General features: G+C 35.9%; 2 protein-coding genes and 1 long non-coding RNA gene across 3 annotated transcripts; all 3 read left to right on the top strand.

Moving 5' to 3' along the window:
* The first annotated feature begins 14,321 nt into the window (after window positions 1-14,321).
* Window positions 14,322-27,314, top strand: LOC114309873 (uncharacterized). The gene is made up of 4 exons (XR_014338025.1): window positions 14,322-14,476; window positions 14,569-14,616; window positions 15,485-15,620; window positions 24,451-27,314. It is a non-coding gene; the product is annotated as an uncharacterized LOC114309873 (long non-coding RNA).
* Window positions 27,315-45,825: 18,511 nt separating this feature from the next.
* On the top strand, window positions 45,826-50,914 carry LOC145789313 (putative histone-arginine methyltransferase 1.3). Its single transcript, XM_082885431.1, has 11 exons — window positions 45,826-45,925; window positions 46,113-46,186; window positions 46,286-46,355; window positions 46,782-46,878; window positions 47,492-47,546; window positions 48,162-48,245; window positions 49,194-49,265; window positions 49,744-49,866; window positions 50,087-50,173; window positions 50,523-50,675; window positions 50,828-50,914. Exons 1-11 carry the CDS (start codon window positions 45,826-45,828, stop codon window positions 50,912-50,914), a joined length of 1,002 nt encoding a protein of 333 aa, XP_082741557.1.
* Window positions 50,915-68,325: 17,411 nt separating this feature from the next.
* On the top strand, window positions 68,326-70,222 carry LOC145797984 (uncharacterized). The gene is made up of 2 exons (XM_082885430.1): window positions 68,326-69,992; window positions 70,219-70,222. The coding sequence occupies exons 1-2, from the start codon at window positions 68,326-68,328 to the stop codon at window positions 70,220-70,222; spliced, it is 1,671 nt and encodes a 556-aa protein (XP_082741556.1).
* Window positions 70,223-72,089: the final 1,867 nt, after the last annotated feature.

Below are 72,089 nucleotides of genomic sequence, written 5' to 3'. Positions count from 1 at the left end.
AGATACAGCCCATATTCAAATGTTGCTTGATGTGGGTACACTTAAAAAAAATGAACTTGAGAAGAAAAAAAAATTTGAGTTACCATTTCATTTTTTGTTCACTTTCCCCCCCCCCCCCCCCCAAGTTTTGGGGTATTGGTGTAGAATGTTTGTTGAATGTTTGCTGGATTCTGTGACTAAATCTTCACTTTGTTGGAACTACAATAATTGTGGGAATCCAACCAATACCCATTTGTTAAAAACTCAGTCTGTAACAAATACTCAGTTTTTAACAATGCAAATGAACACACATATATACACAAACATATATATGAAAATGAACACATATAGTGTCTCTTTGGAGGGGGTCAATACTCAATGTTCTAATTGTGTTTGAAACGCCGGAGGAATTTCATACCCCACATGATACTGAATTTCATGATGATGCTGATTTGGAGGTGGTTCATCCTTCCGAGTTAAACAAAAAATGATCATCAAACACTAATGGTTTATCAACCAAGAGCAAGACAAAGAAGAAATTTACTGTTGCAGCTCTACTGAACAAGACACTTGATCGTATAGTCAATGTGGTTGAGTCATCTTCAGCAACTTCAACACAGACCTCATCAAGATAGCCTTCAATTGCAGAATGTTTGGTGAAGTTGGAAAGTATCCCTAGTGTGTCCCCGGACGATGAGCTGTATGTATGGGCTGCTAGATTGTTCTTATGAGACAAGCGTCGTGAGTGCTTTATGAGTCTTCCAATAGATGAAGTTCGGTTGAGGTTTCTAAAGTTGGAGATTGAGATGGAGAAGACCACCACAGGTCATCGTGGCTAGTTGTTCTTTAGATGGACTGTTGTGTTGAACTCATTATTTTTTGTCTTTTATTAACATTTTTGTTGGACTTTGATGGATATTATTGACTATGCTGGACTTTTATTATTAATATTTGATTATGTTGGACTTTGATTAATATTGAAAAATGTTGAACATTTATTATTAATACTTGGGTAGGTGACATTTTCATAGTTGAATGGTAGGTGAATGGTTGACTAGTTGAATGTTAGTTCAATGGTTGAAATGTTAGTTGAATAGTTGAATGGTTGGTTTTAATTTTGAATATGAATGGTAGGTGAATGGTAGAGATTTTTATATATATGTAGATGTTTTCCAGGTGGCGTTGTTATGGTATTTTCTAGCTGAGCTGAATTTGGAGGTCATTCTAGTTTGAATTTCAATCTTTTGTTGCTGTGTTGATGTGTTCATTGAAGGTAACATTTTACAAAGTTCAATTTGCTTGCTGTTTGTAATGATCATTTGTATAAATATGCTACTTAATCCATATAGGTTGTTTCTATTGATTCTTCAATGGCAATAGGAGATTGACTGTTAAAGTTACACAAATATTGAATTTGTTTGGGCAATCATGATACTAATGCAAATTTAGATGACCTTGAAGTTGATGGGTCGCTCATCCCTAGTTCCTATTTTTTTGTTTGACAATTCGCAGGAAGTAGTCAAAACTCATTTTGATTTCTATGCTGTTGCTTTTCCAAAATTACTTCTGGGTCTATTGTTCATCAATTCAACCTGAGGGTGGTCCAAATTGAGCATTTGGTTTCATTCTTTAGTATGATTTTTGTCCTCATGATGATTTTGCTGGGCATTCTTGTGCTTGTATAGCTCTGTCAGTACTCACCTTCTTGTACTTCTGATAAATGATAATTCTAAAACTCATTAACCATAACATTGCAAAATAATTTTTAAAAATCACTCCTCTTCACCAAGTTATTGAACAATAGGCATATTGTTGAGCTAATGAGGTAAGGACTCCCAATATTTAGGGAGATATGTAGAACCTTAAGTAGGAATCTTTCCATCCTCAAAATTTTAGCAAGTTTTAAGGTAAATACTCAAGATCACCGTGTTTACCTTCTTTGGATTTACAATAATGTTGTCATTAGCCCAGGATCCACACTTGTATTTATCCATGCAATAATAAATGTTGCTAGAAATGGGGATTTTTTTTTGTAGAAAAAACTGAGAATTTCTTGGTTTCCTATAAAAGATAGTTCATATCTTGTGGAGGTAGGATCATGCTTATTAAATTGGCCTTTATGAAATTTCTTCTGTACTTTTTCACTTTTTCAAATTGGCCTTTATTAATATCTTTGATAGCTTTATTTTGTATTAATAGCTCTATTCTTTATTAATAACTTTGAAATCTGTGAGTGAAAATGAATATAATAGTAACTAAGCCTTTTAATGGATAGGTATTTTGGAGATGAGTAATAGTGATAACGAATGGAATGATGATCACCATGATGAAGCTACTGAAGATGAAAGCGGCACATTGGAAACCCAACAACATAATAACATGCTCTTAGCTACGGCGGCAACAGTTGCAATGACATATGCGACAAATTATTTGATAAAAGAACTATGTAGGACATCTAGTTTAACAGGGGGGAAGTGGATGGTAGAATTACAAGAAGGGAATCAAACAAGAATATTTGAAAATTTTTGAATGGAAAGAGAAGTATTTTATCAATTGTGTGATTTGTTACATACAAAGTATGGCCTTGAAACTGGACGAAAAGTCTCGGTTCAGGAGCAAGTTGCAATATTTTTGTATATTGTTTGCAGTGACATTCGAAACAGAAATGCCCAAGAAAGATTTCAACATTCCGGCGAGACTATTTCAAAATACTTCAAGAATGTGTTAAAAGCTGTTACAATGATGTCTATTGATTAGGTAAGGCCTCAACCGGGAAATGGTGTGCATCCATATATTCGAAGGAAGCGCAAATATTATCCTCATTTCAACGTAAAAAAATAATTACAAGTGGAACTTCGGTATTACATATAATAATGTTGGTCGAATATTTCTAATAATCTGTGACTAAAAATAATTTTATGAACTATTTTGTAATAGGATTATATTGGAGCAATTGACGGAACACACATCAAAGCATATATATATCCAGATAAGCAACCTCGTTTAATAGGTAGAAAGGGGTATGCAACTCAAAACATAATGGCCGCATGTGACTTTGATATGTGTTTCACCTTTTGCTTATCAGGATGGGAAGGAAGTGCACACGATACTCGGATCTTCTTGGATACAATTAGGAATCCTAGTTATAATTTTCCAAAACCACAAGGAGGTAACTGTTTTATATTTCATTGGTATAGTAGATGCACCACACTCACATCTTCATATTTATTTTTACATTTATAATTGCTTACTTTAATTTCATTTTGCAATTTTAAAATAGATGAGTTTTACTTGGTGGATGCTGGGTATTCAAACATGAAAGGATATCTTGCACCTTACAAAGGAGAGAGATATCATCTAGCTCAATTTGAACATGGTTAACCCTCAAAATGCACAAGAAAAATTCAACCAAGCATATTCATCACTTAGAAGTGTAATAGAAAGAACGTTTGGGGTTTGGAAAGCAAGATGGCCGATGACAAAGGATATCCCACCAAACTCCAGCTGGGCGACCCAAGTCAAACTTGTTTGTGCAACAATGGCAATTCATAATTTCATCCGACGAAGTGAGTTCCGCGATATTGCATTTGACTCTTATGATAGATTCGCGGATTATGTGCCTAATGAAGAGGAAGGATCTTCGTCTCAACAAGTGTGACAACCCTCACCTCTGATTAGTGCTAAACTGTGATTGAGCATGACAAGTAACTGATTAGAATGAAATCCCGATCTGTTTGTATGAGTGTGTTGCCTTGGTTTCATTTCTATCTGTTTTTCATTAAATGATCTACTCATGTTTTTAATTTCGAATTGCAAATTGAAGGCCTTATCGGCCACCGAATCAGAAATTGATTAGTATTTTATGCTAATTAGGATTTATGTGATTTTATGGTAGATTTAATTAAAATTTGATTTGGAATGATTAAATAGATTAAATAATGCTAGATTAATTGAACCTTGGTAATTACCATTTTGCCATTGAGTGGCTTGACTCTTTGACCAACCCTTATTACACCTCATACATATCATTTTGTTGCATCATTTTGATCAACTTCTAGACCCAAACCGTGTGAGAGAGAGGGAGATAGGAGAAACTTGATTCAACAAGAAATTGACTTGAATTTAGAAGGAATTGGAGGGAATTTGCAAAATTGAGCTAGCACACTTGAGATTCAAGACTTAAGGTAGGAAATTCACCCTCTTAATTATGAGTTTAAGTTGTTTCTTGCATGGTTCATGGAAAGATTAGTGATTTGAGTCAAGGATTAGCTTAATGTGTTAAATTAAGAGTGATTTTCATGCATGCATGTTCAGATCATAGCATTTTGAAGTTGTTTTTCATGAAATCCTTACATGCAAGTTCATATTTTAGTTGTAGCCCATGAATTCACCATGTCTCTCTATCAAATTGCCAATTTAATCTTGGTTTGAAGTATTGGAATTCAAGGGAGATCATGCATGTTGCATTTAAGTTTTATGCTTGGAGTTTCTTTGAAATTGGTGTTCAATTGGCTTACCTTTGGGCTTGATTTACAAATTGATCTTCAAAAACATGTTGTAGTATGAGTTTCCAAGTGTTTTCCAGAAAATTGGCCCAAAAGGTTGAGTTTTGATGTGTTGAATGCTTGGTTTGAGCTTTGGGAGCAAATCTGGAAATTCCAGATTTTGGCTTCCACGCTCGAGTGACCATCTTTTTGTTCAGTGCTCCGCTCAAGCGACGGAATACTGGCTCGAGCGTAGATTGTAAGCTCTTAGGTTTTTGTGGATGCATACGCATGCTCGAGCGACGAGACCTGCGCTCGAGCGAAGCTCTGTGTCTCACGCTCGAGCGAGCATTGAGCGGAGATTTTCAACAACCAGTACTTTTTTCATTTTTACAGACCGCTCGAGCAAGGAAGTCTACGCTCGAGCGACCTCTCTGTTTTGGCAAGCTCACTCGAGCGAAGAAAGCCACACTCGAGCGAGACCCCTGTTTTCAGCAAATTTGGAAAAGTGTTTTAAAGTGCATTTTTGCATCCTCATTCCATCCTAGGCATTCCTAGGCCAAGTTTAAGGCATCTTAATGAGGATAATGTTATAGAACCACACCAAGTCAAGTTAAGGGGCTAAGTCATTAATCCCAAGAGTGTAATTTAGTGTGTGTTCGTTCTGTTACTGTGTAGGGTTGGCATCCGAGGATGCTTAGTAGCTTGCCTATAGCCCAGTACTCTGTGAGTAACAATGTTGTAAAGATATGTTCAATTGCAACTATTTCTCAATGACTGATTATACTGCTTTCTAAAATGGCATTACTTACTGAATGAATGTTTGTCCTATTTGTAAACTGTATCCGTGGCATCCATAACAATTTACTATTACTACTGTTACTGCTACTGTCACAGAGATCCCTGTCAGTTCCCATGTTTGGAACTACTACTGTTTACTGTTATGATGGCCATCAACTGACTGTTCGGTCTATTAAGACCTACTGTACTATTTTGCTATTGGACGTACCACGTATGACTGTTATGAATTCTAGAACTGATATGGCATGAAATATGAGCCACTGATTGAATACCAAATTTACTGATGCAAATGACTGTTTTAATTGATGAAAGGACATTCATTCTTAGCCCCTTTACGCATATGTTATTCATTGGGCTTTAGCTCACTGTTTATATTTATATGTAGGTGTCTAGGCACTGGACCAATGCTAGGAATGTCAAGTTAAGCTCTCGTTTTGTCGAGCCAACCATTGTGCCTCACTTCGAGGTTCCGAGTGCGTTCAAGCCAAGGCTGTTTTGGGGTGTTCAGGATCACCTTTTTGTCTCTGTTTTGTAATAGCTGAATAAGACTTGACTGTACAGTTATAGTTAGGGATTTGGTCCCTAACCTGGATGTTTGTATATATGTTTTTTTTATCAATGTGGCTTGTTTACAAAAGACTTCTTGCATTCAGGTTTTCATAGCTCATTGGACATCCTTTAATTACTGTTTGATGTAGGATCTTTTTTCACTGTAAACAGTGAAAATATCAGTAAGGGTTAAATTACTCTGAAGTCACAAATCATATTTCAATATGTAAATTTATTTGATTCAATATTTTCTAGTTACCATAGACTTGTCTTTTGTTTTGGTTGTTGTTTGTGTGCCACTTGTTCTTACTGGGTTATTGGTTGTTATTCCACTTCTATTGCAACTATACACAGTGAAAATCAAACATGCCCCAAAAATCAACGTGGTCAGAGAAGTTACAAAATCTAGAGAAAATTACACACATATGGAGCCAAATAGACAGAGAAAATCAAATAAGCAGCAGAAATCAAACTAGCCAAACTAATGTGGTCAGGGAAATTTAACTTTTAGAGAAAATTACCATCGACAGATAAAATTGTAATAAATAGAAATTTCTCTGAGTTATGTGGTTTAAGATTTTCACTGACCTTGAGGTTGAACTTGTGTTGGTGTTCGATAAGGTTGTGTTACTAGTTGGACAGATAGTTCTTGAATTTGTTCATGCAAGCTAGCATTTTCAGTTCAAGCTGTGAAATTGAACATCTCAACTATTGAATTTTTTTTTTATCATCTTCTTTTTGAATATCCAACATCTTTAGTTTTATTTGGTTTGTGCTGTCTCTTTCTTGAAGTTTTGAGTTACTTGATGTCAAGGTTCTTCTTGCAATGTCCTTGTCTTGAAGTAATTCATTCCAATTTTTCTCTACTTCTATTTTGGATTTAGAAAGTGCCTTTAGTCTTTGATGTAGATTAACAATTTGAGCATGCTTTGATTCCTCAGATTCTTGAGGCTGATGCATTGTTGAGCCACAAATGCTATCATGATGTTGGTCCATCAGCTCATTATGTTCTTCTTCATACATTTCCTCATTGTTTTCTTCTTGCTCTTTTGATTCAGTGACTTATTCTTCTTCATAGTCTTATTCTTTCTGTTCATTGTCTTCTTTGTCTTCTTCTTCTTCATTTTCTTCTCTAGCTTCCTCTTTTGCACTGCTTGCTTGATCTTCTTCTCCATTGCTTGCTTATTGTTCTTCTATGTTGCCTTCTCCTTCTTCATTTCCTCCTTCTTCTTCAGATGACTCTTCTAATGTCTCCTTGAATTTGGCTAATGCCTTTTTTGATTCTTTCTTCTTTTTTTTACCAAGACAAAACTCATCTGATGGGTTTTTAACTCGTTCCTTGCTATCTATCTGTAACAGAAGGCTCTTTTATTAGAGAAATATTTAAAATTCACTAAGAGAAAAATTCAAAGAAGCTAGATAAAATTCATCTAAATTATACTAATGGGAAACAAATTTCAAAGAAAATTGTATGGGGCAGAGAAAATTACACACAAGGAGACATAATTTTATGGGTCAGAGAAAATTATGAAATAAGCAACATAATTTAGATATCAAAGAAAATCAAACAGGGCATATAAGTTAATGTTACTATAATTGTGGTCAGGGAAATTTGGATTCCAATGAAAATTCATTACAAGGGCATGAATAAACAGTGTTAATCAAAGAAGCAACATAAATTCAAATTTCAGAGAAAATTGATCTCAATTAGTCAAGGCATGTAAGTTATGGGCCAGATAAAATTACACAAAAAGAGAAATAATTTTATGGGCCAGAGAAAATTATGAAACAAGCAACATAATTTAGATATCAGAGAAAATCAATCAAGGCATATAAGTGAATGTTACTATAATTGTGGTCAGAGAAATTTGGATTCTAGAGAGAATTCATTACGAGGGCAAAAATAAACCAGTGGTAATCAAAAAAGTAACATAAATTGAAATTTCAGAGAAAATTGATCTAAATCAGGCAAGGCACATAAGTTATTCCATATAAGATATTGCATCACAGAGAAAATTGATCAAATCAAGCAAGACACCAAAAGGGAAACAAATCAGTTGTCAAAGAAATTTTGGAATTTCACTGAGATTTCAATTGCAATAGAAATCTAACTTGTCGAGGTGCAAGAAAGTGGACTGGTGTCTTCTGCAGCTGTTTGGTCAAGCTTTGCAGGTTCCACTTGGCACATCTTGGGAATTTAGTTGTGTTACTGTCTTCCCAGTCAATAATATTCGCATGTTCACATAGCCAATACTGTGATGGAAATTGAAGTAATTAAATTTTGCTAAACACACATGTAAGTATCATAATTGTAAATTTGAATGGAAATTCTACTTACTAGCAATGCAATGATACACCTCGTAACTTTTTATGGAGTTTTGTGCAATGTTGTGATAGAATCGATCAATGTTACTGTGATTGCTTCTAGCCAATCATACTACTTCATTGATTCAAGAGGTTCCACGTACTTGATAAAAACCCACCCTATTGAATTCCCACTTGTTGCAAAAAATAAGGTGTGACACAAGTACAAGGTAACAATGATTGCTACATCTTTGAAGTCAATTGGTTGCTTGCCTTTCATTGCTTTGACCAAGGCGTTCTTAAGAATAGGACTTGTGAGCCTTGTGTCTTATGGGAATCTCCGCCTTAGGAATGCAGTGTTTGGCTTTTTTTGAGTATCTCAATGGCATGGCTCTTTTACCACCTTGCAAACCAAAAATCAAGGTCATGTCATTGGTTGTAAAGGTCAAGTTTTTTTACCAACTGTGAATACTTTCGTTTTTTCATTGTAACATTGGATTGTTGCAACTACATCATTATCAGATTTCCTAGACTTCCTTGGATCCAACCTTTCAGTGGTTAGAGCTTGGATCAAATACCAGAATGGAGTCTTTTGAAGCTCTTCAAGTTGGTTTGAATTGAATTTAAAGGTTTAAAAAAATGAGACAATAGATGAGAGGTTGGATTAGTATTGAATGCTGTAATGAGCTCTCCTGCTTTGGAGTTTAACAAGTTTTTTTTCCCCTTTGAGCTTGAGTCTTTTAAAGTTGGGGTATTCATCTTGATGCTTGTTGCTTCATCACCTTGGACTTGTGTTTTTTGGTGAGAAGTTTCTGGTGTTCTGCTACTTTTTGGTCTAAGATCATAAGAAGACTCAGAGAGTTTCTGTTTCTTTCGTGGTGTTTCTGGTGTTTTGTTGCTTTTGTGTTTCGCCATTTCTAGACAATGAAAACATAAAGATGTCAACATTAAATCCTAGCGAAAATTAAACATGCTATAGAAAATTGAACATGTCAAAGAAAATTACACATAAGGGAGAAAACTAAGGTGGCCAGAGAAAATTATAAATGTCAGAGAAAATTATACATTGAAAATTAAATGTCAGAGTTCTAATTGTTTTCTTGTGGAATACATCTAGCCACAGAAAATTTCCATTCCTAGAGAAAATCAAAAAAGCAACATAAACATGCAAGAGAAATCAACAAGGGATAAAAGTAATGTGGCCAGAGAAAATTATAAATTCTAGAGAAAGTTAGACGTAGACAAGAGAATACTAAGTGTTTTCGTGTGGAATACATGTTGCCACAGCTAATTTCCATTCCCTGAGAAAATAAACAAAGCAACATAAACATGATAGAAAAATTTTCAAAAATTGATAACAATTACATATAGATGTAAAATATAGCAAGAGAAAATTCAAGAAAGAAACATAAATCTAGCAAGCACAGAAAATGAAAATGCTAGAAAAAATTCAAACACATTCCAGAGAAAATTACACATTTCAGAGAAAATTTCCATTCCATAATATTAAAATACCAGAGAAATTTACATATACAACCAGAAAAATTTAAACATGACAAAGACACACAAGGGAGAAAAATGATGTGGCCAGAGAAAATTATAAATGCCAGAGAAACTTAGACACAGACAAGAGAGTAATATTACACATAGATGTAAAATATAGCCAGAAAAAATCCAAACACATTCCAGAGAAAAATTCCATTCCATAATATTAAAATGGCAGATAACCAGAGAAATTTAAACATAACAGAGACACGCAAGGAAGAAAAGTGATATGGCCAGAGAAAATTATAATTGCCAGAGAAACTTAAACACAGACAAGAGACTAATATTACATATACATGTAAAATATAGCCAGAGAAAATTCAAAAAAGAAATATAAATTTAGCAAACACAAAAAATGAAAATGCCTAAGAAAATTTCACATTCCAAAGAAAATGAAAATGCCAGAGAAATTTATAGAGCAGAGAAATTTACAGAGGAGAGCAATTTGAACGAAATTAACCATGCCAGAGAAAATGAGGGCATAAACAAAAACAAATGGGGAATAAACATGTCAGAGAAAATTCAAAAAAGAAACATACATCAAGCAAATAGCAGAGAAGTTCAAATGCCAGAGAAATTTACAAACAAAATCACACAAACATCTACAAGAATAAGTTCAAAACTCAGAGAAATAACATTTTTCAAATTCATGTAGTTTTTTATTACGAAATTGAAACCCTAATTAATGGAAGCAAAATATAATGTGCAATTAACTGTGTTTCCAGAGAAAAAATCGTTAGATTGTAGAAAACTTACTAGAGTGAGAATGAAACCCTAATTACAAACTGATATGCCCTGAGATGAAGATGGAATGGGATAAAGATGAACTGAGATGACGACAAATAGTGAAAACGGGTGAGAGAAATTTGTGAGGAAGGAATGGAAAAGACTTTCGCAGAAGATAATGAAACCCTAATGTCGATAGTGAAGATGATTGTGAAACCCTAATTCTCTTGTTCTCTTGCTCTTGAAGATGGTTGGATGTTTGGAATGAAACTCAGTCGTCAGAATCCAGTTGAGTGTTCTTAGTTGATTTGTGAAGAGTATTTTGGTCCAAGAAAGAATTAAAAATGTGTGTGTTCTAGTTGAAGGACGTGATGTATCATCCTTTTTTTTTTTGGTGTCCTTTATCCTCTAAATTACTATTATTAGGGACCTTAAAAAAAATTCCCCTTTATTTAATAGATATAAATTGCCCAATTTATTTCAATATTAATTGAAATATTTTTTTAAAATTAAATGGAAGTTAATTGAAATAAATTGTTTTTTTTTTCTTTTTTTTTTTCATTACAATTTTGCAAAACCCTAGCCACCATCGGTGGTCTGCAAGAAGTCCTCCCTACCACCGATAGCCTGCAAGAAGCCCTCTCTCAGCTCATCCATCTCCTCTACCACCACAAAAACCCCTAGATCTGAGGAGCTTGTTGTTGCGATTTGGTCTTGAGGGTTGCAATGATGGCGAATTGCGAGGAAGATCATGGCGATTGCGATGGTTGTAGAAAGAGTAGGAGAGAAAGAGACATATAGCAGTGGTGGTTGAGTATGATGGTGGCGATGCGATGAGAAGAAGATGTGAAGCAGAAAAAGGCGCTATGGTGGTGTCCCTGAAGCCACGGAGGAGGAGATTGACAACTGTTGCAGAGGCGTTGAAAACGACGGCATAAGTATGCTGTGGCAGACGAAAAGAGAGAGAGAGAGAGAGAGAGAGAGAGAGAGAGAGAGAGAGGAAAGGCACATCAGCGAATAGAGAGAGAGAGAGCTTCACCGGAAATCTCCTTTCATCATCGGAAATCGCCATCTCTCTCTTTCAGAGAGAACAGTGATATCTTTGTGGTTTATATAATAGCAATTTGGTAATACTTCAAATTGGTGAAGGGCATTTAAGTAATTTTGACCCTCTTCCGCTTAAGTTAAGAATCAGAAGCACCCTTGAAGCAGATTCTCAAAATCAGATTATTTACCTTCAAAAAAGCTATTATAAGTTTAAGTTGGTATGATTAAGCTGGAACAAACAGTTAGTTTTAGCTTGTTTTAAGCTAAAAGTTATAAGTTGGGTAAAAAAAGCTGGGCCAAACAACCCCAATGTAATATAAAGCTTGGGGTATGCTTCTCTCCCATCCTCATCTTAACTAGAGAGGTGTTGTTTGATCATTTTTTATGATTCTTCGAGTATATTATTTATATATAAAAAAAAATTAAATTGATTCAATAATTATAACATATTAATTTTATCTCATACTTGTCTTTTAAAAAAATGATTTATTTTTAAAAATATACTTGTCTATTTTTTAAGGAAAAATATGATAAAATAAAAATATTACGATTATGGAATCATCTTAAATTATTTTATTTTATTTTATTTTATTATATATAGATGATATACATGACGAGACCTTGAAATCTTTTTACTTTTTAATTCGGAAAATATTCTTTTATTTTTTGAAGTGTATATATTAGGAAAAATTAGTGTAAGGTCCCTCTCCCATTTTTAGTAATAGAAGAGATCCACAATATTATTTTATGATGTCTAAGGTCCCTCAACCCCATACCCATGTATTACAGAGAAATTTGGTATACCTCACAGCTTCAAACCTTCACTTCTCTCTCTCTCAGACTCATGCCTCACCTCTTCTCGCTCCCCACTGCTCTTCTCTCTCTCTCGTCGATCCAGCTCGATCAATCCAAGATCCCTATGTCAAGAACTCCTCGACCACTCTTGCTCCGATTGAACCGCCGTATGAAGGTCTTCCATCGTGGCTCAGCGACGTTGTATGAAATGATTGATTTTGAGGATAAGCCTACCTTGAACAAGATACCCAGTGAAGGTTATGGTTGGGTTGGTGCACTACACGCTGCATGAGATGTTTGGCTTGTTTCCTAAATTGAATCTACCTTCTTAGTTGAGGCTGTTTAATATATATATACATACACACAAATATATATATATATATATGTATATATGTATAATTCGGTACACTATTATATGAGACAAATATATAAATTTTGATTGATTGAGCTGAATTTCTATATTACGAATTGCATAACTTGGAAGATGAAGCTCAAAAATATATATATCTGCAATTGATTCTCTCGTTTTTTATTTCTCCTTTCCAACTAAGTTTTCTGTTTTTGTATTAAGCTGACCATCTCCATGGCAGAGCAAACAACATCAATTTATATTTTTTTTAAAGAAAAGAAATTAAATGATTAAACATGGGAATTGTTTATTCCAAGGCATATTTTGGGAAGTGATTTTGTTCTGGAATTTGGAGGAAGAAGATGATGAACAAAGAAGATGATGATGAAGGCTTTAGGAATTTCTCTGGGAAGTCCAAAATTTCTCTGCAGAGAAATTTTTCTGGACTTCTCAGAATTTTCTCTGGACAAAGGAGATGATGAAGGCTCTAGGAATTTTTCTGGAGAGAAATTTCTCTGGACTTCTTAGAATTTCACTGGACAAAGAAGATGATGAAGGCTTTAGAAATTTCTTTGGGAAGTCTAGAATTTCTCTATACTTTTCCGAATTTCACTGGACAAAGAAGATGATGAAGACTTTAGAAATTTCTTTGAGAAGTCTAGAATTTCTCTATACTTCTCAGAATTTCTCTGGACAAAGAAGATGATGAAGGCTTTAGGAATTTCTCTGGACTTCTCAGAATTTCTCTAGACAAAGAAGATGATGAAGGTTTTAGAAATTTCTCTGGACTTTTTAAAATTTCTCTGGACAAAGATGAAGGCTTAAGTTAGAAATTTCTCTAGAAAGTTCAGATTTTCTTTGAAGTGTGAAGTCCATAGAAATTTTCAGAATTTCTCTGGATCAGATTTTCTCTGGGCCGAATTTTCTCTGGATCGATGTTAAGGGACCTTAGACATTATGAAAATATTGAGTGTCCTTTATGTTATAAAATCTTAATACCATGGGCCTTAAAAAAAAACCCCTATATATTATTCCCTCTCCCTAATCTTTTTACTTTTTAATTCGGGAAATCTTCTTTTATTTTTTTAAGTGTATATATTATTCTCAAATTTATTTTTTTGAGTTATATTAAAATTCTAAATAAATTATCAAATTTTCAAACAAACTTTGTTTATTTTTTGTTTCTACTTTTCAAAAAACACTTTTCAGAAAATTTTACTTTCTTATTTTTCATGTTTTTTTGTTTTTACTGAATTTTTTTAATATTTTAAACAATTGTTTTACTTTTTGGACACACCTAACATAAATATACCTAAAAAGTAAAAAAATTGTAAAAAAAGTCTTTTAAAAATTCACTAAATACCAAAAATACAAAAAAAAAAATACAAGAGTTAAGTGTATTTTTTTTATTTTTATGTATTTATTAATTTTTTAAAATATTTTTTCGCAAATTTTTTACTTTTTAGATACATCTAAGTGCATCTAAAAAAGTAAAAAAATGTTTAAAATTTAAAAAATATTTACTAAAAATAAAAAAACACGAAAATAAAAAAGTCAATTTTTGAAAAACTTAATACAGAAAACTCAAACCAAACATACTGATTAAAATTCTAAATAAATTATTAAATTTTCAAACAAACTTTGTGGGACACACACGAGAGATGTTTTTGCGCTTTTTCCCTCTGTCCTGCCCCCTCCCTTTTTCCATTTCACGTTTGTAGCCCTAGACAACAGCCCCTCTCTCTCTCTCTCTCTCTCTCTCTCTCTCTCACTTGAATGGAGGCGAGCGACGAGCGGCGATTGGCGACATTGGTGGCGAACGACGAGCGGCGATTGTGGTGGTGAGCGACTATCTACGACAGTGGCGGCGCGCAGCGATCGAAGCATCGATTCGAAGGTATTCTTCTCTTCTTCTCTTCTCTTTGATGGATCTTCTCTTCTCAACCTTTGTTATGTGAGTGTGTTCTTTTTTTTTCTTTTTTTTTTCAGTAATTAGGGTTTATGATCGGTAGCGAGCGGCGGCAGTGGCGATCGAAGGTATTGTTCTATTCTTGTCTCTTCTCTGCTCTGCTCTGTTTTTCTCTTCCCTTCTCAAGAATCATTATTTGATATTTTTTCGGTTCATTATTTGATATATATTCTAGGCAACCTACTAGCTACTGCTTTTCTATTTTTGTTCAGCTTTCATGAAAATTTTGATTTGGTTCATGTTTGTAGTTGTCTTTAAGTGGATATGATATGATATAATTTTAAGTTCTCGTACTAAGATTTTTTCCCTCACTGGCTCTACTGTTTCTCTGCTATTCAACATTATTATGAAACGAGGCCAGGTTTTTCTGTGGCTCTTCGGTCCTGTTTTTGTAAGAAATGGTTATCCTGTTCATTTTTTTTGGCTATATTACGCTTGCCCATTCTAGCAATGGGATGCAAAAAGTTAAATGGTGTTATTTTTAGTTGGAGGTTGAGGATCAAAGCCTCCTATCAATTTTGAAATGCTGAATGGCATTTGTCTGGATCTGTTATTTTTTGCAGAGCTTAAACTTTTAGATGGAATTGATTGTGGCTATGTGGTTTTGTTTTACTGTAAGAATTTTCCCTATGGTGTTAGTTTATTAATAGTTTGATGTTTATGAGGACATTTCCCTATGGTGTTAGTTTATTAATAGTTTGAAGTTTATGAGAACATGTAACCATTTAGTCTTCATGGCATGATTTAGTTATCTCATCAAGGTATAGGGCTATAATTACCAAAAATAAAATAAAAGGAGATTAATGGGCTCTGACTATTTCCCTCGTGCTATAGTTGATACTATCTTCCAACTTTTTTTGTAGTGGCTCACTTAATATAATAATATAGAATATAAGAAAACCTAAATTCAAAACTACATCGTTTATGATCTTGCAGTTTTTTTTACTTTGATTTGTTTTTACAATCAAACTCTCGACCATCCGTGTCTCAAAAACCCTAGAAGCTTACTTTCGCCGAAGACTTTTCATTACGTTCGTCAGAGACTCTCCATCGCCTTCACCATACTATCCAGGTTTGCATGAATACAACATATTTTCTCTTTAAATGTTAGGAGGTTTCAAGAAAAAATATATAATTTTTCTCACTTTGGTTGATTTATTTATTTATTTTTTGAATGTTATTAGTTTTTTTCTTAGTCTTGAGAACTGTTGCTTTGATTGGGATACTAGATTACCATCCGTTGGTAGCAATCAAAAGTGGAAACCCATTCCTTTGCAAAATCTTCTGTGTAAAAACTCATGCGTATATAGTAAATCCATTATTGATAGAAAAAGAATCCATCAAATAACAATTCAAATCATCAAATTGTAAAGCCACATGCTTCAGTCAAGATAGTGTATGAGAAAATAGAAAATCACTAACAGTAGAATTACCTAAAAATAAAATAACACTTCTTCATAACATATTTTCTCTTTAAATGTAAGGAGGCCTCCAGAAAAATTATATAATTTTCTTTACTTTTATGATTGTGGTTGGTTGATTTTTTTTCTCCTTGCAGAATGTTAAGAGTTTGTACTAGGGGTGGGCGTGGGTCGATTGCGGCCACAGAACCTCCAGTCCGCCAAATTGGCAGATTGGAAAAAATCAATCTGCATCCGTCCGCCAATCCGACGGATGTGGATTGAGCGAATTGGTAGATTAACGGATGGATGCGAATCGGTTTGGCAGTTTAAAATTTTATAAATTTTTAACATAATTCAACTTGTGCACTTTCTCAAAAAAAAAAAAAAAGAAAAAAAAAAGGATTACAGTCAATAACTTAAAAAAATATTACAATCACTGCATGCCTCTTCCAAAGAAAAAAAGTTTGAGACTTTAGAATATTACAATCACTACATGCCTCATCCACATATTACGATCACAATATGTTTCATCTACATAAAATATTATGTAAAGTATTACAATATGTGATTTTTAAAATATAAAAACAATTCAAACCACCAAAACCATGAACAGAGCAGTGGTAGAGATTGTATGCCTCTGTATTGTTACATCTATCTCTGTTTTTGAAAATAAAAATCAATCATCATATATAATCTTTTTAATTTGTTATTTTTAGAGTTAGATTTAAAAATAAAAAAATATAGATAAATAATACATTTATTTTTTTCAATTTAAAAAATATATTCAAATTGAAAACTCTTTCTTAACAAAATATATTCAACAAATATTTAATCTCTTTTTTAATTAAACACACAAACAGAATATCTAACCAAATTGAAAACACAAAATCTTACAAATTACAAAGGTTGTTCGTGGTTTGGCGGTTCGATTGGGGCCAAATGAACCTCAAATTTGTCATCTGCCCAAAACTAGGCAGATTGAAAAAAATCAATTCGCAATCTCAAATCTGCCATTTGTATCAAATTTGTTTTGTTTGTGGTCTAGATTTGTAATCCATTCAGATTATAAAAGGCTTCACATGAGCGGATTGATAGTTTGGGCGAGGAGATGATATTAGAAAATAATTTGTTCAGCTTAGGGTGTTATCGGACGATTGGCTAATCCTTCGGCCAAGTGTAATTTTTTATTTTTTTACTACATTTTGGGTAGTACATTTTGAACATTAATATTTAATTTTTGGTTAAGTAAAAACCATTATTTTTATTTATTTTATTATTTTATTTAAAAATAATTTAATAATCTCCGCACTAATAACTATTATCAAAACAAATATAATTTAACTTAATCACCTCACTATCAATTTGTTTAGGGTTGATGACGTGTTCAGTGCTGCTGTGGCGACTGTGGTTAGAGCTACGACCAAAGAGTTCATGGTGGTTAGGCAACAGTGGACTGCGATCAGAATCCAGACAATGTTTCGGGCTTTTCTGGTAACTCTATTTTTTTTAATTTTTTTTTCTCTTTATCACTTTGTTTACTCGCATATGGGGGGAGGGGAGTGAGAGGGGGTTTTGTCAAATGATTGAATTGGATTTCATTCATCAGCAATTGAAAACTTAATCCCAAACAAATCCATCAAATACATACAGCTAAGACATGTATAGCTATGAAAAAATTGAGTAAACAGAGCGGAAAGGGGAACCAAAAAAAAAAAAATAGTTACCAAGAAAGCCCGAAACATGGTCTGGATTCTAATCGCAACCCACTGACCACCACAAAATCTTTGGTCGTAGCTCTAAGCACAGTCGCCACAGCAGCATTGAACATGTCATCGCCAAACGAAGACGAATCAGACGTAGCCACGTGGCCTCCTTTGTCACTCCTCCATAGCCTTCACTTTCGACCCTTACCAGTATTGCCCACATTTTCCTACAAAAAAAAAATAAAAATAAAAAATTGAAAACACTTTCTAAAAACAAAGAAAACAAGAAAATCAAACAAATGGGTCAGTGATGGTTGATAGTATGGGATTACTTGGTGACTTGATTGGGTCTTCTTGAGACCAATCAGTGATTTCAGCCATTTCCCTAAAGCACCCATTGTAGATTTTGTCAAAGGGGAAAATTGTTTTGAGTAATGCTAGAGACTCCAAATATTCTACCAAAAGTTTTACCAAATGTCTCACATGGGTGTGGGACCCACACAATGTGGGTCCCATGTGGGTCCCACACCCATGTGAGACATTTGGTAAAACTTTTGGTAGAATTTTTGGGACCTCTAGCATTTTTGAATTGTTTTTGCTTTGAGTGATTACAAAAGTGTTTTTTTTTCTTGAAAACAGCGACGTGAGAGAGAGAGAGAGAGAGAGTAATTAATGGAGGACACTTCGGAATCTATGTTGAATTATATGTTAAGTGTGTAATACGGAGAGGTTTGAATTTTTGAATTCGAATTAAAAAAATGGTAGTTCAAAAAAAAGAAAAAAAGAAGAGGTTTAAAAAAAGTGAAAGTGGACAAGTCATAGTTTAATTTTTTAAGGGTAAATTACAAGTTACTTTATGTGATTTTAGAAATTATATTATGCCCCTTAAGGTTTTTAAATTCATAACAAATAAGGTTTTTTATTAATAAATTATCAAGTTAATTAACAATTTTTATTAATGTTAAAATTTTATTTCAATTAATAATTCAGATAATTTTATTATTGTATAGTTGAACAGTTAGAAATTTTAGTTTTTTAATTAATTCTGTTAAATAAAAAATTCTGACAGGGAGGTATGTGTAATTTTCCAAACTATAGGGGGCAATTTGTATTTTAAGCAAAGTTTAGAGAGTGTATTTGTAATTTATCCTTTTTCTAAATATTAAAATATTACTTATATTTAAATTTTTATTTTATTTTATTTTATTATGATCTTACACTTTTTAAATTTGTGCCCTTATAAATTATTATTTAATAATCAATTCTAAAGTTATAAGGTCTGTTTGTTTTTAGAAAGAATGAAAATAATTGATAGTAAGGAGATTAAGTAAAATAATATTTGTTTTGATAATAGTTGTTAGTACGGAGATTATTAAATTATTTTTATATAAAATAATAAAATAAATAAAAATCATGGTTTTTACTTAACACAAAATTAAATATTAATGTTCAAATGTATTGCCCAAAATGTTGTAAAAAAAATAAAAAGTTGCACTTGGCCGAATGATTAGCTAGTCGTCCAGTAACACCCTAAACCAAACAGATTATTTTCTAATATCATCTCCTAACCCAAACTATCAATCCACTTATGTGAAGCCTTTTACAATCCGAAATGATTACAAATTTGGACCACCATAAACAAAACAAATATGATACAATTCATTTCAATTTTCTTACTGAAAAAAACAGAGAAAATCGGAACAACATCAAAATGGTGTTTCAAATTCATTACCTGTTGAGATAGGGAGTGTGCAATTGTTCTCTCCCTCTTGATGGCACCTTCTTGCCTCATTTGAAGCTTTGCCTTCAATTCCTTTGCTATTCTCGGGCTATCACACCACCCACCCTGACGAAGGATGTTCATTATTTAGTACTTGAACTGTGTCAATAGATGTTATGTAATGACAATCATGTTATATGAATTGGTTGAACAACTTATCAATATACCTCGGCATGCTTAATTGGATAAGCTTCGTTGTGATGTTTGTCAAGAAATTTAGTTGGACTTTGTGCAGATACACAAGAGGCCCTAACACGAGCCTAAGCTCGAACAAGAGCTTGCATACGCCTTAGTGTTATAGCAACTTGCTTCCTGACCTACCTGTCTCGGAAAATCGCTTGTAGCCTCACTACTGCTTTCAATGCCCTTAAAGCTTGTCTTGCCTTCAATCATCAATTCATTGCATAAACATGTATCAGCAAAAATTAGATTTCACAAAGAAAAGAAAAACTCAAAAAACGGAACATAATCATGATTCATAAAATATCAAAATTGAACAAACACAGATAAAATATGCAAGTTAATACTGGTTGTTTTGTGGTGATTATTAAATGATATGTATTAACAAACCAACAGTGAATAATTAATCTTTGCATTGCAAATCCCACTACCCTTTCTTGTTTGTAAATACTCTAGCATATTTGGTTATGATTTCAAAACCATTTTTTCCATTTTTTGAAAACAAAGTAAAATGGAAAGATGCATAATACAAGTTGCATTTCTTTTCTTTCTTTCCTTTTTTTTTTTTTTTTTTCAAGTCAGGTTTCCAAAAAAAAAAAAAAAAAAATCAAATCAGTGGTAAATCATACCAACTTTAATAATTAAAGTTATAAATTTTTTCATAAATATGTAAAAAAAAAAAATCAAAAACATTACTGGTTCACAATTTTCCCTCCCAAAAAATTGGAATCTTCTAGTGTTTGGTTGGATGGAAAACCAAATCTAGGAAAAAGAAGATTAAGATCTTACTAATGCAATCACAACACCATCACCACCACTACCCATTACCACCGTAACTAGGGATGGCAATTTGAAACCGGCCCGACGGGGACCCGCTTCCCCGACCCCGATTAGAGCGGTTTTTCCCCGAAAAACACCACCGACGGGCTGGGGATGGTATTCAAAAATAAATCCCCCGTGATTTTCGGGTCGGGGACAAGGATACGTTTTTCAGCCCCGGCCTCGTTTCCCCCCCGAAGTAAAATTACTACTTTACCCCCTCTATCCTTCATTCACATATATACCCTCATATGTCTCTCTCAGAATAATGACCCCTCCTCCGTCTCTCTCTCTCTTTCTCTCCCCTCCACTCTAACACTCTCGCACATCTCTTCCTCCTTAGCGGCGCCACCGCCACTGTCCAAGACGCCGGACTCCTCCTTACATAGATCCTCATGTATATTCAGATGGCACATCTCCTCCTCCTTAGCGGCGCCACTGCCACTGTCCATGACGTCGAAGTCGCCGTATAGCTCGCATCGACGCTTCACTCTCGCGCCTCTCTTCCACCTCTGTCCACGTTGCACCGCCGATCCACGTCCACCTCCTCCATCGTCCATCGTCCGTCGTCCATCGCCGACACCTCTGTCCACCTCCTCCATCGTCCATCGCTGATCCACGTCCATCTCCTTCGTCGTTCGTCAGAGTCACCTAACCATCATCTCTGTCGTCCGCTCTCTCTCTCTCTCTGTGACAGTGTCACACCCATATATACAGATCTGAGATCTGTTGATGTTTGATGATTTTGTTGATGATGCTATGTTGATGTTGTTTCTTTTTTTTTTTTTTGGTTTTGGTCGGGGAATTATCGGGGTCGGGGAAACCCGATCCCCGTTAGGGGACGGGAATGGGGACTGTAATAGATTCCCCGTCGGGGATCGGGGTTGGGGACGGGGAGTGTGATCCTCGGCCCCGCCCCGCCCCATTGTCATTCCTAACCGTAACCACTACTATCACCATCACCACCGCCATCTAAATTTTCTCTAGGAAAATGTTTCCGACCGAAACAAACAGCACATTTAGGGGGGGGAACAAAAGGGGGTTTTGTCAAATGATTGAATTTGATTTCATTCATCAGCAATTGAAAACTCAATCCCAAACAAAGCCATCAAATACATATAGCCAAGACATGTATAGCTATGAAAAAATTGAGTAAACAGAGTGATAAAGAGAATTTTTTTTTAAAAAAAAAGAGTTACTAGAAAAGCTCAAAACATGGTTTGGATTCTGATCGCAACCCACTCTTGCCTGACCACCATGAACTCTTTGGTCGTAGCTATAACCACAGTCGCCACAGCAGCACTGAACACGTCATCAACCCCAAACAAAGACAAATCAAACGCAGCCACGTGACCTGCTTTGTCGCTCCTCCATAGCCTTCACTTTCAACCCTTACCACTACTGCCCACATTTTCCTACCAAAAAAAAAAAAAAAATGAAAACAAGAAAATCAAGCAAATGGGTCAGTGATGGTTGAGAGTATGGGATTACTTGGTGGCTTGATTGGGTCTTCTTGAGACCAATCAGTGATTTCAGCCATTTCCCTAAAACACCCATTGTAGGTTTTTGTCAAAGGGGAAAATTGTTTTTGCTAAGTGATTTCAGAAGTGTTTTATAGTGAAAACAGCGATGGGGAAAACTATTTTTGATGAGTGATTGCATAAGTGTTTTATAGTGAAAACAGAGAGAGAGAGAGAGAGAGAGAGAGAGAGAGAGAAATTAAAGGACACTTCGGTGGATTATATGTTAAAGTGCCTAATACGGGAGGTTTTAATTTTTTAATTCGAATTAAAAAAAAAGAAAAAGGATTAAAAAAAGTGAAAGTGGACAGGTCGTAGTTTAATTTTTTTTAGGGTAAATTACAAACACATTCTTGAGTTTTATTTAAATTACAAATTATTTTATGTAATTTTAGAAATTATATTATGGCCTTTAAGATTTTTTAATTTCATAGCAAATATGTCATTTTATTAATAAATCATCAAGTTAATTAACAGTTTTTAATATTGTTAAAATTTTATTTCAATTAATAATTCAAATAATTTTGTTATTATATAGGTGAACAATTAGAAATTTTACTTTTTCAATTAATTCTGTTAAATAAAAAATTTTGACAGGGACGTATTTGTAATTTTCCAAACTACAGGAGGAATTCGTATTTTAAGCAAAACTCAGAGAGTGTATTTGTAATTTATCCTTTTTTTAAATATTAAAATACTAATATTTAAAATTTTATTTTATTTTATTTTATTGTGATCTTACACTTTTTAAATTTGTGCCCTTATAAATTATTATTTAATAATCAATTCTAAACTTATAAGGTCCGTTTGTTTTCAGAAAGAATGAAAAGAATTGATAGTGAGGAGATTAAATAAAATTACATTTGTTTTGATAATAGTTGTTAGTGCGGAGATTATTAAATTATTTTTATATAAAATAATAAAATAAATAAAAATCATGATTTTTACTTAACAAAAAATTAAATATTAATGTTCAAAATGTACTACCCAAAATGTAGTAAAAAAATAAAAAAATTGCACTTGGCCGAACGATTAGCCGATCGTCTGATAACACCCTAAGCCGAACGGATTATTTTTTAATATCATCTCCTCACCCAAACGATCAATCCGCTCATGTGAAGCCGTTTATAATTCAAATGCATTACAAATTTGGACCACAAACAAAACAAATTTAATACAAATTTACAGGTATGGGGTTGTTGATGCGCCTCAATTTAAGGTTTATTATGGGCTTATTTTTATAATCTGAATTGTTCATTTTGTAAGGTTCATTGAGTACTTCATGCATATCAAAAATTATGTTGATCGGATATTGATAGTTACGTGATCGGATTGCATATTTTTTATAATATTTCTCAAAAGAAAAACTTTGTTTATTTTTTTTTTATGATAAATATAATTCGATTGTATGGTTATCGATATTTGATTAAAATAATTTTTGACATGCTTAAAGTACTTGACGAACCCTACAAAATATCGGTTTGAATCATATAAATAATTGGATTTGTTTGGGAAGTGGGTTGATTTTTCGACTGTTTGAAGCCTTGTTTGGGAAGGACTTTTTTATTTTTTTGACTTTTTGTGAGAAAAAGAATGTACTGATTATGGGTTGGATGTGATGTTTTGTCTTATTGGGTTAAAAATCATATTTTGTCTTTTTGTGTCTAAAATAACCCCATACCCAACCCTTCCAACCCAAACGAAGCCAATAAGCCTCAAATTAAGACACAACAATTGTTGTTATGTCATTAACACAACAGCAACCCCTCAATGCCAAAATATGATATCATATCATATATGCATTTGATTATTGTTTCATGAGAACTGAATATGATGGTGCTAAATTTTGTAGTTTCCAATAACAATTTATTTGTCTTTGGTTTGTAAGTATTGGTTGTTGCCACATTGGAAGTTGAATCTACTAATCCCTTAATCTGATCACTCACTTGGGAAGAAAACTTGTTTTGGATGTAAAAGGCTAATTTTTCGTTTTTTGTATTTTCGATCTACGCACTAGACCAGCAAATAGACAGATTTAATTACTTAAGTTGACTGGTATTTTTTTAGATGGTTAGATATTAAAGGTTTAAAATGTCTCAGTTTATATTGATTGTTCTGTTTAATATGTTCTTTATTCAAATTAAAGGTATTGAAAGTAGAATCTTTGCTCATCTGTTCAAGTTCTGATAAAATTGAGCTGCAACTTATGATTACATTGAACTTCATTTATTTTTTGTAATTGGTTTAGACAAATCAAATATATTTATTTGTTGGGTTATGAGTTTTTTAAAGTCTTTGAGTTTTTTGTTTTTTGGTTTTTCAGTTTTCAGGAATTGGTTTTAAAAATAAGAAAAAAAAATCAAAATGTGTATTATTTTTTAAATGTTGTTATGATTTTTGTTTAACTTTGTCGTGTTTTTGTATCATTACTTTTAAATTGTTCATACAATCTTTCACGAGGTTCTTTTTTTATTTATTTATTTTTTATTTCTAATAGATAATGGATCAATCAACCTAGTGCCCAGGATGCTATTGCTATTCCCCCTTCTACCATCCAAGACCCTATTGATAATCCTTCAAAACCACCTAAGGTGCGTGCAACGACATTATAACAGTGGCTACAAAGCATGGGGTGCTTAGCAAACGAACCAACTTGAGGAGAGTTGTTCTAGCATCTTTCACATTTTAATCAATGATCAAGATTTATTTATGGTATAATCCCAAAATAAGAAATTTAAATATACACTTTAGATTTAAAATTTTGAGTAAATTTCTACAATTATATATATATATATATATATAAATGGTGCAAAGTCAAGGTATGGCAAGTCAATAAATTTTCGTGGAGTGTATGGGATGGTTGGGAATATTCCATCCTTGGCATGCTAACAAGAAAGGTCTGCCAACTCATAATAATTTCATTCATTCTATTAAAACTACCTTCCTTATATTGTATAAGGAAATACAATAATATTTCCAAAATAAAAATATACAATAATATTAAATATTTAATATGATATTTTTCTTTCTTGTTGACTCATCTTCATTACCTATATATACATATTGCACAACCACTTTCTCATACAAAAAAGAAAGACAAAACAATGGCAAAAGGATTCAAGATTTTGATCTCCCAAATCATCTCATCCTTCCAAGTCTGCCGCTCCAAAAATCCTTCCAACTTCCCAGAAAATCCTGTCCCTTCATTCCTCTAACTCTTCCCAAACCCTGTCTTCATTGACTGCCTGCTGGTAACCTCGCCCCCTTTCAAACCCCACCACTCCTCCTTCAAGTGCCATGTGTCCTCTATCTTCTCATCTGTTTGCTGTGGGTTCAGCAAACAGTACACCTCTAAAAATGACCTCACCGGATCATCGGAATTCAAATGGGACGAGACGCCGCGTCACGAAATCTACAACTCCTCCATCTCCAACTAAAATGAGATCTTGATGTAAAAAGTGATATTTTGCTACGGCCAAACAATCAATCGCAAAAAAAATAGATGCAAAAAGTCATATTTTTAGTAGTGTATAATGTTTGCCATATCATCATCCACAGCTCCACCACAACGTATTATCCTCTTGTAGCTTTCGTGACGCGGCGTCTTGTCCCACTTGAATTCTGGTGATTCGGTGAGGTCGTCTTCAGAGGTGTACTATGTGCCGAACCCACAGTCGACAGATGAGAAGATGGAGGACACGTGGTGCTTGAAGGAGGAGTGGTGGGGTTTGAAAGGGGGCGGGGTTGCTGGCGGACAGTGAATGAAGACGGGGTTTGGGTAGAGTTGGAGGAATGAAGGGAGAGGATTTTCTGGGAAGTTGGAAGGGTTTTTGGAGCGGCAGAATTGGAAGGATGAGACGATTTGGGAGATCAAAACCTTGAATCCTTTCGCTATTGTTTTGTCTCTCTTTTTTTTGTATGAGAAAGTGGTTGCTTGTACGGATTAGCTATTGCAATATGTATGTATATATAGGCAATGAAGATGAGTCAACAAGAAAGGAATGTATTTTTATTTTGAATATATTATTGTATATCCTTATATAATATAAGGAAGGTAGTTTTAATAGAATGAAAGAAATAATTTTATTTTGGAAATATTATTGTATATCCTTGTATAATATAAGGAAGGTAATTTTAATAGAATGAAAGAAATAATTATGAGTTGACAGACTTTTCTTGTTAACATGCCAAGGATGGTATATTCCCAACCGTGCCATACACTCCACGAAAATTTATTAACTTGCTATACCTTGACTTTGCACCATTTATATATATATATATATATAAACTTTTCTTGTTATGGGGTTATACCATAAATAAATCTTGATCATTGATTAAAAAATTGGGAGATTGATCAATAAGTCTCCTATTTTGGACTTGTAATCCATATAGTTCCATATATATATATATATAGATATATTTGTGATCCATTGAATCCTTTTAAATGTATATAGTGACTCATTTATTCACCACATTGGAGTGTCACATTTAGAAAAAGTATACTAAAAAATTTTAATGTCACATCATATTTACCATATTAGAGTGTCACATTTAAGAAAAATATATTAAAGAGTTTTTAATTTTTTTAGAGTGTTACATCATACTCACCACGTTGGAGTGTCACATGTCACGTTTGGAAAAAGTACACTAAGAAATTTTTAATTTTTTTTAGAGTGTCACATCATCTCTATCACGTTGTCACGTTTAAAAAAAATACACTAAGGAGTTATTAATTTTTTTTAAAGTGTCACATCATACCTGCCATTTTGTCACGTTTGAGAAAAGTTCACTAAGAAGTTTTTATTTTTTTTGAAGTGTTACATCATATCTTCTATGTTGTCACGTTTAAAAAAAGTACACTAAGGTATTTTTTTTGTGTAAAAGTTTTGGAGTGTCACATCTATCTGTTATGTTGTCACATTTATAAAAAGTACACTAAGGAGTTTTTAATTTTTTTTAGAGTATCACATTGTTAGAGTGTAATATTAATACCTGTCACATTGGATATCACATCATACTTGTCACATTAATAAAAGGGTATAACTGTCTACCAAAACACTACCAAAATAAAAAATAGGAATACATGGAAAGAAACTCTTCACTAATAGGGCTTAACAGATCAATAGAAAAAACTTGGAACTAATTGGAATGCTTGTTTGTGAGATGGGATTTATTAGTATCCCCATAAAATTTAAGTAATTTTATGAGTTTTTTTCTTAGAAAAATAGACAAATAGATATATAGACCTCTTGTCTATTTTTCTAACTATCGTCTCTTTATGACAGACTAATATAAACAATAGATGTTATAAACAATAATAATATCTATATAACATGCATCATGTTTTAAAATAGATTTTAGTCACACTATTCAATTTATTTCATTATTTATTTTTTTTTAGTTATTGAAAAAGAGTAGGGGAGAGCAATCAACTGTAATAATTCTTTCTGGTATAATCAAAAGAGTTCCTACTTGCTGAAAGTCAGATACGAGAGGCCTATACTGACCGCACAAAATAGGAGATCTGCAAGTGCTCCTTTATGGAAGAACTGGACTAACACTATCTCCCCAACACGATTCTCAGAACAAGCGGGCTTTCATGTTTGGGAAATGCTCTAGTATGTAATGTATATCGTATATAATTTTATCATAAAATTTTATAAATTTGTGTATAACTGACCTAAGTTCATCAAAATTTATGTAATTTTATAATAATTATGCGAATTTGTATTCAATTACATATTTTTGTAAGATCACACTATAACATATAATAATTTTAGAGACCAAGCTTTTTGTCTCTAAAAGTATAAATTTTGTTGTAAAAAATTTAGGAATTAATTCAGTTGTCATGAGAACAGTCGTTAAAAAGTCGTTTCGAAAAGCCAAAAATTGAATTTTTAGTGGCAAGATTTTAAAAATGTAGCTAATAAATATACTTTTAGGGACAAAATAACTTGATCCCAAAAAAGCTTATTTTTTGAGACTAAATTTTTGGTCCCAAAATGTTAATAATTCATCACTAAATATCCAATTTTATCACTAAAAATAAAATAATAACACTTTTGGTGACAAAATTATTTTGTTTCTAAAAAATAATTTTGTTCTTAAATTTTTATCTCTAAAACCTTAATTTCTTATAATGTCATTTATTTAAATTTGTAAAAACTTATATAATTTTATGATAGGGTTACATAATGCACATCGAGACATTTTCCTTCATGTTTTTACCCTTTAGGTAAATCCACAAAATTAATGACGTGTAGACATAAAAAATACTAAGGTCTTGTTTGGGAAGAGATAAAGTGGTTAAATTAGCACTAAAAGATTAAATAAATTAATTTAATCAATACAACAAAATGTCATATATAAATTATAATTATTTTATTTTTTTCTCACAATCATCACATCCAAATCAAAAAAGTTAAAAGTTCTTCTCAAATAGAGCTAATTTAGTCAGATTAAATTAGTCAAAAAGCTAAAAAATAAAACTAAATTAGCTCATTAATGATGTTTTAGTGAAATAAGATATTTATTTCAAAATGTTAGATGTGTTGAAAATATAGTGAGTTAACTTTGTAATAACTAACTTGCAGAATTTTTAAAAGTAAGTTATTTTTAAAAAATATTACAAAAAATATTTCCTTAAAAAAATGTTTCTTGACTTTTGTTCAACCAAATAATGAAAAATAAGTAAAGTATTTTACGTCAAAACAAACAGAAGACTTCATTTTACGTAGTTTCAAATGTCGCCCGTTGTGATAGATCAGGGACTATTAGGCCACATTTGTTTGGCAGATTAGGTTGGAGGGGATTGTTAGTGAGGGAATGGTTGGTGAAAAGATTATTAATGTGGGGGTTGTTAATGAGAGAATTAAGTAAAAGTGTGTTTTGATAATAGTGTGAGAGATGGTTAATGATGGGATTGTTAAATTATTTTTAAATAAAATAAATTAAAAAATTATTTTTATATTAATTTTTTTTTTAAATAAATATTAAAACAAAAGGTGTACTTGGGATTGTTGGTAAAAAAAAAAAAAAAAAAAGTGCACTTGGGACTTTTTTGGCCGGCCAACTATGATTGTAAAAAAAAAATTTTAAAAAAATTTCACTGTATTAGACATCCAGACAGACTAAAACCGCTCACTATTTTCTTAATCCCACTCGTTTTTCAGCCAAGCTAATCCTCCTACTGAGGGGGTTACTAAGCCGCACAGACTGTGAAGCCGATCCTCCCAAACAACACCAAACATGCTGTGGATGGGACCCATAGCAATCGAAGCAGCCAACCAAATTGGGCCTTAATGTAACTAGATAATTAGGGGATGTTTGGCATGTGCTAAAATAGCATACGCTTATTTTATTTGGATCACATCACTTCAAATTCAACTCATATTTTACTTTTTTGTGTGTAAAAAATCAAAAAGTATACTTATTTAAATAATTCCAAATACCCCCTTAATTATAGGATAAATTACAAATACACCCCTTAAGGTTTAGAAAATTACAAATACTCCTTATCAAAAAATTTTATTTAATAGAATTAACTGAAAAAATAAAATTCTTAACAGCTCTATTATACAATAATAAAATTATTTGAATTATTAATTGAAATAAATTTCTAATATCATTAAAAAATGTTAATCGACTAAATAATTTATTAATAAAAAGGTCATTTGTTATAAAATTAAAAACTCCAAAATCACATGGACAAATTGTGTTTTAAATAAATTTCAAAGAATTTATTTGTAATTTACCCATTATTTTTTTTTATATTAACCACCTTATATTAGGAATTGGTGGCCAAGATGTATATATTGTTATCACTCTATTTCAGTGACTATAGTTTTTCTTTGTGGAAAAAAAAAAAAAAACTCTTAAATTCGAAATTTTAAATACATCTTATATTTTTCAGCAAATGTACTTCGCAAAAATCAATGTAATTGTTTGGTTTCTTTTTTAGAAAAAAAAATTTAACATTTTTTTCGAAAAAATAGAAACTAATTTGATAAAAATAAATATTAAAAAAAATTTAAAATTATTTCTAACCTCCCAAAAAATTAAATAATGTGAAAATGATAATTTTTTTTTTCTTTCATCAAATTAATTTATAAGTTTTCAAAAAAAAAAATTTGAAAACCAAACCAAACATAAATTACCTGACAGCAGAGGAATAAGGCAAATGGACTAGTAGATTTGAGTTGCACGCGCATTATTTAAATTTGGCTTCACACATCTCATTTAATTTTGTGGCCAAGCTGTCATCCAAGGTGTGAAGATAGACCTTTGCTTCTAGACTTGAACCAATCAACTTCTTGGTACGAGCAACCTCCAGGACTTTATTCACCTCAGTTCGCAGCTGGTCAAAGTACCAAAATTTGGAAGAAGAAAAAAATTCATGTTGCACAAAACATACTTATAGTACCTTTCTTGTGCAAATGATATTTGCTTATAGATAAAGATATGCAACAATATCTTAAGCCAATGTCATCCACTAATGAAAACGAACATATTTTATTTGAAAATAAGAACACACTTGAACTGCACAAATAGTCATCTTAGGTTATTTAGTTGATCTTCAGTTCAAGAACAGAGAAATTACCACAAGAATATTTGCCCACAAATTGATTTCTTTGGGAAAGCAAGCCATCTTTCGCTCAATACCGGCCATCTTGACTCAAAAACAAATTTAGCAATTGAACCATCTTCAGTATTGTACTGAAAAGGAAGATTCTGCCAAACATCCTCAGCCAAATGAGGTAAGTATTGGAGCAATTACCCTCACAATGGAAAGCAGATGTGCTGCAAGAACTGTTTGACAACTTCTCCTTGTAAAACTTGTACAGCCCCTGAAAAAAATTAAAGATAAACATCGGGTGGCACAACTTTTCTCAAGTTGTAAGTTGATAATTAGAAAGAAAAAGTTAAAAGCACACTTTTCCTAACTTTTAGATAAACAATTTTTTTTCGACTTATATAAGTTACTTTTGTCAAACAGTTAAATTGAATGGAAATGTCTCAAGCTCAACCAAAACTGAAACATTAAGATGATAATTTTACATTTTTCATACATGATACTCATGTGGTATTCCTTTACATGGCATAATACACTCTAAGATGACAATTTCCAATGTACCCAAAAAATAAAAAATAACACTTTAAGATGACCACATGGCATATACATGTGACATTTTGAAATGCAAGGGGTCAAAGTGAATTAACCAACAGTTTCAAAAGAATTAACCACCTTAATAATGAACAGAAATTAGTTAAGTATTGGGTATTAATAGGAGGGAAAAGAAAATGCACTTCACAACATTATGGGAGCTAGAAGTATTGGGTCAGGAATTCAATGTACACATAAGCCAACACTTTTCTTTACAAGATGTGAATATAGAACATACAAATCAATTCTGTGGTGCAGCAGAATCAACATTTTAGCTAAAGTGCAGAGGCCAATAAGGGAAAATGAGAAATTGGGTGCCCCATACTAGGTTGACAATTGAAAATCATAAAACATTGAATGCAGAAAACCTACATGGCAAACAGAATCTAAATTCATTAACCATCAATATTGCAACATCCCTTGTGCCAAAAAATGTAGAATGATAGCTAGGTGGTAAAGAAATCACACTCAGGGAATTATTTAGTTCTTTATGATGTAAAGTAAGAAAAGAAGTACCTAAAGATATAGTTCTTTATGATGCGAAGTAACGTACCCAACATAGAGTCGATCTTTGGCAGCATCAAAATAGAAATTTGATAAATCAACAATTGCAAACTGTTGAATGATCTAAAAAGGGAAAAAATAAATGAATAATATGCCATACAAAAGAGCAAACTAAAATGTTTTCAAACCTCCGGTTGAATTAAGAGAAGTTCTATAAAACGGCTATTAGACTATCGATATTGTATGGGATAGAATGTTGGACAACTAAGAAACATGCAGATAAGATGAGTGTTGTTGAGATAAGGATGCTTAGGTGGATGTGTAGCAAGACTAGAAAATACTGAGTTAGGAATGAGTATATTCGAGAATGGGTAGAAGTAGTACTGATAAAAGATAAGTTGAGGGAGAATAGATTGAGATGGTTTTGTCATATACAATGGAGACCAACATAGACAATAGTAAAGATATGTGATACAGTGATGGTAGATGGAAGTGTCATTACAGGAAATTACACTTTTGGCGACCAAATTTGGTGACTAAAAAAAATTTAATCACCAAAAGTTGTGGAACTGGAGACCAAAAATTATATTAGTCGGCAAAAATACAAGAGTTAGCTACTAATTTTTTTTAATTGGGGCATATTGATTATTGGCGACTAAAAAAAATGTAGCCGCTAAAAATTCCACAATTGGCGACAAAAAATTTTTTTTTAGTCGCTGTATAGTTACTTTTGGCTACTAAAATTATTTAGTCGCCGAATGAAAAACAAAAATTTACTTTTTATCTTTGACGACCAAAAGTTTGGTAACTAAAAACTTATATTCAACGACCAACTAATATTTTAGTCGCTGTGTAGTTACTTTTGGCTGCTAAAATTATTTAGTCGCCGAATGAAAAACAAAAATTTACTTTTTATCTTCGGCGACCAAAAGTTTGGTAGCCAAAAACTTATTTTCAAAGACCAACTAATATTTTAGTCGCTGTGTAGTTACTTTTGGCTACTAAAATTATTTAGTCACCGAATGAAAAACAAAATTTTACTTTTTATTTTTGGCAACCAAAAGTTTAGTTGCCAAAAATTTGTTTTCAGCAAGATGACGCGTGTCACGACCCGAACCCGCCCCCATGGGTTAAGGACGTAACCGGCCAGTAATCCTAAGATTACCTACGGCCTCAAACCCAAACAGACTTAACACATCAGAGTAAAGGGGCCAAAAGGGAAGCAAAATTTAAAACTTTGTCCATAGAGCTGTGCTTACATGGCACATCAAAACAAACCATACATATGTACGTTAATAACTCACAACAGAAACATAGCGACATAGGTTCTGTACAGACAGGATCATCCAAAACTAAGTCAACCCATAAAAACTATAAGCAGACATATACAAAACTTCGCCAACCTGACAAAATGTAAATACATAACAAAAGGGCGAAGACGGGTCTCGTGCGTGAGACACAAGGGCTGACTCTCTCAAAACCTTAGTTGTTCCATACAGACTTCACCGAGACTGGGTCTGGACTTCTCTTGGCTCACCTACAAACACATGAATGAGCGTGAGCGATAGCCCAGTGAATAATTTTAAATCAAATACAGAAGTTACCTAACAATGTAAAACAACATGTTCCAAACGGCCTTAGGCCCAATTCATATTCCATTTAACAGATATATAACTATACGAAATTCAAATCAAGTGACTGTAGTTCTAAACATTCTGGCCTTTGGCCCATTCAGATTTCCGTTCATGTCAAAACGGCCTTCGGCCCACTCATTCATGTCAAAACGGCCTTAGGTCCATTTATTTCCATCAAAACGACCTTCGGTCCATTTATTCATATCGAAACGACCTTCGGTCTACTCGTTTACGTCAAACGGCCTTCGGCCCATACATTCGTGTCAAAACGGCCTTTGGCCCACTCATTCATGTCAAAACGACCTTAGGTCCATTCATATATGTCAAAACGACCTTCGGTCCACTCATTTCTATCAAAACGACCTTCGGTCCGTTCATATATGTCGAAACGACCTTCGGTCCATTCATATATGTCAAAACGACCTTCGATCCGTTCTTTTGTTATCAAAATGACCTTCGGTCCATTTATGTTTATCGAAACGACTTTTGGTCCATTTATGATTATCAAAACGACCTTTGGTCCATTTATGTTTATTCCTGTCAGACTTTTGTCCACAATCCCAATTAGCAACTTACGAAGCATATAAGGGAATAATAATTGGTCATTCACAATCATTCAAATATCGATATTACTCACAGTGATCGGCTTGTGGATTTGCCCTGGAGCTCGACCCTACACATTTCATGAACACAAAAGGGTCACTAACAGTTCAATCCGTTCTCTAATTCACATATTCCTCTTTAGGCTTTATTCTTAACTCGTTAACTCATTTACAATGCTCAATGCATGCCTAAGAGTGCTTACAAGTGAAAGAGGAAGGAAAAATTATAACACAGAATGCATTTTCAAAGTTTCAGAAAACAGGGTCCCCGCTCGAGCATGGACTTCCCCGCTCGAGCGGACCCTTAAGCCTGCAAAAGTGCTGGTTACATCAAAAATACGCTCGAGCGTGAAATAGGACGCTCAAGCGGAAAGCCTGTCAAAATAGCTCCCCCGCTCGAGCGTGAATTACCCCGCTCGAGTGGACATCAAGTCTGCAAAAAGTACTGGGAGCACGCATTTCCCGCTCGAGCGGACCTCAAAATTCTGGAAAACCCAGAACTGTGTTCTTGAGCTCCAATTCGATTTTCCAGCTACATTACTTGCATGCAATGGCTCAAATCTCAAATATAATCATACCAACATGGTACCAATGCAAGATTATAACATTATGAAGCTCAATTTCTTGATTTATCTACATGCATGGCCCAAAATATGCCAAACTCAACACCAACATAACAAATCCATGCATTCAAGCTCATATCTTCTCAAATTGTACATGCATGTGATGAATTAGCCACATTCTCAACTTGGATAACCCAAATGGTGATCAAAACATGAGTTTCCTTTAACATTACATATGGATTACACACATTTGTGCTCAAACATGTAATTTCACAGTAATTTCTTACATGCATGCACATATTAAGCTTCAATTCAACAATTCCAACACAATTTCATTTCAATCTTACTCTTGATCACCAAATTAGCTTGAACACACAAAATTATGAACTATAATCCAAGAATTACTCACCTAGAGGTTTTGATCTTCTAAGCTCTAGTCAATTCTTGAGCTAAATCCCCAAAATTTCCAAGCTTTAAGCCAAATTGCACAATTTCTCTCCCTTTCTCTCACCAAGGCCGGCCCTCACTCTCTCACAATTGAATCCCTCAGATTTTTGAGTTCATAAGAGTTAAAGGGGAGTGTAGTGCTATCATACAACAAGCCCCACTAATATAATATTTTAATATAAAATATTTGGGCACTTAATTCATCAATTTAATCAGTTTAATCTTACCGGAATTAATTTCTAATTAAATTTCACCGTAGGCTCTAAAAATTATGCCAACCACAGTGGCGTAATCAATTTCGGGTTCTGTGGCCGATAAGGCCCTCAATTTAATTTCCAGAGTAGATTATTCAAACAGATATTCCTACGGTGAACAGGTAGAATTCCAAGGTCGCATATATTCACATAATGGCATACAAAAATCATATCAAAACATATAATCACATACGTATTACGGACCAATTAGCATATTACTACGGTGAACAGGTAGAATTCCAAGGTCGCATATATTCACATAATGGCATACAAAAATCATATCAAAACATATAATCACATACGTATTACGGACCAATTAGCATATTACGGAACAGGGGCATCACAGTCTTCCCCCCTTTAGGAAGTTTGGTCCTCCAAACTTATTTTACCTTCAGTCGAAACAATTCGGAACACTTTTCATTCAACGGTTCCAACCCTTCTTAATAGTCATTCGCTTAGTCTTGAAATCAAGCAACGCTCTATTCTCAACCAGTCATAGATTTACCTTTTTTCCGCCATACAAGGCTTGTATGGTGCCATGCCAAAACTAGAGTGTGGGTTGTTGTTGGGAGCAAAGTTTGCCAATGATGGATAGACCTTTCCAACTCCCCTGAAAAATCTAATGCATATCTTTGGAGCATTCCTCCCAAAAATCTAAAAAGTTCTTTCTGAGCATACATCAATTTCCGGATGGAAAACAGCGCCGAATCATAATTCAGTTTCGTAACAATTCATAATTTGTCCAGATCATATACAGAAATCATAAGTCATGATTAAGTTTACGTGATACATCCATTAGCATTAACAGATCAGAACGGAACAGAATAGAACAGAACATATACACGTGAGGTTACGAATAACCAGTTCCATAAAGGAACCTCCGGATCCGGGTAACATAACAGAACAGAAGCTGAGCCCCCATTGCCTCTTGACGGCTTTTCAGAATTCAAACACATTTAGAATTTCTGTCTAAACAATAGATACTGGGACTCCATGTAAACGAGCGATCTTATCGATGTAAACAGTGGCTAATCTACAAGCATCATACAAAATTTTATAGGGAGAAATGGGCAACTTCAATAATTTTACCTACAATAGCCCAAATGGGACTTATACCTTGGGTGCTCAAGGTAGCCCCACAACGAAATTCGTAGCCACATATTCCCATTTCCATTCCAAAATGGAGAGAGGTTGAAGTAGTCCCGCCACTATCTAAAATTCAACTTCGACCTGTTGGCACCGAAAAATATTTAGACATATTCACCAACTGCCCTCTTCAAGGTAGGTCACCAACATATTTATTTCAATGTCAGTTAACTTTATCACAGAAGTTCGGTCTATTCCGTGTCACAAAAGTTCAATTCATTCTTCAATAATTCCCCAATTCACGATCTGATTCGGTATTTAGTCCAGTGACTCATCACAATTATCCAAGGTCAATTAAAAGTCTTCAGGAATATAAGGTAGATCCAGATACTGATTCCCGAAACAACAAAGGTAACATCGAAGTAATTACCCACACAATACACATAGTCCGTATATCCCCATAGTACCAATTGTAAAATACAACAACACTGAGGCAATCGACTTCTAATAGAATACACGTATTCTCAGTTCATTCAACAGTTTACGGTTTGCAATTCACAATTCAGTTCAGTATTCAATTCTCTGTTCCATCGAGTCTTTCTACTTTATCTGGTAGTCGTTAAAAGCATAAGGCAATTCATATACGTAAATCCCCATGATGCCAAAGGTAATATCAAAACAGTTAGTCACATGTTAGACCCAATTTACACATCCTCAGAGCCCCAATCACAGAATATAATGGCACTGAGCAGTTATTCACAAGACGTACTGAATTCGCACATTTCCGGATAATCAGGGTTTTTCAAAGCTTTTTGGATGTTAATAACATTTACATAATGCTAAAGGATGACATTCCGAACAAAACAAAGGAATAATCGTCTCGGAATCAAGCACACCCGTTCACGACCGTCGGTGGCCGACTCGAGATCGATTAGTCAAACCCACCCGTACGAAACCGTCGGTGGCAAAAGGTATCTCGATCAAAGGTGCTACATAGGCTTAACGTCCCCTAGCACGAAAGGACGCCCCAAGAATGTCATCAAAACAAACATAATATCACTCACCGTAACCTGATCTTCCAAAATCCGATAACACTGAAGCAACCACTCTCCCATACACAACATATTCTGATCAGTCAAGGACAACTGTTCAGTACTGCATATAGTCAAATCAATCTGCCATCATCAGTCCCCATAGCATCAAACAAACAAAATGGAACAACACTCCTTACGACACCCAATCACGGGGTTTGTACAATTCGGTTCATTTTTAACACATATGTCCTCAATAGTTGGGGATTGGTTCTCAACGATATTCATAGTTAGATTGATCTGTTGACAGCCCACAAAAGGTCTTTCAAATAAGTCAAGTATTCCAAACGAATTCAAGTTTTGGGTCTATCAGTTTTTCTGCCAAGAATAATCTGGCTATTCATTCACAAGCAATTCTTAATCCCCTTTTTACAAAATCAAATTAGATAGAGGGTCTTATCAGTCGATTCAAGCAACGGTCTTGTCAGATTAGATTGAACAAAAGTTCCATCAAATTATATCAAATGAGGGTTCCATCGGAACAATATCAGGCAAAGGTTCTATCGGATCGAATCAGATAAAAATTTTCTCAAATAGGGCACATTCGGCTCTGTAAGGCATACTTCATTTGCTTAGGTACATGGTTGATAGTTTCTCAACTGCCCTAAGTTCATCAGTTCTCAAAGTCATATCAGAATTATTCATCACAACTGTTCATATCAAAGCATTTCAAGTCATGTACAATATGGCATCGACTACATAAATTCGGGGGTAGTTGCATAAACGTGCAGTTATTCAGATCAGGAGGTATGTGCCATAATCAATACAGCAATTCCCAAACAAGTCTTATATACAAGTACATGGTGCACAGTAACACATTAAACAGAGTTCCTCGGTTGTACATAAGATAGGGTCTGTTACGCAAAAGTTCCAAATTAGTCACAAAATGTAGGTTTACGAGTCGAGCCCAGTATAGTCACATAATCCAGTCAATTTTCTTCCAATCAAAATGCATGGTCTCGTAACTTGCAGAGTTTATTATTTGGTGTGCTCAACCCAATTATACAATCACAAAGTCACAATTCCAGTGGTTTAGTCATTGAAGACAGTAGCATAGCAAATCAACCTGTGCATAGGTTTAGATATATATGTGTATGTGTAGAATCAATCAATATCCCAAAACGTATTTCACAAATTTTCCAAACGAGACATATATCTCCAATGAACACGGTCTCGATCATGTAGGTCTAACCAATCCAGATACACATGCAGCAGATATGGAAAAATATGCCGATCCGAATCAAATAATATCCTAAGCAAAGATGTACAGACGTACTAATTCAGAATCAATCAACACATAGGCATTTGTTTATAAACAGTATAGATACTTGGGATAACGGTTGCAGTATTCTGAGTGCTTTCCAGGACGAGTACAATTACTCTATCTTGATTAGCAATTCCCACCATTGGTACGAATTCAACTGAGGCAGAAGATTTACTCGCATTTGTTCAGTTCGGGGACAATTCCTTACCATATGGTCCATTTACCACACCTATAACAAGCCCCCAAAATCCGACAACGACTCCTCGACGTTTCTTACACTGGTGGTGGCAAAAGTTCTTACCATAACAGCAACGGACGTTGTTGTCTTAAGATCTCTGCCAATTCTTGTACTACTCTTTCGGACTATCAAGTCGGGCTGTGGAAGAACCTTCCAACCCGTATGCCCTTAATTCGCCCATACTCTACACAAATTCTTATCAAACTTTACCAAATACTGGGATGTGTTAGAATTTACCTACACCTACCACCATCTACTACCACACCTACTACACCTACCACCAATTTACCCTCACCTACTCCTCACCTACTACCCAAATCCTCTTCTATATAATAGGAATCCTTGTAATATCAACTATACAACAACACAATACAATCAATCAATAATACATTTCTCTATTTCTTTTTATACATTGCATTTTTTACATGGTATCAGAGCAGGTTTAAAATCTAAAAATTCTGCTTCACCGGCGGGCGGCAGCCTCGCCTTGGCCGTCCGCCGGACCTCTATACATACCTTGAAATTCTTCTTCACCACTTTGCCGGAACAACCCCAAAACCCCTCGTGGAACACCAGTGTCTGGCCAACATTTATGCGGTCCTAAGGTCTCAGGGCAATTACAACCTTCATCAGATTCTGCTCACAACTCGCCCTTCTACATTGTCCGTCTCTCGCATTGGATCAGGAGGATCAACTGGCAACGGCGGTGGTAATGGTGTTTTCATTGGGCTGAATTGGGAGAATATATCTGGTCTCCGCCCAGGCTTCGGCCTTTCCCATTCGATGGGGAAATCAAGAGGAGACCGGCGAATCATCTTCTCTTCTCCGGGCGCCATACACACGACCTGCGACCTCCGAAGACTACACGTTATTTCCAATCGCCGCCGTTGGAGAGTGAGAGCAGGAGACAATGGCCTTCGGGAATGGCTGAGCGGCGGAGAGCTGGTGGTTAACGACGAAGGAACCGCCAGTGCCGCCGTGGACGGCGGTGATGAGGATAGAGACAGAAACTCCATTACATGCCGCTTCTTTCTCTCTCTCCCTCTCTTCCATGCCATCGTCTCTCCCTCCCATCCTTCTCCAGCCGTGCCGCTACTACTCCTCTCTCGAACCAGAGCTTTGTCATCGATGGCAGATCTCTCTCCACCGCCACCGCATCATTTGTGATCTCGTCCAGATTACGCAGAGGCAAAAGGGGCGAGATTTCTCTCTCTCTTATCTTTCCACTCGTACCCTCACAATTCTTTTTTTTTTAATCATTCCACTTCCTCTCACTCTCATTAAAATATTTTGATAGCCAAACATTCCCACGTGAAACCCATCAGGAAAGTGGCCCAGCTGCTGTTGCACACTTCCACAAACAAATATAAGATATTATATAAATATTTTGTTAACTACCCGGCCCATGGTATTCAAAACCCCCATACACTCCAACCAGCATGAAAATCAAACTTGAATCTTCCCCATTAATACATTTTTATTATTATTATTTTTTTTCAACAAAAAAAAAAAACCAACAATTTCCAAATTTGCACAAGAGCCCATATTTTATTCATGTCGGGGCTCACCCCGATCACCATTTTACACCCAAAAAAAAAAAAACAAAAAAAAACAAAAAAAAAAAACAACACAAATCGGCACAGTGGGATTTTTTTTTTTTTTTTTTCCCTTCTCTACTCTACTGCAGGTCTCTTCTTTTTGCCTCCATCCTGGGCGGCTCTTGACGGTGCTCCCTCAGTACTTCCTTGTCCACCGAGCACGTTCACTCCCCCATACTCCTCCACTGCAGCATATGGTGGCCCTCCAAATCGGAACATCACGGTGGCCTTCCGCTTCAGCTCCTTGTTTTCTGCCCTTAGCACGCTTATCTCTGCTCGTGCATCCTTATACATGCGTTGGAGCAGAGCCAGCTGGGAGTTTAAATGCTGCACCTCATTTGTCCTACTCTGCAGCCGGTTTGACAAGTTTGTGACCGCCGTCATGCTTTCCACACATGCCTTCAAAGTGTACTGATTAGCCTCCACATCCGTTTGCACTGCCATTTTTTGCTCCACCGACCGCATCGGAAAGTTCAACGGAGCAAACTCCGGGGCACTCGGTTGAGGTTCCAGTGCCACCGCTCCAGTTCTCTCTCTTGTTGACTCATTGAGGTCGGGAAAGAGGGTGAGCAGTCCACGGGAAGACGAGGCCATTTTCTGGGCAACGAAGTGTTACAGACTATCTCTCTCAGCACAAGGAACTCTCTTTCTCAGCAACACGAAGGATTTTTTCAGAGGTTTCTCTCAGTTTTTCTCTGCCTCAGCCTCTGCCTTCGTCTTGGTTATATAGCCAAAGCAGCCACGCGTATCATGCGCCGCTCGGCGCTAGGCGACGACAAACGGGCGCGCCAACCAAGACACTCACGTGCCTCGCCATCATGTCCGGCACACCTTTTGATGAATTGGGCACGCCTTTTGATGGCACGCCTTTTTATGGATTGGGCACGCCTTTTCATGGCACACCTTTTGATAAAATGGGCACGCCTTTTGATGGCACGCCTTTTGACAAATTGGGCACACCTTTTGAGGGTGCGACTTTTTAAGGGTCCGACAAGACTCTGTAAACTGTCCCGACATTGATTCCGGTTAGCTCCTTTATGGGTCCGACAAGACTCTGTAAACTGTTCCGACATTGATTCCGGTTAGCTCCTTCATGGGTCCGACAAGACTCTGTAAACTGTCCCGACATAGATTCCGGTTAGTTTCTACAAGGGTCCGACAAGACTCTGTAAACTGTCCCGACATTGATTCCGGTTAGTTTCTACAAGGGTCCAACAAGACTCTGTAAACTGTCACAACAACTGTCACAGCATTGTCTGCTACAACGGTCCGACATGACCCCATAAACTGTCTTCTACATCGGTCTGACACCGCCATACAGTGTCCTCTACAACGTTATGACACCCCCATACAGTGTCCTCTACAACGGTCTGACACCACCATCCAGTGTCTTCACCAACGGTCTGACACGACCATACAGTGTCTCCTATCCTTTTTTATTTTTTATGTATTTTCTTGTTTTGTTCCTCTCTTCAAACTCAAGTTGGTTAGTTTCTATCCTCCTTGAGTTTGCGGGGGGCTGTTAGAATTTACCTACACCTACTACCATCTACTACCACACCTACTACACCTACCACCAATTTACCCTCACCTACTCCTCACCTACTACCCAAATCCTCTTCTATATAATAGGAATCCTTGTAATATCAAATATACAACAACACAATACAATCAATCAATAATACATTTCTCTATTTCTTTTTATACATTGCATTTTTTACAGGATGCCCAATACGAAATTAAACACAAAATCACATGAGTACATTCGCACATAGGCACATTGTTATATTCTCCTTTCACATATCGTACGCAATTAATCACTTACGTAACAGATAATTGCATATTTATCAAATATCGCATGCTGAACATTTACTAAGTAATTATATACTCAAATCATGTTCATATTTCAAATAGACACCCGTAGGCAGAATTGAATGCACATAAACAACTTTTCATGTATGTGCATTATAACAAAACAAACTTGTTGTACACATTAGTGTAACAATTTATATCTCATATTCGAATCATGTGTGGTACTTCTTTTAGCGTGACATATCATGTTGGTCAAGCATATCAACATATCTCATACATAGGCCACGGTATTATTTCCCCTGGGCGAGGGCCTGTGCCATGGTATTATTTCCCCCAGGATAGGGCTTCATGACCATAAGCCACAGTATTATATCCCCTGGGCGAGGGCCTCCGCTAAGGATACCACAATTATGTTCAAGGAGAATTTAGGAAATCATTCATTTATACCAAACATAGCATTATACTTAATACAGAGATTCACAAATATGCATATACCAGAGAGCATACGTATTCCAAAGGTTTACCATGCAAGCAATTTACAAATTATAGCACATGACTGTTCATACCGAAACACTTAAGCATATTCTTGATGCTTTCGAATTCATACTTATCACATGAATGCATCCTAAATCTTTTCTAGACGCTCATTGCTCTTTTGGACAAGTGCGTGAGTTATTAACTCGTGCTCTGATACCACTCTGTCACGACCCGAACCCGCCCCCATGGGTTAAGGACGTAACCGGCCAGTAATCCTAAGATTACCTACGGCCTCAAACCCAAACAGACTTAACACATCAGAGTAAAGGGGCCAAAAGGGAAGCAAAATTTAAAACTTTGTCCATAGAGCTGTGCTTACATGGCACATCAAAACAAACCATACATATGTACGTTAATAACTCACAATAGAAACATAACGACATAGGTTCTGTACAGATAGGATCATCCAAAACTAAGTCAACCCATAAAAACTATAAGCAGACATATACAAAACTTCGCCAACCTGACAAAATGTAAATACATAACAAAAGGGCGAAGACGGGTCTCGTGCGTGAGACACAAGGGCTGACTCTCTCAAAACCTTAGTTGTTCTATACAGACTTCACCAAGACTGGGTCTGGACTTCTCTTGGCTCACCTACAAACACATGAATGAGCGTGAGCGATAGCCCAGTGAATAATATCAAATCAAATACAGAAGTTACCTAACAATGTAGAACAACATGTTCCAAACGGCCTTAGGCCCAATTCATATTCCATTTAACAGATATATAACTATACGAAATTCAAATCAAGTGACTGTAGTTCTAAACATTCTGGCCTTTGGCCCATTCAGATTTCCATTCATGTCAAAACGGCCTTCGGCCCACTCATTCATGTCAAAACGACCTTAGGTCCATTTATTTCCATCAAAACGACCTTCGGTCCATTTATTCATATCGAAACGACCTTCGGTCTACTCGTTTACGTCAAACGGCCTTCGGCCCATACATTCGTGTCAAAACGGCCTTCGGCCCACTCATTCATGTCAAAACAACCTTAGGTCCATTCATATATGTCAAAACGACCTTCGGTCCACTCATTTCTATCAAAACGACCTTCGGCCCGTTCATATATGTCGAAACGACCTTCGGTCCATTCATATATGTCAAAACGACCTTCGGTCCGTTCTTTTGTTATCAAAACGACCTTCAATCCATTTATGTTTATCGAAACGACTTTTGGTCCATTTATGTTTATCAAAACGACCTTTGGTCCATTTATGTTTATTCCTGTCAGACTTTTGTCCACAATCCCAATTAGCAACTTACGAAGCATATAAGGGAATAATAATTGGTCATTCACAATCATTCAAATATCGATATTACTCACAGTGATCGGCTTGTGGATTTGCCCTGGAGCTCGACCCTACACATTTCATGAACACAAAAGGGTCACTAACAGTTCAATCCGTTCTCTAATTCACATATTCCTCTTTAGGCTTTATTCTTAACTCGTTAACTCATTTACAATGCTCAATGCATGTCTAAGAGTGCTTACAAGTGAAAGAGGACGGAAAAATTATAACACAGAATGCATTTTCAAAGTTTCAGAAAACAGGGTCCCCGCTCGAGCATGGACTTCCCCGCTCGAGCGGACCCTTAAGCTTGCAAAAGTGCTGGTTACATCAAAAATACGCTCGAGCGTGAAATAGGACGCTCAAGCGGAAAGCCTGTCAAAATAGCTCCCCCGCTCGAGCGTGAATTACCCCGCTCGAGCGGACATCAAGTCTGCAAAAAGTACTGGGAGCACGCATTTCCCGCTCGAGCGTCAGGTTCCCCGCTCGAGCGGACCTCAAAATTCTGGAAAACCCAGAACTGTGTTCTTGAGCTCCAATTCGATTTTCCAGCTACATTACTTGCATGCAATGGCTCAAATCTCAAATATAATCATACCAACATGGTACCAATGCAAGATTATAACATTATGAAGCTCAATTTCTTGATTTATCTACATGCATGGCCCAAAATATGCCAAACTCAACACCAACATAACAAATTCATGCATTCAAGCTCATATCTTCTCAAATTGTACATGCATGTGATGAATTAGCCACATTCTCAACTTGGATAACCCAAATGGTGATCAAAACATGAGTTTCCTTTAACATTACATATGGATTACACACATTTGTGCTCAAACATGCAATTTCACAGTAATTTCTTACATACATGCACATATTAAGCTTCAATTCAACAATTCCAACACAATTTCATTTCAATCTTACTCTTGATCACCAAATTAGCTTGAACACACAAAATTACGAACTATAATCCAAGAATTACTCACCTAGAGGTTTTGATCTTCTAAGCTCTAGTCAATTCTTGAGCTAAATCCCCAAAATTTCCAAGCTTTAAGCCAAATTGCACAATTTCTCTCCCTTTCTCTCACCAAGGCCGGCCCTCACTCTCTCACAATTGAATCCCTCAGATTTTTGAGTTCATAAGAGTTAAAAGGGAGTGTAGTGCTATCATACAACAAGCCCCACTAATATAATATTTTAATACAAAATATTTGGACACTTAATTCATCAATTTAATCAGTTTAATCTAACCAGAATTAATTTCTAATTAAATTTCACCATAGGCTTTAAAAATTATGCCAACCACAGTGGCGTAATCAATTTCGGGTTCTGTGGCCGATAAGGCCCTCAATTTAATTTCCAGAGCAGATTATTCAAACAGATATTCCTACGGTGAACAAGTAGAATTCCAAGGTCGCATATATTCACATAATGGCATACAAAAATCATATCAAAACATATAATCACATACGTATTAGGGACCAATTAGCATATTAAGGAACAGGGGCATCACAACGCGTGCCTAGCATGTGTCAATTTACCAAAAAAAATTGTGTGTTTATCTGCCAATGATCAACAAGTACTACAAAATTGCTTCTTGTTGTAGGTGTTTGCCTTCTGTGTTTGTAATTAAAAATTCTTTGTTAAAGGCATATGTGCCATTGTGCTGCTGGTAAAATGCTTTGTATCTTGTCAAACATTTGTGTTTTCCTTAATTGTAAAGAAATGCATGTCTATACTGAGTAGTTATAGATCACAAGGTGCATGTGTGAGTGACATGATAAACATGCTTGTTTTAGGAACTTATTATGCTGCAGTCATTGTGAATTGCACTGATTTTGTTGGTCGTGTGGGTGTGGATGTTGGTGCTCGTAGCAGTATTCTGTTGTTATTTGCCACTCATATTGCCTAAGTTTTGTTTGTGTTTGTGCATGAAAAAATACTGACATAATAGATTTATCCTTGTTTGTTGGTCTTCTAGAATTCTATCCCAACTCCATCCTCTCTTTTTCTTTGCCTCACTTTTTTTCTCATATCAGGCTGGTGCTAAACATGTTTATGCAGTGGAAGCATCTGAAATGGCAGAATATGCCCGCAAACTTATTGCTGGGAACCCATTGTTGGCTCAAAGAATTACAGTGCAATTTTTTGTCTTCTTACATTTCAATTTAAATGTTAATGGAGTTAGTACACTGTTTCTTATTCTTTTTGGGGGCTCGTTTTCACTTAAATTATAGGTAGTCAAGGGTAAAGTTGAAGAAGTTGAATTGCCTGAGAAAGCAGATATTTTGATCTCAGAGCCAATGGGTAAGCTTATAATGGCATGTGTGCAATTGATAAATTCTAGTTAACTATGGCATTTTCTGTGATATTAAACATATAATGCCACGGTTGTTTTTTTTATTATTATTACTATGCAATTTAGTCACACCATCAATGTTATGTTACAAAGTGTGTGTGTGTGTGTGTGTTTTTAACCCTCTTTTCTGGTTAAGTAATGGAGACACTTTTGTAACATTATAGAATTGGCATGAAATTAGCATATGCTTGGACACAAGTGAAAATTGGGAAATATATCTATTAAAAAAGTGACTCATTGTGGTATTTTAGAATGGCACCCTCGCCCAATCTGCATGTTGGACAATCTATTCTATTAATAGTGATGGGGAGATTATCTATTGTTTTTTATGCACAAAATGAAGTCTCATTTAGAATTTGTTTTTCTTCCTATAGGGACCTTGTTAGTCAATGAAAGAATGCTGGAGACCTATGTAATTGCAAGGGATCGGTTCCTTGTTCCTAATGGAAAGATGTTTCCCACGATTGGAAGGTGACTGTACATGTCTTATTTTCTATGATCTTAATGATTTTTGTACCCACACAATACCATGGAAAAATGTTTAATGGTTCTCATTGTCATACTCCGTTAATCTCCTGTATTAAATTAGAAGACTTTCAGTTACTAGCTTGACTTCCCTCCGTGAACTAATTTGCTTTGAATTTTCTGCTTACGTTATGGTGCAAATATCATGCACGGAACATATGGGAAATTCTATAAGAGATGGAAGAAACTCAATTCAAAAGCAACCATGTTAGTTGTCAGGATTCTAGCTTTACACCTTGCTTAGGTTGTTAAGTATGTTAATTATTGTTGTTTTTGTGTTTTTCTTTGATATTTATGTCAGGAACAGTTTTTAAATTTTCACTGTGAACTATAAGTGGGAGGGTAGGTGTTGTTTATTTATTTATTTATTTATTAGCGGCTTAGGTATAGAGTGGGGATGGGGTTGACTGAACCCAAAGTGTAGCAAGGGTCCCTAGGAGTGCCTACATATATTTGTTTCACTGTGTTTTATCATATTTGTTGCAAAGATTAATATGTGTGTGCTTTGTTATGTGTCATTTGTTTGGGTTTTGATGTTTAAGGTTGATTGCTCCTGCAGAATTCATATGGCACCATTTAGTGATGAATATTTGTATGTTGAGATTGCAAATAAGGTAAGTCAAATGAGTTGAAGCACTTGTAGGGCTAATCACTATCATGTCCCCTGTGATTAAGTGAAGGTTAAGAATGATTTGTGAAATTTGCTCGACCTCAATTGTAGGTGATTTTCCCCTCCTATTTCTTGTCAAAAGAATTCAATTTCAGTATTTTTTTTAATTATTTTTTTATCAAAAATAAAAATAAAAATAAAAGTAATTCAGTTTTTAAATGTAAGCTGACCTTTTGGAATCTATCCAATTAAATAGTGATTGAATTATTCTTACACCTATTTGTATGCAAATTGTAGTGCACGCTGCATTTTACTAGGACAAAGTCCTGGATCAAAAAATCAGGGACTTTTTTGTGCTGTTATTTTACTTGAGCAATTAAACAAGCAAAAAGGGGGCTAAAAACAATATTAGGTCATTGATAATATCTTCACTAGGAAAATTTTGTCTTCTGTTTTAGAATCAGTTTATTTTTGTTTGGTCACTTGTTCCTAAATGCATCCATTTGCTTTATATTGTTTATTTCTTACTTCCATCAGAACTTGTTTTTTGTTTTTTTGTTGTGTTTTGGTTTTTTTGGCAATGAAAGTGGTCTAATATTTTTTACTCTTATCTACGCAGGCCCTCTTTTTGCAGCAACGAAGTTATTATGAGGTTGATCTAACACCTTTATATGGATCTGCTTTCCAAGGATACTTTTCTCAGGTCTGTCTTACTTTGCAATACTACAAATATTATTGAATTTTTAAGATGTTGTCACAGTTTTCTTATTATGCTTGGCTTTCAATGTCTACTAGTGCATTATAATGCATCTTATTTGTTGAACCTGTTCCTAATCTTTTCCTTCGATAATTTAGTTGTTGATACATAGAGTTTGGTTTGTTGAGGTTAGTTCTTTGAAGTTACATCTTTTGTATGTAATGCAAAATTTTCTTATTATACAAAACCACCATGAAGAACATCACCACCATTTAAAAGCTCTGGAAGGGTATTTTGATTAATAAAGTTGGGAGTAGAGAAGAAGGATTCATGTAGCCGACCTCATTTGATGGGACTTAAGGCTTGGTTTGGTTAAAGTTGGGATAGCTGTAAGTAGCGATCATTTGAAGAATGTTAATTTTTCTTATGGGTACACACCGAGCTTATGAGTTTTGATCCCATTTGTAAGGGTGTCTTCTTTACCAAGCAGTGGAGATTTTGTCCATACACATCTAATTCAGATTATCTATAACCTTAGATTGTAAGCAAATTTGAAGAATGTGTACCTTCTAGAACGTCAATAAATTTCATTCTCTTGTTAACACTGAAATAACTAATAATTAAATCCACTAGCATGAATCATTCCCTGTGAGATTTTTTTTTTTATGAAAGGTAGCCCGCCCTTGGATTGCCACCCTCAAAATCTTTTCAAACATATCAAAATGACATTATTTAAGATATCATAACTCAAGCAGATGATCTCAAGGCATGTTTGAGATGATTTTATTTGTATGTTCGTTGAAGTGTGTCATTTTGGAAGAATCTGTTATTTGTCCTTCATTAGAAGAGTTAGACCATGATGTGGATGATGTAGTCTGTGTGGAAAGAAAAATTAGGAGAAACTTTTAAGGGATTCTAGTTGAAAGTAGAAACTGTGAACAATCACATTGTTAGATTGTGGTAAATCCTGATACAGTCAATGACAGAAAAAAGCTGCTTGCAGCTTCCACATATGAATTGAATTGGGTCAATCTGAACACTCATATTATAAATGTGTTGGCAGGAAAGCATTGTTGAAAGGTTCTTGAAGCTTTCAAGTACAATGTGTGTGTGTGTGTGCACTCCATGGTTACCATCCACTTGATGGTAAAGCATTGTTCAATGGTTCTTGAAACTTTCGAGTACAATGTGTCTGTGCATACACTGCTGTCTGTCATGTTTATTGACAGTAATTATGTTGGTTTTTCTGTTATTATCATGGTGACCTCTAATGATCTCTCCCCCTCTCTCTCTCTCCTTTACTTTCTGTACAGCCAGTGGTGGATGCTTTTGATCCTAGTCTATTGGTGGCTCCAGCAATATCTCATAGGATTAACTTCACTTCTATAAAAAGGTATAGTTAACTGTCTAAATAAGAACTATCACTTGCCAACCACAATACTTGTTATAGTATTTATAAAAAATTACTTGTTTCTTTATTAGCACAGCAATTGTTCTTTCATAGTCCATGACTGGTGGCCATTCTTGGATTCAAAGAGGTCAAGTTAAAAAGGTTTTGTGGAATGGAATTACTGTTTCTGTTACTATGGAACTTCTGAAATTATGGATCACAAGGGGGTCTACAAGGGTACAAAAATGTTAAGAGGATTTGATAGCTGCTCACATTGTCTTTCTTTGCAGGGTTTATATGACTTTCTGTTTTGTAAACTTTGTGGGATTGTTTGGGTGATGGAATATGATGCAACCTGATTATGAAACTATCCATAGAGGCTGGAATATATCCATGTTGAATTGTATTTAAGTATGAAATAAAGCTTGATGATTGTCTTATATTTTTCATTCTGCAGGAAGAGGAGTTGTATGAAATTGGTGTTCCATTGAAATTCAAAGCCCCTGCGGGTACTAGAATTCATGGGTTGGCGTGTTGGTTTGATGTATTGCTTGATGGGAGGTAATCATTTGATGTTTGATTAATAATGCTCTCTCTCTCTCAACCATTGTTAATTCCTCATTCTATAGTACTGTACAAAGGTGGCTGAGCACAGCTCCTGGTGCGTCTACAACCCACTGGTATCAGCTGCATTGCGTCCTCTCTAAGCCACTTTATGTCATGCCAGGACAAGAAATTACAGGCCAACGCCACATGATTGCACACAATGCTCAGAGTTATTCTATTAACTTAACAATGAAAAGTTAGTGTTCATGATCTAACTGGTTCAATTGTATTTGTTTGTTAATAGGATTCTTTAAATGATCTAATTAGTGGTAAATGAACTTAAATAGCTAAAAGTTGGGGGCGCTGGTGCCGGACAAGGAGGAATAGTCCAGACATCGTCCGGCAAATTTGATCTCAAAGAGCCCTATTACCGAATGTCTCAACCCCAAGCCTACTCAATCGCCCAAGATCAGCCAACACATCATCTAATAAATACACAGGTATTGAATCATCCTTGTCATCATGTTGTGATCCTTATGATTTGATTTTGAAACAAAGGGATAATGGCACACCATGCCTTGCCACTGTTTCGCTTTTCCTATGAATTTGGTCGTTTTTCTAAGTGTCGGTGACTTGGTTTACTGCTTGGCAGGATATACAAATACAATCACAGGATGAAGAAGGATTTGAGTTGACGCATCAACCATCCCAAAATAAGGATATTGAGTACACTGAGTGAGTCACTAAAAAAATAAATACAAAGAAAGAAAGAGAAGCTACTGAATACTGATTGATTCCCTGTAAATTATATCAAAATGATTAAACTAGTTGAATAATCAAATGTGGCTTGCTTCAAATTATGTTATCTTGATAACTATTTATACAAATTTTTGGGGTTATACAAACAAACTTACCAATGAAGTGTTTTTGAAAGAAAATTTCAAATTTCAAAACAATGTTGGAGTGGTGACTGCTAGTTTCTAGGTGCTAGTTCTATTTAGGTCACATTAAAGTAAAAAAACCAACTTATAGTTAAAGCATAGTTTGTGACAAACTTAAAAAATAATTTGACGAAATTAATTCCAAAATCTCTTTTCTTTTAGTCATTTTTTTTTTTTTTTGTTTAATGGAAAAAGATGCAAAGTTGAACTTTTAGCATAATTTACTAAACAAAACAAAAGCAAAAGTAGGAAAATGAAATGCTAATGACTACTATATTCTTCATTTAGTTTATAATAATAATAATAATAATAATAATAATAATAATAATAATAATAATAATTGTTAGGTTTTATTTTTGGCAATCCCGTTTGACAAAACTCCTTTCAGTTGTATTTATTTTCGCACTTTTATTTCAGTGAGGCTATGAGTGTTTAGATGCGAATCCAACCCGAATTGTGCCTTTCAGAGAAGTTTGTGATGCTAATGCTTTCAAGATTGCCACTTCGCTGATTATGACGGGAATCGAGCTGCCCGGTTAGCTCGCGGGGGTCGAGCGGGCAGCGCCCCTTGGCGGGTCCGGGGCAGCGCCATGGCGGGGTCGAGGGGCAGCGCCCCCGAAGCAAAATGCAAAAATGCATTCCAAGTTGCCTTTCTGCTCGAGCGGAGAATCCCTGGTTCCAGCAGTTTTGGTCGCCTGAAAAAATACTGAGATGTGTGATTTCGCGCTCGAGCGGGTTCTATAGCACTCGAGCGGACCTCTGTTATATCACGCGCATATTTTACTGAAGACGCTCGAGCGGGCTGTTGGGCGCTCAAGCGGAGATCGCGGGACAGATTCTATAAATTCGCATATTGGGTCAGATTTTAGGATTACTACTCCAGATCTTCTTTTTGGGTTCTAGGGTTTATATCTGGGGATACTTTGTGAGTTTTCTTTGATGTTTTATTGAGTATTCAACTCATGGTTTAAAGAGAGTACATCAAAGGTTTTGTTTGCTATACAAAAGAGAGAGTTGTTCTTCGGTGGATTCTGAAGAATTCGAGCCTGAAGCTTTGGTGGATTTCCGGGGTGGCTCATCGTAAAGACAATTCCGAGGTGAAGACGGGTTGGAAGAGGCACATAGAGGTTGGTTCAATTAGGCGTGGATTCGCTAGGTAATTGAGAGTATACCTGTGTAATTCCTTTAAATCTTCTTAGTGGATTGTTTTGTGGCTGTTGCCCGTGGTTTTTTTATCACAGTTGGAGGTGTCCAATTGTGGTTTTTCCACGTAAAATCGTTGTGTCTTTGTCTTGATTGTTTGATTGGGATTGTTATATTCTGCTTAAAATTGATGCATAATCACAAATCAACATCTAGGGGATTTCTAGATTTTTTAATTGGTATCAGAGCAGGTCGTTCTATTTTTTTTTAAAAAAAAATTCTTTTAGAACGAGATCTTGTTTGATTTGTGATAATGGATTCAATTCGTGAGGGAAATTCTATGGTTCGACCACCCCTACTTGACGGATCCAATTATTCTTTTTGGAAAGCTTGGATGAGATCTTTTTTAAAATCTATTGATAAAAAAGTTTGGCAATCCGTCATGAATGGGTGGACTGAACCAACAATTACCGTTAATGGAGTTACAATCCCCAAACCAATTGATAAGTGGGACACAACTGATTACCAAAATAGTAGCTGGAATAGTAATGCTATCAATTCTCTCTTTTGCGCTGTCACACCTGAAGAGTTTAGTCGTATTTGCAATTGTGAAGTCGCAAAAGAGGCTTGGGATATCTTACAAACTATTCATGAGGGCACTCCTTCTGTGAAACGTTCAAAACTTCAAAGGCTCACATCTAGTTTCGAAAACCTTTCAATGAAAGATAGTGAGACATTTGATGAATTTTATGTGAAGTTGAGTGACATTGTAAATTCCAGCTTCAATTTAGGTGAAAAAATTTCAGAATCCAAAGTTGTGGGAAAAATTTTGAGATCCTTGCCCGATCGGTTCCAACCAAAAGTTACGGCTATTGAGGAGGCTCAAGATGTTGACAACCTCAAGCTGGATCAGTTGGTTGGAAATCTTCAAACTTATGAAGCACATAGGAATTTCAAAAAGAAACAAAAAGATACTATTGCTTATAGTAGTGCTCATAAAGTGGTAGAGGATTCAGATGAAGATTGCGAGATAGATTCCAAGATTACGGCTGCTTTTGTTAAACAATTTAAAAAATCTTTTTTGAAAAAGAATCCTAATCTTTTGGAATCTACTCATTCTCATAAATCTAAAGGCAAAGATAAACTCAAAATTAATCATATAGCCAAGAAGGAGAAAGGAAAGATACAAGGGAACTCTGAAAGACTCCAATGCTATGAATGCCAAGGATTTGGCCACTTTGCTTCAGAATGCCCTACTCGTTTGAGGAAGAAGAAAGCCCTCGCTATCACTTGGGATGATGAATCAGAATCTGATGAAGATGAAAGTGACAACGAAGATCAAGATGGGTTGGAAGAGGCACATAGAGGTTGGTTCAATTAGGCGTGGATTCGCTAGGTAATTGAGAGTATACCTGTGTAATTCCTTTAAATCTTCTTAGTGGATTGTTTTGTGGCTGTTGCCCATGGTTTTTTTATCACAGTTGGAGGTGTCCAATTGTGGTTTTTCCACGTAAAATCGTTGTGTCTTTGTCTTGATTGTTTGATTGGGATTGTTATATTCTGCTTAAAATTGATACATAATCACAAATCAACATCTAGGGGATTTCTAGATTTTTCACGGCCTAATCATTTTTTCATACATAGCCTTATAGATCGAAAATTATTCGGAACTAAGTTCCCCAAAAGCAATGCAATATCTTCAGTAATTGTTTCTCAGTTTTATGGTTTTGCACACATTTTCTGATATTTGTTGTTTGAATTAAAGTTTTGTTATATAGTAAAGTCTAATATTTGTTATGTTTTTGGCTTCTTTGTAACAAATATTGATTGTTTTTTGCTTTTAATGTGTGGTTGCAATTTTGATGGGTTCAACTTGCAAGTCCATGCCATCTTTGTCAACATCTATGCTTGTATTGAAGCTTCTAGACTTGTGGCTTGGTTTGTTGGAACCCCTAACCTGACCAAAAGTTTGGTTTGGCCTTTGATGGGGCATAGGCAATCCAATTTGACCCCATTTGGTACTTGTAAATTTTTTATCAACCGTGCTGGGGACTCCCAGTGAGGGGTGACCCCAGCTCCACGTGGGGGGCTGCAAGTCGAGAAAAAAAAAAAAGTTATGGACCAATCAAAAAACAGTGGGGGTGGTGGGGGTCTTTGGGCATTAGTCATTTTTTATATTTCAATTTTCAGTAAGGCATTCAATGTTCATGGCTTTGGAAGTTAATTGTAAGCTTGTATACTTTACATGCTAAATGACGTTCACGCATAGTATGTTCTTTACTCATGTTATATTTTAAGTAGATCTTTGTAAGATATTACTTTCATTGTATTAGTTTTCCTTAAATAACTTAACTTAAAGATAAACAAATAAATGCTTTTGAGAGCATATTGAAAGATATGTGCACATTGGATATGCATCTATGATACAATGAAAGTTAATTGTATGCTTGTATACTTTACATGCTAAATGACGTTCACGCATAGTATGTTTTTTACTCATGTTATATTTTTAGTAGATCTTTGTAAGATATTACTTTCATTGTATTAGTTTTCCTTAAATAACTTAACCTAAAAATAAATAAATAAATGCTTTTCAGAGCATATTGAAAGATATGTGCACATTGGATATGCATCTCTGACATAATAATGAGAGGTTGGCTTGAATGCTTGATGTGCTTTTGGTGGGCTAAGTAGCTTTGTTGATGATGAATGAGTATTAGGCTGGGACAAATCTAGAATTTTATTTTTGTGGTGGCAATACATGTTTATAAAAAAATTACAGCTACTAATACAACCTATATTTATTAGACCAAAATAAAAGTAGCAAGGGCATTTCTAAAAACAATGGTACCAACTAAATTTATAATGAAATAGCAATAAATTTAGTTGGTATCATTGTTTTCCATTGAACAAGTAACTTAACTAAGGAAATATAGAATATATATATATATATATATATAGAACAATATTTAGGCAATATTCTCTAATACTCTAGGATTAGTAGGATAAATTATTACATGTTTGATTCACAACACTAATAGTCAAGATATTAATAATTCTATTAAATTAGTGTAGTATTCACTATCCAATTGGATTAGTATGATAAATTATCCCCTTGTCCATTGTTTGATTTGCATTGGATAAGAAAACATATGAATGTAAGATTACAACTATATTTATCTTCTTTTCCAATCTTACCCTCCATCAATGTTTCTACCCAATCTTTACTTTATCAAAATTTCTTCATAAGCGTGGTTTGAAAAAAATTATAAATAAAAAAATAAAAGCAAAATAAAAATACAAAATACAAAGGTCATGTTTGGTTTGTTTTTAAAATTATTTTTTTTTAAAAATGTAAACTAATTCGATAAAATAAATATCAAAAATTATTTTTAAAAATTATTTTTAGCCTTCTAAAATATAAAATTATATAAAAATAATAAGTGTTTTAATTTTTAGTCAGGGGTAAAAGAGTGTTTTTATTTTATTTCCCAGCTCACGATATATAATCACACCCCTACCCCATTACTAATAATCTTACAAAATTGTTGGATTAATTATCCATTGAATTAATAATCCTAAAACAAAATTTCAAAACAAACACAGGATTATTGGGCCCATAAATTAATAATCTCAATCCCATGCTCTAATCATGTCAATTAAACATGCCCTTATTCCTTAAAGAGCAAAAATGTTATATTGTTTCTCAGTCAACTACTAAGGCCAAATATCATACCATGGCTCATGATATCACTGGGATTGTTTGGCCTTATTGGTTTCTTTCTAATTTGGGAGTCTCTCTTCTCTTACGCCTCTCTATTGTGATAGCCATGAGTGTCATTCAGATTGCACATAATTCTCCTACTCCTCTCTATTTTGATAGTCATGAGTGTCATTTAGATTGCACATAATTCTATTTTCATGAGCACAAAAAGCACATTGAGATTGATTGCCTATTATTCATCAGCATCTTAAGTTAAGCACTATTGCTTTGCTTCTTGTTCCTCTTCACAACTTGCAAAACTTCTTCACAAAGACTCATACCTCCACTCAATTTCGATTCTTACTTGACAAACTCTCAATGGTTACTGAGCTCACATCATGTGTTTGCAAACGGATTGTGGATTTGAAATCTTCCGTTTGTAATTCAATTTAGAACTTTCCTGATGTTATTAGGGTTTGTAAATATGATGATGAGAGTTAATGCAATATTGGTTCTCTCTCTAAACTTACATTTTTAACCAATAAGAAACATGCAATGTGTGCTAGCAAAATTCCAAAATGACAGTTTCAAATATTCAACTACAGTCAAGTAGCTAGATATTAGTAAATGGCACCCACATATTCCTTGGTAGGATAGCTAACAGGTTCTAGTGTAATAAAAAGCCAACTCTCAACCATTCTTGACATAAAATTCTCAAGACATTCATCAATCTAGTCACTTCTATTGTGTCAACTTCATCCTTCACTTAATCCTATATTTGTTTATAACACATATAATTATCTGCTCTCCATATACATAGTCTCAAGCATTAAAAAAACTCAAACTAAGCAAGCTTGTAACGTTGAAGAATCATTTCCCTCAAATATGACATCACCTGCATTTAAATATCATGTTAGATTTAAAATAATAAACTTCCTACTCATAATAATGACAGTGTATCATATAACATAATGAATTAGTGTTGCAAGCCCAAATCAAATAAAAAGGGGACCACTGCATAAGGCTCCTGCTAGAGTGGGATTTGAGGAGGGCAGGATATACAAAGCTTATCCCCATTTCTAAGACTCAAATCTGCACCACCAAGGATGCTGATGGCTAGAATTACCATTAGGCCAACCCACCCTCCCCAAAAACAATCAAAATGATGTTTTAATTACCAATAGACAAGTAAAAGTTTGAACTTCTCTCTCATCACATGATCCATATAATGGATAATTTATTTCCTTTTATGGTCATCAAAACACATGAACAAAAGCACAGACACACAAACACTATTGTTATAACAAGATGAAACATGATAGTTTATATTGAGATTTTGAGGGGATACATTGCCTCTTATGGAGGTCAAATATGAGCTTCAGTCCAAACACATTTTGCTAGAGACTTGGAGATACTCTTCCTCCCTAAATCACCACACCAAGCTCGTACCATCCTTCCCCAGTGGAGTATAACTGTATAATGTATATGATTGCACCTAGGGTGGCCAGAACTGTTAAGTTACCAATTTTTCCAAAAGCCTAAGCTATTAGAAAATAGGCCCAACAATCTATATAAAGCTATCTAACACCCTTCCAAAAGCCGAACTCTAATACCATACAATTTATAGAGCCCTATACAATCTAATCCAAATAACTATGTGGCTCCCAAACAATACAAGACACACACCCAACAGTAGTGTAACAAGTACTCAAATTATTGTTTGACTTCAACTTATAACCACTAATGTCTTCAATAAGTTCGCATAAAGAACACTAACAATTCATGAGATACATTAAACAATAGTATCATGTCCACTTTTTATTGACTCATTGTGAATCAATCATTTAAATTTGACATCATAATTTATATGCATGCATATGAAACCAAGAACTTAATCAATCTGAATTTCATTATCTAGATGGAGGAAATTTCATGAAAGAAACAACTAAGAGCTAATTAACAAAAATCATAAAAAGACATTGATTGGAAATTAAATATGAGATATCAGTTTAGTATATAATAAATGGCTAATGGAGATCTATAATTAAACTAAAATGTACAAAACTTACATCTTCTTGTCTTTTGCATCAATGAAATCAAATGTAGATTTTGTATAAATCTCTGCAAATTGAACAGATTCTTTTAGCAAAACAAACATATGTAACAGCATAAACAAGAAATGTTCACTAAATTCATGTTTTTTTTTTCATTATTGTAAAAATGATGTATTATTGATTGATGTTTTGATATATACAATGACTCTCCTATATATAGAAGAGAAAAACATATTCACCTACCACACCCAACTCTCACCTAACACACTTACATCTACCTACCACACTCAACTCTCACCTAACACACTCAACTCTACCTACCACACTTACAGCCCCCCTCAAACTCAAGGGGGATAGGAACTAACCAACTTGAGTTTGGAGAGAGTAACAAAACAAGAAAATACACGAATACATAAAATAAAAAAAGGATAGGAGACACTGTATGGTCGTGTCAGACCGTTGGTGAAGACGCTGGATGGTTGTGTCATAACGTTGTAGAGGACACTGTATGGTTGTGGCAGACCGTGGTAGCAGATAAAGCCTGTGACAGTTTACGGAGTCTTGCTGGACCCTTGTAGAAACTAACCGGAATCAATGTCGGGACAGTTTACAGAGTCTTGTCGGACCTATGAAGGAGCTAACCGGAATCAATGTCGGGACAGTTTACAGAGTCTTGTCGGACCCTTGAAGGAGCTAACCGGAATCAAAGTCGGGACAGTTTACAAAGTCTTGTCGGACCCCTAAAAAGTCGCACCCTCAAAAGGTGTGCCCAATCTTTTAAAAAGGCGTGCTATCAAAAGGCGTGCCCAATCCATAAAAAGGCGTGCCATCAAAAGGCGTGCCCATGTTTTCAAAAAGCGTGCCATCAAAAGGCGTGCCCAATCCATAAAAAGGCGTGCCATCAAAAGATGTGCCAGACACGCGGCGATGCACGTGATCGACAGAACGCGTGTCGGCCTCTTTGTCATGGTCTTTATAAACCGAAGCGGAGGCTGAGGCTTGGAAGCAGAGACAAAAACCTGCTAGAAAAACTCTGAAAAACTCTTCGTTTTTCTGAGAGAGATTTCTGAGAGAGATACTCTGTAACACTCTGTTTTCTGAGAGAGATACTCTGTAACACTCTGTTGTCTCTGTTTTCTGAGAGAGATTTCTGAGAGAGATACTCTGTAACACTCTGTTTTCCAGAAAATGGCTTCGTCTTCCCGTGGTCTGCTCACTCTCTTTCCAGACCTTAACGAGTCAACAAGAGAGATAACTGGTGCGGGGGCCAGTGAACCTCAACCAAGCGCCCCAGGGTTTGCTCCGTTAAACTTTCCTATGCGATCTGTGGAGCAAAAAATGGCAGTGCAAACTGACATTGAAGCCAATCAGTATACTTTGAAGTCCTGTGTGGAGACGATGACGGCAGTCACAAACTTGTCGCACCGGCTGCAGAGTAGGACAAATGAGGTGCAGCATTTAAACGGCCAACTGGCTCTGCTCCAGCGCATGTATAAGGATGCGCGAGCAGAGATAAGTGTGCTGAAGGTGGAAAACAAGGAGCTGAAGCGGAAGGCTACCGTGATGTTCCGATTTGGAGGTCCACCATATGCTGTAGTGGAGGAGCAGGGTGGAGTGAACGTGCTCGGTGGATTAGGAAGCACAGAGGCAGCACCGGCAAGGACCGCCCAGGACGGAGGCAAAAAGAAAAGATCGGCGGCAGAGTAGGTCGGTGGGTGGCTGTCGGCAGAAAAGAAAACAAATCGGTTGTGGTGGTGATGGTGATCTTGTGTGGTTTTTTTTTTTTTTTTTTTTTTTTTTTTTTTTTTTTTGGTTGTGGTGTAAAATGTGGATCGGGGTGAATCCCGGAGATGAATAAAATATGGTTGTTGTGCAAATTGGAAAATGGTTTTGGGTTTTTTTTTTTTTTATTTTTAAAGAGGGGGAACACGCCCAAAAAAAATAATAATAATGATAATGGTTTGGGGTTTGAGTAAGATATTATAATAAAAAGAAATATATATAATACATATGGGCAGAGGAGAAGATGGATTTTAAAAATTTGATTTTGGTGGGTGAGATGATTATGTTTTGTTTTAAAAAACAAAAAGACACCACCATGTGCATCTCTGCTGTGATTCGTCTACGCGCACTTTCCCATCAACGCTAGAAGATAGAATCTCACGTTGCTTTCTCTGATATCTCTGGACACAAATCAAAAACACCATACTCACATATACATATAATCATATATATATATAATGGTATATATATAGAGAGAGATGAGAACGAGGCAGGGAGTTTGTGATCCGAAAGGAGAGATGCGTTTGGAGAGAGCAGTGAAGAGACAAAGAGATTTGGCCGGAGAATCAAGGAGTATCGGAAAACGCTTGAAGAGGTGGCAGCAGGTCACCGGAGATTGGGATGTGTTCGACGAGTTGCTTGATGATCTCGTCGTTTCTATTCGCTGCAAACGCAGTTCTACAGCGAGTTGTCTGATTCTGGAAACAGTGTGCCGAGTCAGGAAATGTCGAAGCTTGCTACACACTCGGCATGATTCGTTTCTACTGCTTGCAAAATCGAGGAAGAGGAGCTTCAGTAATGGCAAAGGCGGCGATTAACTCTCACGCGCCGGCGCTTTACTCTTTGGCGGTGATTCAGTTCAATGGCAGTGGCGGCTCCAAGAACGACAAGGACCTCCGAGCCGGCGTTGCTCTCTGCGCTCGAGCCGGCTTCTTCGGCCACATCGACGCTCTCCGCGAGCTCGGCCTTACGCGGATCTGAGTTCGCCTCAATCGACACTATGCATGGGTGGGTTTGGTTGTGTAGAAAATAAGCGGAATAGGTGGAGGTCCGGCGGACGGCTAAGGTGAGGTTGCCACCCGCCGGTGAAGCGAAAAATATTAGGTTCTAAACCTGCTCTGATACCATGTAAAAATGATGTATTATTGATTGATGTTTTGATATATACAATGACTCTCCTATATATAGAAGAGAAAAACATATTCACCTACCACACTCAACTCTCACCTAACACACTTACATCTACCTACCATACTCAACTCTCACCTAACACACTCAACTCTACCTACCACACTTACAATTATTTTATTTTATTTTATCTATTTATTTATTTTGCACCTGCTATTTCATCGATTGCATGTGTGAGCTCCACAAAAACGGCCAAGTAATTGGGAAATAAAGCAAACAATTGACCCTCAGTTGTAGTCAAGTTCTGAATTTTAGGCTCAAGCTGCAGCAAAAGTAGCAAAAGTAAAAAACTAGTAGTTAAAGTTGGACTTTTTCAGTTTTAACTTTTTACTTGATAACAAAATTTGCAGTGCATACCTTCTTATGAAAATGTGGATAGGCATTTCTCATGAAATATAAAATCTCCAAGGCTCCTTCATCACTCTGATTTTTTATCCAATCATCTTTGAGAGTCTCCATGCTTGATTTTTTTGGAACCATTTGTAAAATCCAAATTTTTATGTGTAGAATTATTTTTGGATAAAGTAGTAATTAAATTAATTTATATGGGTCATTTTAGTAACATCAAGGAATTAGTTATGAGGTGGTTTTTTTTAAAATTTTTATTACTTAGATGGTTAAGTTTGTAATTTTGGGAGATTGGGTTATAGGCCCACTTGGGCTTTAGGTCTTGGAAACATAGAAGCACAAACAAATAGAGGTAGTGATGTTGTTGTGGCTGCTGTGGCAGATCTAGCAATAGAAAAAAAAAAAAAAAAAAAAAAAAAAAAAAAAAAAAAGGAGAGAAGAAGAAGAAGTAAAGAAAAGAAAGAAGATTCATAGATTGGTGACTTTGATCTAATCATCTCTTGGAGGTAAGATTTGTTTTTATGGTACTCCTAACTATTTCTTTAGACATAGTATCTTGTATGTTGATTGGGTGTACGTATTTTGGGGTTTTGGAATTTACTTGTAGACTATAGGATTAGATTAGTACATTATAAAGAAAAGAATGATAGATGCATCATGGTGATCAATAATAATTGTTTATGTGGTATAATATTTTATTAGGTTTGTGAGATTGAGGTGGATCTTGGTAATTTGAGATTAGCTTGGGAAATATTATTTTAGCTGTTTGAGGTAAGTAACCCTCTATCACTGTTGGTTCATTTTTATTCTTATCGAATCGTTTAAAATCATAAATATTTATTTAAAGCCTTCATGCTTTCTTAAAATAAAATATGGGTCAAGTATAAAACAACATCGAATATTATTATTAAAATTATTTGAATATTTGGTGAAACTATTCTGAAAATTGTACTAAACGTTTATTCTGAAAATATCGAATATTTTATTTAAAAGTTGTGTATTGTTTGAATTTTGAACATCACTCTAGTCTGACTATGATTTGTGATAAAAGTGTAAGTTCCAGAGCTCACTCCAGAGAGCAGCACTCCAGCCCAAGCTCACAACAGCAGCAGCAGATTAAACTTCCTCATACTAATGATAACAGAACTCGTGGAATTGGTTAGCTTAGACTTTTAGATATAGTTAGTTACAGAGAGGTAGATATAGTTAGTTAAGAGTTTGTTATAACAAACTCTTAACCACTTGTATAAATACTTGTAACCAAGTTGTTATTAAATGTGAAAAAATAAGAGATCATTCTGATCTTTTTCATGGTATCAGAGCCCTGAGCTCTCACGAGCATCAAAGTGCTTCAATGGCAAATTCTTCCTCCATTCCACAGAACCTTACTCTTCTACTTTCAAATTTCAATTCCTTCATAACTGTCAAGTTAGATTCTGCAAATTTTCTGATTTGGAAAAATCAAGTTCAAAATATCTTAAGAGCAACTGATCTTCTTGAGTTTGTTCTTGGACTGAAAGCTTGTCCAAACTCTGAAGTTCTTGATTCATCTGGAAAAACTGAAGCTAATCCAGAATTTCTTCAATGGAAGACAATGGATGCTCATCTACTCAGTTTTCTCACTGCTACACTGTCATCACCTGTATATGCTTCAGTGATTCAATATCAACACTGCTTTGAAGTTTGGCATGCTCTGGAAAAGTGATACACATCTCTCTCTCGTTCGCATATTCATCAATTAAAGAATAAATTGCAGTCTGTTACGAAAAAAGGATTTACCATGACTGAATACCTGACTCAAATCAAAGAGATCTCTGACCAGCTTCGGCTTGCTTCATCAACAATTAACGATGAAGATCTTGTCCTCTTAACTCTGAATGGCTTACCAGAGGAGTATGATGCACTTAAAACAACCATACGTGCTCGAGTGGAATCCATTACAATGGATGATCTGTGTTCACTCTTGAGTTCTGAAGAAATTCATGTTGAAAACAAAGCCAGACTTGTTGTTTCTGCTTCTCCAGTAGCTTATGCTGCAACCAAAGGTTCTGAGATTTCACAGTCCTCTCCTCAATATTCGAAATCACATTTTACTAATCCTTCTAGTTACAGAGGTTGGGGTCACTTTCGTGGTTATAGAGGAGGGCGAAACAGAGGCGGACGGTTTTATAAGCCTCACAGGGGAAGGTCTACTTCCACCAACAACAATGGTTGTCAGATCTGTGGAGGTTATAATCATAGTGCCTTTGACTGTTGGTGGAGAATGGATCCTAACTTTTAACCTCTCAATTCCAATTCTTCCTCTCAATCTTCACCTCACGGTGTGTCTCAACCACACGCATATTCTGTTACCAATGCACCAACCACTTCCTTCTCTGCTTCGTCTACTCCTTGGTACATTGATTCTGCAGCTACAAACCACATCACTAATGATCTCGCAAATCTTCATTTGTATCAACCATATCAAGGTCAAGATCAAGTCACTGTAGGTAATGGTCAAACTGTTCCAATCCAGCACATTGGTAAGGGTTTATTACCTACTCCTCACTGCTCTTTTCGTCTCAATCATCTTCTTCATTCACCACATATTTCTTCAAATTTACTATCTGTTCATCAATTGGCCAAAGACAATAATTGTTCAGTTACTTTTGATGCTGATTCATATTTTATTCAGGACAAACATACGAGACAAATTCTTCATAAAGGTCCTGCAGTGAATGGCTTATATCATTTTGGTGCATCACCATCTTCCTCTTTCTCTCAGGCTCATATTACTCAGTCACAAGTCTCTCTACCAGTTTGGCATCAGAGACTTGGTCATCCATCTCCTTTGAAATTTCATCATGTTGCTAAGCATCTACCTCATGTTTTTCGAAATAAAGAGTCCAAGAACTTTGTTTGTACTCCATGTAATGTTGCTAAAGTTCACAGGTTACCTTTTAAATTGTCTAGTACTACTGCTAGCCAACCGTTTTCCCTTGTTCACTGTGATGTATGGGGGCCTTTTAATTCATCATCTACTAGTTACAAATACTACTTGTTGTTTGTGGATGACTTTACCAAATTTACATGGATCTATCCTCTTCATGCTAAAAGTGAAGTATTCTCCACTTTCTTACACTTCAAAACTTATGCTGAAAATCAGTTTTCTACTTCATTAAAAATTTTACGAACAGATAATGGCACTGAGTTTGTTAATAGACAAATGCATGATTATCTTGTTACTAATGGCATTCTTCATCATCTTACCTGTTCTTATACTCCGGAACAAAACGGAGTGGCTGAGCGCAAGCATCAACACATTACTGAAACTGCAATTGCTTTGTTATATCAGTCCTCTGTTCCTCTTCAATTTTGGTTTGAAGCTATGGCTACTGCAGTTTTTCTTATTAACAGGTTGCCTAGTTTGTCTCTTGGTCATAAATCTCCCTTTGAATTGCTCTTTCACACTTTACCTGATTATACATTCCTTAAAGTTTTTGGTTGTCAGTGTTTTCCTTGGCTTCGGCCTTACGTAGCTCACAAATTGGCTCCTCGATCCACCCCATGCGTGTTTCTAGGCTACCACTCTACTATCAAAGGTTACCGGTGTTTGGACCCTATCTCAGGCAAGATCTATATCTCTAGACATGTCACTTTTAATGAATCCTATTTTCCATTCACTGCTCTTTCCTCCACTTCTTCTAGCTTGCCTTCTCTTCAATCTTTCTTCACTCCTGGTTCTATTTCTCCTGCTCCTATTGCTCCTTCTCTTACTTCTTCTCCTGTTTCCTCCGTTTCAGTTCCTTCATTCTCTGTACCTCCTCCTACCTTCACTTCCACTAGTTCGCACCCATCATATTCTTCTCCTTCTGTACCTCATCATGCTTCTCCTCTTAGTTCCTCTTCTCTCCATTCTTCTCCTATTCCCATTGATTCCATTGCTATTCATCTTCCTCTTTCTTCACCTACTGCTCCTCTCAATACTCACCCCATGATCACTCGGTCCAAAGCTTGTCACCTTACTACCTCTTCTTCTCTTGATCTCTCTACTACTGAGCCTCTCTCTACTCATCAGGCTTTATTGTCTCCCCTTTGGACTGCAGCAATGAATGCCGAATTTCAGGCCCTTCAGCAGCAACGCACATGGACTTTAGTTCCCTTACCTTCTAATAAAACCGCAATTGGTTGCAAATGGGTTTTCCGGATTAAGAAAAATTATGATGGCACTATCGCTCGATACAAGGCTCGTTTGGTCGCCAAGGGCTACCTCCAGCAAGAAGGTGTTGATTATCAGGACACCTTCAGTCCTGTCGCTAAGCAACCAACCATCCGGATCTTATTATGCCTTGTGTTGCAGCGGAATTGGGTTCTCAAGCAGTTAGACATTTCAAATGCTTTTCTCCATGGCAAGTTGGATGAAGAAGTTTACATGACCCAGCCTCAAGGTTTCATTAATGCCTCTACTCCTACACATGTCTGCAAACTTCAAAAAGCCTTGTATGGGCTCAAACAAGCTCCTCGAGCTTGGTATTCGACTTTCTCATCCTTTCTCATTACTCAAGGGTTTCATCACAGTCACTCCGACTCCTCTCTGTTCATCCGCCAGACTTCTGCTCATCTCACCATCTTGCTTATCTATGTGGATGACATTTTAGTTACTGGTAGTGATTCTTCTGTTATTCAGTCTTTGCTCCATCACATGCATGTTGCTTTTTCCATGAAGGAGCTCGGTGATATCTCCTATTTTCTTGGAATTTCAGTTCTTTCCACCTCTCCAGGTTACTTTCTTTCCCAGCCGAAATATGCCACTGACTTACTTCATAAAGATGGCATGCTGGAGTGTAAACCTTGTTCAACACCTATGGCCATTAAGCCTTCCTCCTCCACTTCCGATGATCTCCCTTACTCTCAGCCCCAGCTTTACAAGAGTCTAGTTGGTGCTCTTCAGTACTTGACCATCACTCGCCCAGACATTTCATTGGCAGTCAATCATGCTTGCCAGCATATGCATGCACCCACCATTGTGCATTTTGCCCTGGTTAAACGCATTCTTCGCTATGTAAAAGGCACCCTCACTCATGGTCTTCGCTTTACTCCTGGGCCCTTTACTCTTCATGCCTTTACCGATGCTAATTGGGCTGGAGATTCTCTGGATCGCAGGTCTACGTCTGGGTTTTGTGTGTTTTTAGGACCCAACCTCATCTCTTGGTCTGCTAAAAAGCAGCCAACAGTTTCTCGCTCATCTACTGAAGCTGAATATCGGTCCATGGCTTCCACCACTGCTGAACTTGTCTGGTTACAACAGCTGCTCAAGGATCTTTGTATTTCTTCTTCTACACCTCATGTCCTTTGGTGTGATAACATTTCTGCCATGGCCTTGGCTTCTAACCCTGTTTTCCACTCCCGTTCAAAGCATATAGAAGTGGACTGTCATTTTATTCGTGAGCGTGTTGCCTCCAAGCACCTTTCTCTTGCTTACATTCCTACCTCTGACCAGGTCGCTGATATCTTCACTAAACCTTTAACTTCAGCCAGATTTCACTATCTCAAAGCCAAACTTCTGGTGCTTCCACGCCCCATCTGTTTGCAGGGGAATGATAAAAGTGTAAGTTCCAGAGCTCACTCCAGAGAGCAGCACTCCAGCCCAAGCTCACAACAGCAGCAGCAGATTAAACTTCCTCATACTAATGATAACAGAACTCGTGGAATTGGTTAGCTTAGACTTTTAGATATAGTTAGTTACAGAGAGGTAGATATAGTTAGTTAAGAGTTTGTTATAACAAACTCTTAACCACTTGTATAAATACTTGTAACCAAGTTGTTATTAAATGTGAAAAAATAAGAGATCATTCTGATCTTTTTCAATTTGGACCCTAGCCAATGGGGGTTATTTATTGGCACAGAAACTAGTTTCTTTTGGGGCTTTACCACCGGCCTATGTGTGGTTCTGGGCCTTGTCACGGGCTATGTGACCGTAGTCAATAAGACTTGGGTTTTGTGAATCAAATCATTGAACCATCTGAATATCGAACCATCGATTTGAACAATGAATTACTTTGAATTATCTTGTTGGCTTTTCATTTAAAATGTATTGTACATTGTTTATTTTTAGCTATGAAACCATCTTACAAAATAATTGTTCATTTATTGAACTGTAGAAAAATTTATATTTATTGATTATCAATTTATTTATTTATTTTTTATACTTGATCCAGCTGGCAGTGATGGTTGGCTATTTACTAGGCTGTCTAGCTTACCCTTATTTTATTTTTTTCAGATTCTGAAGAGTAGAGCTGCGCGGGATTTTTTTTTACATATGGGAGTGCCGAGAGTAGGACTATGATTTAAGTACTTGGATTATTTGTTTTGTTAATGGATTTTATTAGTAGACTTGGTGGATAATTTCATATGATAAGAATAATCAATTTTTTTTATGGATTTTAGTATTATGATAATTAAGGATTTGATTGGAGTATTTTACATTGTTAGTTATGTGTTGGACTCTTAGCCTTGCATGCTCACTTAAATGAGTGTGCGGCGTTGTCACGGAGCTTGGGACGTGACAATTTAGTGGTATCAGAGCCAGGTTGTAATTTTTAAAGGCTAGTATAAAATAGTGGTGAGATTGGGTAGATATAGGATTGGGAACGCTTATAATTTGATATAATGTTATTTTTATTTACTTGTTATAGGGACTTGAGAATAGAATAAGATAGGATTTTATTAGTGATGCATTAAGGTTGCAATGGAACATGAGGAGACATTGGCAAATATGGCTAGGAATACACGCCAGGGTCAAACGAATCGACGGACTGGTAATAGCAATCGGCGAGGGAATGTGACTAATAATGGTAGTGGTTCTCAAGCAGTCGGAGGAAATCAGGGGCAAGAGTTGGGACACCAAGAACAAGCTGCAATCCCCAATCCAATTGAAATGGTTCAAGTGCTTCAAACGTTGGCCGGGGTGGTGCAACAACAAACCACCATAGGGAATAACTTGACTGGACTTATGGAGCAACAGCAGCAGATGCAGCCAGGTGTTGGGCCACAACCAAGGCCACGTTGTAACATTACCGAGTTTAAGAAGATAGCCTTGGCATTTGACGGAGCCACAGACCCTTTGGAGGCTGAAAAATGGTTGACAAAAATGGAGAAGTTGTTTCCCGTTTTTGAGTGTACGGATGATCAGAAGGTGACCTATGCTACGTTTATGCTACAAGGGATAGCTAATGATTGGTGGCAGATGGAGAAGCGCATACACGAGCATGATGCCAACCCCTATACATGGGAAAGGTTTAAGAAGGCATTCAATGAGAAATACTTCCCTAGGAGTGTTCGTCTACAAAAACAGAGGGAATTTTTGAAATTGGAGCAAGGGAATAAGACGGTTGCAGAATATGAAGCTAAGTTTACGAAGTTGTCTAAATTTGCATCAGCATTTGAAGCAGATGAGGATAGCAGAGCACGAAAGTTTGAAGCTGGACTAAGAACGAACATTATGCAACAAGTGGTTCCTTTCGAGTTACCTACTTTTGGAGCAGTGTTGAATAAGGCTTTGCTAGTTGAGAGTGGCCTTACCAGAGCCCAAGAAGAGAAAGAAGAGAATTATAAGAAGAGGCCTAGTTCTTCCAACTTCCAAACTAACAATTCGAAGGGTAATGCTAAGAGTCAAAACACTTCTTCGGTTGGGAGTTGGGGAAGTCGAACTATGGGTAGTAGTGTTGATAAGAAGAATGATCGGGTACAATGCACTAGGTGTAATGGATTTCATCCGGATAGTGAGTGTCGTTGGAATACTGGGGCTTGTTTCTCTTGCGGGCAACAGGGGCACAGGATAGCTGATTGCCCTAATCGGAAGGGGCATGAGATTGAACAGAAAACATGGACAAATAAAGGAGCATCAACAGACAAAGGGTCTTCAGGAAGTCAAAAGAAAAATGGAGGTCATAAGCCAAAGACTCAGGGTCGAGTGTACGCACTCACGCAACAAGATGTTCAAACTTCCAACACGGTGGTGTCAGGTACTGTTTTAGTGTCTTCTGTTTATGCACATGTGTTATTTGATTCTGGTGCTACAAATTCATTTGTGTCTATGGGATTTGTTAAGAAACATGGATGGAAATGTGTCTCTAGAGAGATCGACTTATGTGTTGAAACCCCGATAGGAGGGGTTATGGTTGCTGACTTAATTTGCAAATCTCATGTGGTTAGTATAGATGACAGGAAATTGCTTGTAGACTTAACTGTTTTAGATATGCGAGACTTTGACATAATTCTTGGAATGGATTGGTTGGCAACCAATTATGCTTCTGTTGATTGTCGAGGCAAAAGGGTAGTATTTCAGATTCCTAATCAACCAGAATTTTGCTTTGTGGGTAGTGGAGTTAACACTCCTCTTCTGGTAATCTCAGCTTTGCAAGCTAGACGGTTGTTAAGGAATGGTTGCGAGGGCTATTTAGCTTCTGTGAGAGATACCCATGAGATTGAATTGAAGTTAGAGGATATTCTAGTTGTGAAGGAATTTCCTGATGTTTTTCCTGAAGAGTTACCGGGGTTGCCACTAGATAGAGAGATTGAGTTTGCCATTGAATTGATACCTGGCGCGGGTCCTATCTCCAAGGCTCCGTATCGGATGGCCCCAGCAGAGTTGAAAGAGTTGAAGGAACAGTTACAAGAGTTACTAGATAAGGGCTTTATTAGGCCTAGTGTTTCTCCTTGGGGTGCGCTCGTTTTATTTGTGAAAAAGAAGGATGGTAGTTTTCGCCTTTGCATTGATTATCGAGAGTTGAACAAGGTGACAATCCGAAATAAATATCCTTTGCCTAGGATAGATGACCTATTTGATCAGTTGCAAGGAGCACAAGTCTTTTCTAAGATTGACCTTCGTTCTGGCTATCACCAGTTGAAGGTTAAGACGGAAGATATACCTAAGACAGCCTTCAGAACTAGGTATGGGCATTATGAATTTTTAGTGATGCCGTTTGGGTTGACCAATGCGCCTGCAGCTTTTATGGATTTAATGAACAGAGTATTTAAACCCTTCTTAGATCAGTTTGTGGTAGTTTTTATTGATGACATTCTTGTGTACTCAAAGAGTAAAGAGCGGCACGAAGAACATCTGAGAATAGTGTTGCAGATATTAAGGGAGAAGAAATTATTTGCTAAATTAAAGAAGTGTGAATTTTGGCTGGAGAGTGTATCATTTTTGGGTCATGTGATATCTAAAGATGGGGTGTCTGTTGACCCCAAGAAAGTGGAGGCGGTGGTGGAATGGAATCGGCCTACTAGTGTCACTGAAATTCGTAGCTTCTTGGGTTTAGCAGGATATTATAGAAGGTTCGTTGAGGGATTTTCCCGAATTTCTATGCCTTTAACTCGTTTAACACAAAAAGGGGTTAAATTTGAGTGGTCTGATGATTGTGAGAAGAGTTTCCAAGATCTAAAGAGTCGATTGGTGTGTGCTCCAGTACTTATAGTTCCGTCCGGAGATGAAGGTTTTACCATCTATAGTGATGCATCGAAGATGGGCTTGGGTTGTGTCCTGATGCAAAATGATAAGGTAGTGGCATACGCGTCTAGGCAGTTGAAGCCATATGAGCAGAATTATCCTACGCATGATTTGGAGTTGGCTGCCGTGGTGTTTGCATTGAAAATCTGGAGGCACTACTTGTATGGGGTGAAATGTAAGATATTCACTGATCATAAAAGTTTAAAGTATATTTTCACTCAAAAAGAATTGAATATGAGGCAAAGGCGATGGTTGGAGCTATTAAAGGACTATGATTTGACTATCAATTATCATCCAGGAAAAGCCAATGCAGTGGCGGATGCCTTGAGTAGAAAGACCCCGAGTAATTTGGCTACCTTGATCACTAACCAAAAGAATATCTTAGAGGACTTGCGAAGGTTGAATATTGAGATTAGATGGCACAACCATGGAGTGCAGTTGGCAAACCTTAGGGTTCAACCCACATTGATTGATAGAATTAAAGATGCTCAAGGAAGAGATCCTCTGTTGCAAAAACTTAAGGCTGAAATGGAAATAGGGCTACAGATGGAATTTTGTATGCATAAAGATGGAACCTTGAGATTTGGAGAGAGGTTGTGTGTGCCTAATGATTTAGAGCTCAAGAGAGAAATCTTGAGAGAAGCTCACAGTTCAGGATATACTGTACATCCAGGGAGCACTAAAATGTATAAAGACTTGAAGAGGAACTTTTGGTGGAATAATATGAATAGGGAAATTGCTCAGTATGTTGCTCAATGTTTGGTATGTCAACAAGTGAAAGTTGAACATCAGAGACCTACAGGTAAGTTACAACCTCTTCCTATTCCCGAATGGAAGTGGGAACATATTACCATGGATTTTGTGACAGGGTTGCCTAGGACCCAAGGTGGTAACAATGCTATTTGGGTTATCGTTGATCGATTGACCAAATCCGCTCACTTTCTAGCTTTTAAGGTAGGGTTCTCCTTAGAGAAGTTTGCAAAATTGTATATCAAGGAGATTGTGAAGTTGCATGGTATTCCGGTGACCATAGTGTCTGATAGAGATAGCAGATTTGTATCTGTGTTTTGGAAGAGTTTGCATACAGCTTTGGGCACTAGTTTGAATTTTAGCACTGCCTTTCATCCTCAAACTGATGGACAGTCAGAGAGAACTATTCAAACCTTGGAAGACATGTTGAGGGCTTGTGTTATCGATCTTGGAGGTTCTTGGGATGAGCATTTGGCCTTAGTGGAATTCTCTTATAATAACAGTTATCATGCGAG

The sequence above is a fragment of the Camellia sinensis genome, chromosome 8 (genome assembly GCF_055761805.1).
Source record: "Camellia sinensis isolate YWXY chromosome 8, ASM5576180v1, whole genome shotgun sequence".
NCBI classification, from domain to species: domain Eukaryota; kingdom Viridiplantae; phylum Streptophyta; class Magnoliopsida; order Ericales; family Theaceae; genus Camellia; species Camellia sinensis.
This window is presented reverse-complemented; position numbering and strand designations above follow the sequence as displayed.

Bases quoted from the DNA above. Each gene is read 5' to 3' on its own strand.
- LOC145789313 (XM_082885431.1), top strand. From the start codon at position 45,826: ATGATAAACATGCTTGTTTTAGGAACTTATTATGCTGCAGTCATTGTG. The intron at 46,187-46,285 runs GTGCAATTTTTT...CTTAAATTATAG, and splicing joins TGTTGGCTCAAAGAATTACA to GTAGTCAAGGGTAAAGTTGA. The intron at 50,174-50,522 runs GTATTGCTTGAT...GAACTTAAATAG, and splicing joins GGTTGGCGTGTTGGTTTGAT to CTAAAAGTTGGGGGCGCTGG.
- LOC145797984 (XM_082885430.1), top strand. From the start codon at position 68,326: ATGGAGCAACAGCAGCAGATGCAGCCAGGTGTTGGGCCACAACCAAGG.